General features: G+C 42.6%; 1 long non-coding RNA gene across 1 annotated transcript; it reads right to left on the bottom strand.

Annotated features, from left to right (window-relative positions):
- Nucleotides 1-23,717: 23,717 nt before the first annotated feature.
- On the bottom strand, nucleotides 23,718-31,449 carry LOC309339432. The gene is made up of 3 exons (XR_014155343.1): nucleotides 31,414-31,449; nucleotides 27,989-28,033; nucleotides 23,718-23,868 (listed from the first exon to the last, which is right to left on the bottom strand). It is a non-coding gene; the product is annotated as an uncharacterized lncRNA (long non-coding RNA).
- Between the last annotated feature and the right edge of the window lie 40,640 nt (nucleotides 31,450-72,089).

Below are 72,089 nucleotides of genomic sequence, written 5' to 3' on the forward strand. Positions count from 1 at the left end.
TGGCACCCCACTAGTCACTCTTCTCCAGGATGAAGAGGAACCATTGATGAGCACCCTTTGGGCACAGAGGGTGAACAAAACCCATTACAGCAGCTGAACCGTCACCACCACCACTGGGCAGGCACAGGGCCCATGCAGGGGGGAGCCCAGCCAGCTGACATGGCCCTTGGCGGGCACATCCCCCCAACACTAGCCAGGTGGCCTTTCAGTGAGGGAGCAGGAGGCACATTGGCAACGCTCTGAGGCCCAGAAACCCTTGGCAGCAAGCAGGGCAGGGATACCTGCATGGGTGCACCTGCCTCACACCCCCTCAAAACCATGTGCCAGGGGTTATGGCCCCCATGGCCCTCCCCACATTATGCCCTTGGTTCACTGACCCTTATCTAGTTTCTAGATATAGAACAGACCAACTTTATTCAGTGGGCTGATCTATTTTTAGCCAAGGTCAAAGTATAAGTGCCACCTAACTGTGCACTGCAGGAGAAATGCAGTTTCCCATAACTTCGTAAAGGGGTGCCAACTGGAAGAAAATATTGGGGGGCCCAGGCAAGACCCACCCTCCATAATTGATCACAAGATGCAGCACATGCACATCATGTGAATGGCAATGCCCATCAACTTCAGGTAGGAGTTGGCTCCTATGGTCAAACAACATCAGCACAGTACAGGAGAGGCGAGCAAGAAGAAGACATATGTATCTCTGCCACAGATTTTCCTCTGCATATTTTGACTGCAAGTCATCAAAAACACTCATCCAGTAATGGTTATGTAGTGTGCTGATTATAAGCAAAGCATTTCACAGTACAGCGGTACCTCGGGTTACAGACGCTTCAGGTTACAGACGCTTCAGGTTACAGATGCTTCAGGTTACAGACTCCGCTAACCCAGAGATAGTACCTCAGGTTAAGAACTTTGCTTCAGGATGAGAACAGAAATCGTGCAGCAGCAGCGGTGCGGCAGCAGCGGGAGGCCCCATTAGCTAAAGTGGTACCTCAGGTTAAGAACAGTTTCAGGTTAAGAACGAATTAAGTTCTTAACCCGAGGTACCACTGTATAATATAAAGCAAGCCATGTAGAGGCTGTATCCACTGATGCAGTCCTGTTTGTGCAATGACTCTCGCTTGGGTAATGAGACATCCCTTCCTCCTTCTGCCCTGCAAATCTACTCTGAAGGGCTAGGGGACCCCCTCAGAAAAAAATTGGGAGGAGAGGGAGTTCCATTGCGCGAGCAGTAGTCCTTGCATAATTCAGAAGACTTCGTTGGATATAAGTACCAGCAGGGCTTTTTTTCAGGGGGAACTTGCCAGAACGAGGGAGGTGTTTGTGGTGAGTTCCGGCCACTTTTTTTCTAGGAAAATAGCACTGAGAACCAGTCATGACAGATTAGCTCCAAAAGGGAAAAGGAGGAGAATTTAGGGCCTGAGCAGATGATATTATTATTTTATTTATACCACGCCCATCTGACTGGGTTGCCCCAGCCACTCTGGGTAGCTCTGAACACATATAAAAAACATAATAAAATGTATCTTTTAAAATGCAAACACACACAACTCAGATTTGTGAGATGCAGCCACCCATTTCATGTATCGTCTAGTCTGGTCTTCAGACTTTCATTCCTACAGTCTACTGCATCCCTCTCTACAAAATATTGTCTATGGCTGAAACACCCAACTGGAGTCATGTTTTAAGGGAGCAAATGTCTCAACAGATGGGCAAGACCTTGTTTCATAAAGTGTACACCCATACTAATTTAAGTTGTGCTATATGCGGTATTGCAGTGGGAGCGAATTAAGCCCCATCTTTCTATAAACAAACAAAAAAACCTTAGATCACTAGCCTATGAAACTATCAAGAGATTTTGACATTTTGTTTTGCAATTTTCAATAGAATGAAAAACAATAATACAACAAATGGCTACAACTATTAAAAGAACTGGCAGATGTGATCTCAGAACCACTGGCAGTCATCTTCGAGAATTCCTGGAGAACAGGCGAAGTCCCGGCAGACTGGAGGAGGGCAAATGTTGTCCCTATTTTCAAAAAGGGGAAAAGAGAGGACCCAAATAATTACCGCCCAGTCAGTCTGACATCAATACCAGGGAAGATTCTGGAGCAGATCATTAAGCAAACAGTCTGTGAGCACCTAGAAAGGAATGCTGTGATCACCAATAGTCAGCATGGATTTCTGAAAAATAAGTCATGTCAGACTAACCTGATCTCATTTTTTGACAGAATTACAAGCCTGGTAGATGAAGGGAACGCAGTGGATGTAGCCTACCTTGATTTCAGCAAGGCATTTGACAAGGTGCCCCATGATATTCTTGTAAAGAAGCTGGTAAAATGCGGACTTGACTATGCTACCACTCAGTGGATTTGTAACTGGCTGACTGACCGAACCCAAAGGGTGCTCATCAATGGTTCCTCTTCATCCTGGAGAAGAGTGACTAGTGGGGTGCCACAGGGTTCTGTCTTGGGCCCGGTCTTATTCAACATCTTTATCAACGACTTGGATGATGGACTCAAGGGCATCCTGATCAAATTTGCAGATGACACCAAACTGGGAGGGGTGGCTAACACCCCAGAGGACAGGATCACACTTCAAAACGACCTTGACAGATTAGAGAACTGGGCCAAAACAAACAAGATGAATTTTAATAGGGAGAAATGTAAAGTATTGCACTTGGGCAAAAAAAATGAGAGGCACAAATACAACATGGGTGACACCTGGCTTGAGAGCAGTACATGTGAAAAGGATCTAGGAGTCTTGGTTGACCACAAACTTGACATGAGCCAACAGTGTGATGCGGCAGCTAAAAAAGCCAATGCAATTCTGGGCTACATCAATAGGAGTATTGCATCTAGATCAAGGGAAGTAATAGTGCCACTGTATTCTGCTCTGGTCAGACCTCACCTGGAGTACTGTGTCCAGTTCTGGGCACCACAGTTCAAGAAGGACACTGACAAACTGGAACGTGTCCAGAGGAGGGCAACCAAAATGGTCAAAGGCCTGTAAACGATGCCTTATGAAGAACGGCTAAGGGAGCTGGGCATGTTTAGCCTGGAGAAGAGGAGGTTAAGGGGTGATATGATAGCCATGTTCAAATATATAAAAGGATGTCACATAGAGGAGGGAGAAAGGTTGTTTTCTGCTGCTCCAGAGAAGCGGACACGGAGCAATGGTTCCAAACTACAAGAAAAAAGATTCCACCTAAACATTAGGAAGAACTTCCTGACAGTAAGAGCTGTTCGACAGTGGAATTTGCTGCCAAGGAGTGTGGTGGAATCTCCTTCTTTGGAGGTCTTTAAGCAGAGGCTTGACAACCATATGTCAGGAGTGCTCTGATGGTGTTTCCTGCTTGGCAGGGGGTTGGACTCGATGGCCCTTGTGGTCTCTTCCAACTCTATGATTCTATGATTCTATGAACTCTCTTGCGTTAATCTTACAGCATATGATTGGAAAAAGCGATATGCATATAAAATAAAATAAACAACAAATAAGACAACTATCTGATATAGCCACTGCAAAACCCAGCATGAATTTTTCTTCAAATTTAATTTCAAAGAACCTACTTTTTATCAGTTAGCTCTAGAATAGCCTTGGAAAAGCTCCTTGGAAACCCCTGAGCTATTTAGCCATTTATATACATGAGCCAACCAGGAATTTGGGTAGAGTCTATCCATCGCAACCATATCTGTCAAAAAATTTTTTGCTAGGTTTATATCTTCTATAATCTTGTAATCCAAGCCAGTAACCAAAGAACATAAACCTAATTTCAGATGTCACTAAATTCTCTACAGAGGTTAGCGAATAATACAATGTGAAAACAGGCTCTAATATGCCAATAAAAGTGTATATAGCAGTGTATATCCATCAGGTTTTTGAAATGAATTTTATAGCTGTGAGCCACTCAGAGGACTGTAAAGTCAAAAAGCACTACAGCGATGTTTAAGTGAACAAAAATAAGAATAAGTCTCCGGCACAGACTGCAACACCAGAAGTGGCAAATTTAGATTGTAATATCTGAGCATTCACTGCAAATGAGGATCAGGAAGAGCAGGCACCCCAGGAGCTGAGCAGAGGGTTCAGTAATACAGGGAAGGTGCTTGTGACACAGCACCCAACAGGATTGCACTAAAGAGGTCAATCCTGCTGACTGCAGGCTGCTGCTGTTGTGGAAGCATGTTCCCTACATTGAGGGTGCTTGCAAAGCAGCACCCAGCAGGATGGCACAGTCTGCTTGCCAGCTGGTGAGTGGAGGGTTCAATCTTACTGGTTGCAGGGGTCTGCTTTGCAATTGTATTCCCTGCAGGGCTACCACTGCTGCACCCAGCAGGATTGAAGCCTCTTATTCTGTGCAGTGCAATTGAGGGGCGGAGTTGCAATCTATTTCTCCCCCTTCTCATTTACATGTTTAACTTAAAATAAAACCTAATTATACATCAACCCCAAACCAGAATTAATTGGAGGCTGGATTTGGGTCAGGTCAAATGTTTCCTGGGCTGCCTACATTCTGGCACACCCAGAGTCCTGGGTAAAGGTAGATAAAGGACCCCTGGATGGTTGAGTCCAGTCAAAAGTGACTACGGGGTTGTGGCGCTCATCTTGCTTTCAGGCCGAGGGGGCCGTCGTTTGTCCACAGTCAGCTTTCCGGGTCATGTGGCCAGCATGACTAAACCGCTTCTGGCACAATGGGACACCAGGACAGAAACCAGAGTGCATGGAAACGCTGTTTACCTTCCCACCACAGCGGTACCTATTTATCGGTTTGCACTGGCATGCTTTCGAACTGCTAGGTTGGCAGAAGCTGGGACAGAAGTTGGCAGAAAGACCATAGCTCAATGTGAGAGTTTTCAAATAAGAAACATGCCTTCCAACGTAGCAAAAATTAATTGCATTTGACACTTTTAATTTCAGGACCACTTAAGAACAGTTAATACTCTCTGAATCGGGCTTGTCTATTTTTCTTTATATTGTTGTAAGTTTGGGGCCAGGTGTATGTGTGCCGAACCTCTCTAATTGCTGGATCCAGCATGTGTTAAAAGCTAATCAAGCTTTCTTGTTCCAGAAAGTAGCTAAGCTAGCTTCCTGGTAAGGTGATGGGAGATTAAGGGGCTTGGTGCAAGAGGGCAGATAGGTGGCAGGCCCTCCCTCAACAGGCAAAGATAGTTGGGAGGGGAGGTCTAGCAATGATGGGACCTAGAAGCAAAGCAGGATACAGTGGTACCTCGGGTTAAGTACTTAATTCATTCCAGAGGTCCGTTCTTAACCTGAAACTGTTCTTAACCTGAAGCACCACTTTAGCTAATGGGACCTCCCACTGCCGCCGTGCCACAGGAGCACGATTTCTGTTCTCATCCTGAAGCAAAGTTCTTAACCTGAGGTACTATTTGGGGGTTAGAGGAGTCTGTAACCTGAAGTGTATGTAACCTGAAGCGTATGTAACCCGAGGTACCACTGTATTGGAGAGCGAGAGAACCAGTAGAAATGTTTGAGAGCAATGCTTAATTTCTGTTTGAATCCTAGGACACAGCCATGGGAGAAACAAGGCCCTTTTGAAGTGCTAAAGTTGCATATATGTGTAAATAAACCATATATCATAAAGACACCACAGTCTCCAATGTGCCTCATTTCCAAAAGGAAACATAAACCCTGGGCAAGCACCCTGGAAACTTGTACCGTTAGGAGATTGTGGTGGCATGCAATAATATTGTTCATTGTAACATTGTAAAAAGACAAATTTTCTGGATTTGATAGTTAAATATGGCTACTAAATCAGAGTTGTCTAAATGCCTGATTCCAAACAGAAAGGGTAGAGTCTGACAGGAATCCTAGGCATGTTTGTACTCAGAAATAAGCTCCATGGAGCTACCTCCATAGCGAGTTTACAATTTCACTGCACATAATGAAAATTATCCAACGAGTATGCAATAAGCATCTGAACTTCTACCACTCAAGCAAAACTTTTTGACACTGTCAAACGTTCCCTACAAGTTTCCGTTCACAGTTATTACATTTTTTTAATAAAAAAAAATGTTCCAGGTTACACCATATGTATGCTGTACATAAATAACATATTTATTCTGTTCCAATGGTGTATTTTAATAAGCATTGCTTTGGGACACCATGCCTGACAATTTAGGTTTCTGAGGCTGTCAACAGAATTTACATGGTTAGGAAAATGTGATACAAAGTTGCCAGAGTAAGCTGCTGTCTGTCAAACGTAGCTGTCATGGAGAAATGAAACTTATAGAAGCTTGTACAGGCAGGACCGAATCAAATATGACAGAAAGGGTTCCCCTTCCTTAGGAAATGCAAAAGATGTGGGGTGCCTATGATTGTGAGTCACATTGTATCATTCGTTTTCATCAGAAACACTTGTTTAAATATATTATCGAAAAGCAACATATTCTCCTTGGTGGGACGTGTTGTGTCATGCATACTCTGAGGCAAAGGTCACCAACTCTTTTGGCACATTTGGAATTATGAGAGAGTTGCTGTGGGTATAAGTCACAAAATGGCTGTTGTGGAGGGTGTGTGGTAACATAAAATGGATGCCATGGAGCCATGGCTTAACACAAAATGGCCATCTCATCTAAAAGAGGTGAAAAAGAAGAAGAACCACAAAAAGCATACCCCCTATGAAGCGGCATATCTCCCAAGAATGATGGGGAAAAGGCACCTACATCAACTACAGAAAAGAGCTCTTTCCACTTCTCACCGGTTCAGAATGGAATGGTGAGTGGCAAGGATGCCAACTTGAATAAAATATTGGGGTGTGTGTGTGTGTGTGTGTGTGTGTGCAAGGACATCCCATCCCATATCATTGATCACAAGACATGACACACACATACCACTTGAATGGCAAAGCCCTTCCCTGGCCCCATCAAAATATTTTTTTTGGGGGGGGGGGGACAAAGAGACCTCGGCCCTTAGGAATTGGCTTCTATGTTGGGCGGGTGTCCAAACCTGACATTCATTTAAATGTGGACATGTCTGGGGAGGGCATATTCAATGCAGGAGAGGCTGAGCCAATTCAAACCAGACCGGAGCATGAAGACCAAACAGTCTTTCATGGATTTTTGAGGGGATATTTACTGAGAGCTTTTACAGGTGCCATATTGACAGGGGGTATTGATGGTTGCTTGTGAGTGCCTGCTTGGCGACCCTTGCTCTGAGGCCTTCTGTTAACATATCATTCTTCTGACCAGAGCCAGGTCCCAATTTGAAGGTTCTCTAAGTGCCCTCTAGATTCCCTGTCAGTGGTCCCTGGTACCTTCCCTGATGGTGGGGATAAACAGCCACAATTTACATTTTCCACAATGCCCCAGAATGGTGCTGTAATGGTGTGGGAAAACAAAACGATGACTATACTCAGTTACCAGCTGCTACTTGGCATACCAGACTTTTTTTTTTTAAGGATAGCAATGGCTGGTGTCAGCTGGGGGCCTGGCTGTTGCTGAGGAGACCAGCAGCTGCTCCTGACATTTGTTTTACAGGTGAGTAGACAGTGGTTTGTTAGCAGATAGCAATTAGTAACACTGCGCCAAAGATTTTACCCACACACACCCTCCCTCAACCGTTCTCCATCAATTAATGAGAAAAAAAGAAGTTGCATTTGAAAATGATTAAAGGAAAGACAAGAGCTCAGTGAACTTCTTGGTGGTGCTGGGAAGAGGGGGGTTTTGTGCTTCACCTATTTTTCAAGGTGATCAGGGAGCGATCTGCAGCCTTTCTGGGTGCTTGCCTTTCTTGAAAACCCTGTGGCATCCTCAGGCGGGCTTTCCTATAAGTACAAGAAATCTGGAAGTCTGTCTGCTGTGTGTCTTAAATCTGTTCACTATTAGTCATTTCCCTGTGTGTAAAAAGTCTTTTTACTGTTTAAGGTAAAAGGAGAGACTTCCCTTCAAAACAAAATCAGCAAGCACACCAATCTCAGTAGTCAAGTGTCCCCAGCATCCTATGCTTCGGTGGAAGACATCATGAGGGAACACATTCAATGTTTTTTGTTTTCTTTTTCAGACCAGGAAGCCTGGGGAGCCAGGAAGGCTACAGAGTGCTGGAGAAATATTTATTGAAGAGAAACCACACACACATACCACCCACGTCCACCATGCAACCATAAAATGGTTTCCCCATGTGGATGAATAGTTTTCTCCTGTGGGTTCCTGCTTTGTATTGTTTTTAATTTTGTCTCCTGCTATTCTCCGAATTCCCTTTAACTGCTTTCTAGTCGTTTTTATTGTATTTTGAACATCTACTTGAGACATGTATATGGAAGGCAATAAGTAAGTAAGTAAGTAAGGTAAACTCGACCCCACACCCTCCAACATTCAATTAATTCCAAAGTGTTCTGACAATGAGGTGGAAAAGCAGAAACCCCTTTTAGGGGTGAAGAACTCTTTTGAGAAATCAGAGTACAGGTTTTAGCACAGTGATAGCTATTATCATCACCAACTGACTATTTTTTATTTTTACAAGCTATACAGTACTCAGGCTATTTTTAAACATAATAGCTTAATGTACGAACCCTGACTCAACCTCCCTTGTCCTCGCCCCCCCCCCCCAATTGCTTATCTGGCAATAGGGGAGTGGACTGCATGGAGTCCAAAGAAGAAGGAGAATCAGGGAGATTCATTGGTCTCCCCCTCAAAAAAGTAAAAGCATTATGTCTATCCTTCTTCCCTGTGCCAGATCAGGGTCTCCACAAAGTCACAGAGCATTCTGCCACTCTGTTTTTCTGCACTTTTTGCTCCCAAATAGCCTTTTGTTTTCATATGTATCCATGTTTATTTCGGTCTATTTCGGCCTTTTGCATGGGTTTTTCAAGGAGTGAAGCTGTCAAAAATGTTGCACATGGAGTACCAAAGAGCCTCTAGGCTGCTGCTGTTGTTGGTGTTATGCACAACAGCTGAAGGTACCATACTTTTCCATGTATACGATGAGGGTATTTTTACTGTAAAATAATGTTTAAAATTGGGGTGTGTCTTATACATGGATAGTGCATGGGTGTGTCTGATGGGTTGCAGCCCCAAGCAGGAGCTTGTCAGTGGCGATTTGGTGGTTGATTGGTGACTGCTGCAAGGGCTGCTGGATTGGCTGCTGCTGCGTTAATTGGGTGGGTGATTGGTTGCTGCGGAAAGGGCTGCTTCGGATTGGCTGTTGCTGCGGCAGATGGGCTTGCGATTGCGGGCTGCTGTTGGTGAGCAGGCACACGCTTGTTGAATTTGGCGGTGCGAGCGATTGAACGCATTTTCCAGAACTCTGGGCCATCTCCCCCCCCCATTTTCTTAAATTTGAACCCCCAAAATAGGAGTCGTCTTATACGGGGGGGGGGGGCATGTTGTACACGGAAAGATACAGTATTTTAAAAAGTTGAAAGCTTGGTTAAAGTTTTTTTTAAAAAATAATAAATCCTAATTGCTCAAGCAAAAATCGGACACCTGGAGCTCTTTAGCACCCTGCAGGTGGTGTTCTAGACAGAGACATGTTAAACCTGAACACCCCTAGAATCCCCTTTCAGACGTCCCCTCTTGATGCGAGGATATCTGAAATGAAGCCATCAAGTGTGTGGACATTGGAGGGAAGGCTTGCTAATTCACCCCTTCTCCTCCCTACGTTCAGGGCACACACTTTTAGGTGACGACTGAATCAGACTAGTTCAGGGTCCCTTCGCCTAACTCAGTCAATGTGCTGGTCAGCTGTCACTGGAGACAAAACTAAAATGGTTCGCATGAACCTACCTCCACATTGACTTTCTGCAAAGGCCCTTTTCAACTACCCAGGGCAAATGCGTGGGGGTCAAAAGTGGGGTTGGGCAGAAATGCTGCACCAAATGGTTTATGCGAAAGGCGCTGACACCACAGATCCAAAAATTAATGGAACAATTTAAAATATGCTGCTCCAACTCAACTTGCTAATCTACATTTAACTAATCCTCCCACTTTATAATGTGACTAAAAATGGCATTCTCTCCCTCACTTGTCGCAAAGGTTTAACAGGAGAGCCACTGAAATGAGAAATAATAATAATGCTCAGCTTCATTATTTTTTCAAAACCTATGTGCTGTGCATTGACAAGTGCAAAGGGTTATAAATAATTGAAGCGGAATCTGCATTGTTAAGCTAAATGTCACCCTACACGTTTGCTCACTTCCTTACTAATTCATCAGATTTGAGAAATTCGCATGGGGGTCTTTAATATGACTTGGATTGACAAAGTACTATTGAAGTAATATTTTACCGAGCCAAGAGGGGGAAAGGAGTGTGGCGAAAGAACCAGAGTGGATTATTTTTTCATCTAAAGCAAATCCTAGTCTTGCTATTCTCTAGAGTAATCTTTCTGTAGGCATCATCATGTGACTTTTAGGCCAAACACTGAATGGGCATATGCAAGTCACAGGAAGGCCACTGTATGACATGGAGGAGTAATTAAAAATAAACAAATACATGCATTAATTGATTTTTGGACTATTGAGGAGATAAAAGGAACGGGCAGTGTCTGTATTGTTGGGCCTACTCAGATCCCATACCCTCCAACATTTCTCTGATGAAAATAGGGACATCCATTTCCATAAGGATAATTTTACTATTTACACCCCACACATCTGACTGGTTGCCCCAGCCACTCTGAGCAGCTTCCAACATCTATAAAAATATAATAAAACATTAAACATTAAACATTAAAAAGCTTCCTTATACAGGGCTAACTTCAGATAGCTTGGGCATTGGCTAATTCAATTACCCTCCAACATTTCTCCAATGAAAATAGGGACATCCTAAGGAAAAAGCGAGTACCAACAAAGAAATAATTCAGGACCTGGCACAGGAACCTACTTTGGCAGAACAAATGGTGGAGGAAAAGGAGAAAGTTGTTGTTTTTGAACCTAAAAGAACACAAGCGGGATCCTTAGTTTTACAGAAGCAAATTGAGGACTATAAATTGAGGCCTTTTATGATTGAATCTAGAAAAAGTCAGACTTTGAGGATTGGATCCCGGCTTGGACTGAAGAAGGAAAGTTGGAAAGATCCCTCTATCCAGGGATTAATTGACTTTTGGGACATGGACTTGGATTTGGAGGGGATTGAAGTTTTGGGGGCCTTTGGATTTGGAGGAATCTTGAAATACGTCCTGAAACACTTTATAGACCCTAGCTTCAACTATGGAAATTTGGCTGAACTGTCCAGAAGGAATAAAAATATTGTTAGGATGGAGTTTTCTCGAGATTTGCTCTCTAGCATTAAAGAATATGAAGAAGATCTGCAGAAGGGACCTGGAAAAGAGTTAAGAGCCTCAGACATAAGATCTACAGGTTGATGGACTATATGGAATTGACAGAAAGGACTGGCAGAATCCGAAACCAGGGAGAGGAGCAGATGAAGATTGGAAAATTTAAAGTTTATATATAGAAATATCGCAAAATTAATGAGTGATAGAAAAATGGTGGATTGATATTTTATGGATTTAGCAGAAATGTTATAAGGAGTTAAGTATATATAAGTATTTTAGTTTAAATGTTAAAATAAGGTTTAAAAAATATGTTATTTATAATATGATAGAGAACAGAGAAAGATGGAAAGGATTTGCTGAAATAACTAGTAGAAGCGGAATACAAAAAGGGAGGTGAGAGGAGGTCGAGGAAACAAGGGAATGAAAGAAAGAGTATTGAAAAGGGGGGATGTATTTTTTTTCTTTTAAATTGTTTTTGTTTTGCTTTATTTAGGGTTAGGGTTAGGGAGTGGGTTTTGTTTAGTTTAGTTTAATGTGTTTAGTTTAATGGGTTTAGATTGTGTTTTGTATTGTTTATATATTGTATTGTATTGTCTTTTTTTCTTTTTTTCTCTTCTGTCTTCTTTCCTTTTAAAATTAATACATATTATTTTATTTTTTTTAAAAAAAGGAAAAGTGGGACATTCTGGGATTAAATCAGAAACTGGGACAGCTTCTCTAAATCAGGAACTGTGCCTGGAAAATAGGGACGCTTGGAGGGTCTGAGATACTAATCTGAGGATTGGAGTGATCTCTTCTACTCCAATTGTCAGATTGTAAATTAAAACAGTATCACCTAAAAATAAGTGTTTCATATTGGCCATGTATTGGCTCAGATAGTATGATATCAATGTGTGTGTGTGTTTGTGTTTGTTTGTGGAATATAATGTGCTTCCTGAACTATTCGCTCAAGAGGAATGTTGCTCTTTCGCCAATGCAATAACCTCTATATGATAAATACACAAAGTCACTCTCTTTCCTTAAAAGTCAGGCTGTATAAAAATAATTTTGCCACCATTTGGTTAATGCTTAGTGAACAACCTTAGGCCCAGTAAAGTTATTTAGGAGCCAGATCTGGCAATGGCCAGCAGTACGTTAAATTTACAACAAGGATTTAAGATGCTGGTCCAATATAAGAAGCATAGACTTTACCATCTCCACCTAGAATAAATGATAGAATCTCTGACAGCACAGAACCTTAAAAATGGATCTTTCTAGGGAGAAGCTCTCACATCTTCCCCTTCTTGAATGCATGCTTTCTGGGACCAAATAATCACAAACCCCTTATTATTTTGCTTTCCTCTGTTCTGTGTGATTGAACCCTGGCCACCCTTGAACATATTTCACTTCCTGATCCTGCCTGGAGCCTCTGTGTGAAAAGCACACCCAGCGCTTCAATTCTTGACCAGCTGTACTGGACTACAATTCCCACCAACCCTGGCCATTGGACATGTTGGCTGAGAATGATTTGCATTGGAGTGCAACAAAATCAGAAGGTCCATAGGTTTTCCACTTTTGTTCTAGGGTAGGTGCATGCATTTTTAACTCTAACATGCATTAAATAAATGAAGGCATACCTCTGAGTAAACTGTATGGGATTTCTAATGCTGCGAGTCTTTCCTCCTTTAAAGGTAAAGGTAAAGGGACCCCTGACCATTAGGTCCAGTCTTGACCGACTCTGGGGTTGCAGCGCTCATCTCACTCTATAGGCTGAGGGAGCCGCCGTTTGTCCGTAGATAGCTTCCGGGTCATGTGGCCAGCATGACTAAGCCCCTTCTGGTGAACCAGAGCAGCACACGGAAACGCCGTTTACCTTCCCGCCGGAACGGTACCTATTTATCTACTTGCACTTTGATGTGCTTTCGAACTGCTAGGTTGGCAGGAGCAGGGACTGAACAACAGGAGCTCACCCCGTTGCGGGGATTCAAACCGCCGACCTTCTGATCAGCAAGTCCTAGGCTCTGTGGTTTAACCCACAGCGCCACCCGCGCCCCTCTTTCCTCCTTTATTTGCTTCAAAACAAACAAACAAAAAACACCTTAGTATTAAGTAGCATCATCCAATCCAGAAGCAGACTTTAAAGCTATAACGCCTGCCACGCTATTAAACTGCCCCTTGTGTAGTGCAAAAGAAAACTGAATGTTCCCCATTTCTTTCAGCCCAAGGTGACCAACATACATCAGCTACTTTGATGCGAAAAGGAAGGCTGTAATATGTTTGCAGAGAATTTATGAGCTCAAAGGACTGTAAATTATCACAATCCTAGTGGGTTTCAGGTCCGTATTGCCCAATGTACAAAAAGGAAGAAGGTAAAATATAATGGGTCCCCATATTTTAAGCCTGTATACAACTAACATCTCACATGGCAAAAACTTTAATGTCATTTCTTATCTCAGTCAACAATCTGATACAACAATTTTTCCAAAACTTTCTGGGCAGCTGTTACGGTTTTCAACTTGTATCTGAATTTCTTAAAGCCTTTGTGCTTTTGCGGGTTGCTAAGTCATTACAAAATAGCAAAATTAACGGTATTGTAAAGGGATATGCAAGGTACACCAAAGAGAAATAGCAACAACAGCCAGGAAGAATATGATTTTTTAAAAGACTTTCAAATTCTGCACAGTACTATGCATGCCTACTCAAAGGTGAATCCTGCTGAGTTCAGTGGGACTTATTTCCTGTTGTGTCTGTAGGAACACAGCTTTTTAATCCTGAGAATGTTGCAAATAACACATCCCTTCCCTTTTCTGCATGCCTTTACTGATAGTTCTTCTTTCCTTCCAATAGCTAACTCAGACTGTAAGCGCCAACAGGCATGTAGTCAAAACAAGGCTGCTGAGAAACAAGAGTGAGGGGTCAGCATAGCTGCAGGAGGATAAGGTTTCCAAAGTTTGCTAGGGTAACAAAAACTATTAAAGGGGGGGAAAATCCAAAGGGGATAGCAAAATAAAACAAAAACACCCTCTCCTGAAGTGGGCAGCATGTTCATTAATTACAATCTGAAAACATATGTTGGAGGGGAAATAAAATGGAATATTCTGAAAAGAGTGTGGTTGGTTGGCTGGCTGGCTGGAATACTAAACCAGAGTCTCCCACACTGCACCATTCCTAAAATAAAAAACCCCCTGTGCTTTAGCCTAGTAGTTATTTCCCCAAGCCACACAACAACCTGTAAGTTAACTGCTGTTTTTCAGAGAGAGAGAGAGAGCGCACAAGCTAAGAGGAAAAGCAAGCCGATTTCCCGTCGCAAGCGCAAGTCCCATCTGAAACATGCTTCAGTACGTTTCAAGCTTCATAACATAATGCTGCCTCAGACATACGAGCAAAACACTCTATTAACAGTTTTGCGAAATGGAGTGCTGAGCTAGGCTGCGATCTACACTTACTCATTTACTTGTATTTCTAAACATTTCAAATTCAAGTGCTCAGGTCCAGACCTTTCTGGTCTCTGAGACAGCAAAAAGTTCTGAAGCATGAAATGACTTGGTTGCAAGGCTGCAATTTTTGCTGAAATGTCATTTATTCTTACATGGTACAAGAACCTACAAGCTATTGATTTATTTGGTGTCCTCTTTAAGAAAATTTTAGCTTGAACGGCATGTTTAATGGGTTCATATTTTGTTTCGCATTTCGGCTGCCCCATATTTCTTCAGCCGCACGGCAGCTCACGGGGACTGCAGAGCTCTGGCAAACAGAATCATTTCAACAGTTACTGTCAGGATGTGTGTATTCCCTACTCCCCCCCCCCCCATAAAAGTGGCTCATCTTAGCAAAATGACTTCTGCTTCCTTAAACCATCTTTAGCCATTTCCCCTCTAAATTCTTCCTGCAAATTGTTTTCTTTGAAAGACAAAATTCAGTAGTGAATCCATCCATGTCCCCTACTACAGGCTTCTCACCCTCGGCCTTCCAAATGTTTTTGGCCTACAACTCCCATGACCCCTAGCTAGCAGGACTAGTGGCCAGGGATGCTGGGAATTGTAGTCTCAAAACATCTGGAGGGCCGAGGTTGAGAAAGCCTGCCCTACTGCATAGCTCAGAGGTGGGGGAGAATCCTTTTTAGCCCAATGGTGATCACATTGCCTCCTGGCAACTTTCCGAGGGGCATATGCCAGTGGTAAAGGTAAAGGTACCCCTGACCATTAGTTCCAGTCACGGACGACTCTGGGGTTGCGGCGCTCATCTCTCTCTATAGGTCGAGGGAGCTGGTGTTTGTCCGCAGACAGCTTCTGAGTCATATGGCCAGCATGACTAAGCCGCTACTGGTGAACCAGAGCAGCGCAAGGAAATGACCTATTTATTTACTTGCACTTGACGTGTTTTTGAACTGGTAGGTGGGCTGGAGCTGGGACCGAGCAGCGGGAGCTCACCCTGTCGCAGGGATTCGAACCGCCAACCTTCTGATTGGCAAGCCCTAGGCTCTGTGGTTTAGACCACAGCGCCACCCGTGTCCCATATGCCAGTGGTAGCCAAATCCAAATCCTAAGGTGGGCAAAAAACTGAATTTTATATTTGTACAGTAGGCTATTTTCTACACACCATCTAGGCCAGTTTTTGCCCCAAACTTTGGTCTCCAGCTGTTTTGAACTGCAGTTCCCATAATACCTGACCACCTATCTTGCTAGCTAGGGATGATGGGCATTATAGTCCAAAACAAGAAGAGACCCAAGTTTGGGAAACACTGGCCCATATGGTATGTAGAAATGAATACAAAATTCATTTTTCTGCTCACCTTTGGATTTGACTACCACTGCTTAGCTTCAGCAGGCCTTGAGTGCCTTCAGATAATATGCTGGGGCTGACATGTTGGTGACTTGGCAGCCTCTGTGTTTCAACTACCACATTGCAATGCCCTCTGATAAGGGTGGTGGTACCCTCCTTCTCCACCCACTCCTTGATCATCACTCAACAATGAAATTATTATTATTATTTATTACTTATACCCTGCCCATCTGGCCAGGCCTCGCCAGCCACTCTGGATGGCTCCCAACAGAATATTAAAAACACAATAAGACACCAAACATTAAAAAATTCCCTAAACAGGGCTGCCTTCAGATGTCTTCTAAAAGTCAGATAGTTGTTTATTTCCTTGACATCTGATGGGAGGGCGTTCCCCAGGGCAGGTACCACTACCGAGAAGGCCCTCTGCCTGGTTCCCTGTAGCCTCACTTCTTGCAGTGAAGGAACCACCAGAAGGCCCTCGGAGCTGGACCTCAGTGTCCAGGCTGAATGATAGGGGTGGAGATGCTCCTTCAGGTATACTTTCAAAACGTAAGTCTCTTTAATTCCAACAAATCACTTTTCAAGATGCCACTGACTTTACCAGCTACATGCATCAACTTATTGAATAAAGTGCTTTCAGAGTTATGTTGTTGTTTTTTCTGGAGGCAAAGTGATGCAAGGCATTCAGGGATGTAAAGCAGCAAAGGTCTAATCAATAGGACACTTTTGTTGCTGACAACCATTGTGAAAAAATGATCGGTGCTAGTTCTCTTTTACCAGAGAAAGCAAATAACCTGAGTGGCATGCTTCCTCAATGCATTCCAAGTATTTATGGGTTACTTAGAAAGAGAGAAAGAATCCATAAACAAGGCCAGAACAAAAAATAAAATAAAATGCAATTTTATTGATATCCATCTGATTTATGTTTACAGCATGTGCTGATAATAACCCCATTTGTCAGAGAAACCATCATGAATACTAAGTTGGAGTTACTGAGTCAAAACCCAAACAACTGTGTTTTCACACCCTGCATTTTCATAGAGAGACCTTCTTGGAAGAAGAAATTTCACCATGGCACTTTAGCCCAAAAGTTTTGGTATATATTTTCCTGTGTGCATGGAAGTTTGTCTAGTGTCAAGGAAGCTTCACGTAGACCTTTCTCACTGTTTGCTTACTAAGATCTAAGCTTAAAAGAAATATTTTTGTTTTTTGCCAGGAAGATCAATGACACTAGTTATTTCTGAAAATACAAAGTGGGACCAGGTTTATGCATAAGCTCAGGAAAAAGTAGCTCTAAATCAAGTCTTGAAGTCAGGGCTGTCTTACGCATATGTGGTGCCGGGGTGCAAAGAACCACCTGGCGCCCCCCCTCCCAGGTTGCCCAGTCCTAGGTGCACAGGAGGGTGGAGCTGGCTGGCTGCCTCAGCATCTCGCTGGCTCGGTCGCTCCTGAACTCGTGGCGCAGAGCTGCCCGCAGCAGAAGAGCCCACCGTGGCGCTCCGACCAATGGGCAGGCTCTTCCTCAGATTCAAATCTTGGGCCCCGGACTCTTGGCCTGGCGCTCCTGAGAGCCCGGCACCCGGGTGCCTCACACCCCAAGCACCTATGGGTAAGACGGCCCTGCTTGAAGTTACAGAGATGTTGGCAAATCCAACCACCTATGTGGTCATATTTAGTTCTCCATTTACTGTGCAAGCCAAATCCTGGATCTACTGTGCTATTGGTCATAGGTTACGATGCGCCTGCCTCTGCACTTTGAAGCCCGTGATGGCTAAATTACACTCTGCTAGCACAAAACGCATTCAACAGGCAGAAGTCTATCCATGTGCACAGGGCTGCCATCAGATGGGCAGAAGGAGTAGGGTTTAGAGGAGGTCTAAGGCTAGCAGTTGTCTAAAACCACAGAGCCTAGGGCTTGCCGATCAGAAGGTCTGCAGTTCGAATCCCCATGACAGGGTGAGCTACCATTGTTCGGTCCCAGCTCCCAGCCTAGCAGTTCGAAAGCAAGTCAAAGTGCAAGTAGATAAATAGGTACTGCTCCAGCAGGAAGGTAAATGGCATTTCCGTGTGCTGCTCTGGTTTTGGCAGAAGCAGCTTAGTCATGGTGGCCACATGACCTGGAAAAACTGTCTGCAGACAAATGCCAGCTCCCTCGGCCAGTACAGCGAGATGAGCGCTGCAACCCCAGAATCGTTCATGACTGGACTTAACTGTCAGGGGTTCTTCACCTTTACCTAAGGCTAGCAGGGGGCACACTCTCTTAGTTTCACTAAGAGTAATTCAGACATTTTTGAAGGAAGAGCACAAAACACAGACATAGCCCAAATGCCCTTTCTCCATGTCCAGATTATGTCATTCCCAAGTGTGATGCCTTTACAGAATAAAACACAATTGGCTGTTATTTGTATGTTTTACTTGGAAGTAATGCCCTTGAAATAAATGAGGGTTCTTTTCTGTCCTACTGAGAAAAGATTGTGATATTGCATTCCCAGCACCCCCTTTCTGGTTTCCCTTGTCCTCCATGGTCTTTGACACCAGAATGTGTGTTTTTGAGGTCTCACCCTATTCCTGTAACTGTGACTGTTCTCAACACTGACTTTTAATTTTTCCCCAGTCCAAGGTACAAGAATAAGGATGTACAAATTAGGACCTTTTCTTTTCTGAACAATTCCACATATTCTATGATCCACTACTGAGCCAAGTCCTAAATTGAAACATCAACATTCCATATAGGACTGCTAGAAAACTTCTCCCCTCCCCGAAGCCCAAGGATACAAACAAGTCAATTTTCAGGAACTGCTAGCATCTGTATGTTCCAACTGATCTCATCAAGAATTTCTAATTCACAGAGGTTATGAAAATCACACATCTTCAATTAAATTGACAAGGTAAACATTTCAGAGTGACACAGAGCGCATTCTCTGAGTGAACTCCTTGTTGTTATGGTGCTTCGACTGAGAGAAATGGAATAAGTGTGCAATATGCCTTTCTTCCTACCAAATGGTACAATGCCTCCCCCCTACCCAACAACAAAAATGCACCAAACTCAGTTTTGGAATCTAGCTAGAAGAATGTTTGTTTTATAACGTTAGGATATGAAGAGGCATTTTATTTCATTTCCGCATTTTGATACAATCCATACTTGTTGTTTCAGGGCAATATGTCTTGGAGGCTCCAAAAATGCCCAACAGAAAGAAAGACAGCCACCTGGATGATCTGAATTTTCCTTTTGAATCAGGTTCTACAATGTTGGAGTAATATTCAACTTCTGCCCAAGCAGAGAGAAAGGACTACAATCTGTGCAAAGTGGGACTTAATTAAAGAGAAGAGCAAAACCACAAAGCCACCACTACTGCCCCTGTCAATTGAAGTTTTGAAAATGGGAGTTTTGGAGTGCCCTGTTGCACTTGATCTTTTGCCAACAGTGCAGCTTGCAGAGATGGTACAAGAGCAGGACCTTCATGCTGCCCTATTTCAGACCTACTGTGGTTTAAAAAGAGTCTGGACTACAAGTAATGATGAACTCAGAAATGGTCATTCTGGAGCCCCCACAGGCAAATTGGAGTAATGGAAGTGTGTGGAAAGCATTTGTGCAAGAAGGCCTCTCCTCCTTCCGGAGGGGAGGTACTCTGAGTGGGAGACGATTCCCGCATCACACAGGGCTCGGGTGGCGATTAGGCATTGGAATGTGTTGTTGGTGTTTGGAAGGGCAAGGTGTGACCATCACCTACCCCTTCAATTTGGGGTATTCTGTTAAAGGAATCCGGCGATCGTGGATCCTGTCTGATGCCTGTGCGGCTGGGGGCCATGGCATGACCTTCGGTGACATCAGGTGATAGCTTATAGTTGTATTGGCATCAACAGGCTCCCCCGACTGGTGGTTAACCCCTCTTCAGACTTACCCCTCTCTGAGTGGGTGGAGTCAAATCTTCCATGGTGCAATGCCTAAGCCAATACCTTCTCACATGCTGTAATCAATAAAGTTGTGGCCTTTTCTTGCCCATTAATCTTATATACCATGTCCACGTGTCTTTATTCCCCAAGCGGGGATCGGGTCCTCAAATCACAAGCTCTGGACGTAATCCAAGAGTGCATAAACCATTTCTCCCATTTTGGTCTGCTTCCTGAACTCGGCAGTATCTCAAAACTTTTCCAGCCCAGAATATATTTGGGAGAAGGTGAGAAATGGAATTTGCAGCATTTTCGTCCTCTCTATGCCCTCTCAGAGGTTGGGCTACCTCAGACCTCCAGGACTGACATGAATTTTCCATTATGAGCATCTTGCAGACAGTGTTGCAACATTTACTTTGATGGCCATTTTCTATTGATGTGCCAGAATACCTCCTCAGATAAAAGTTCTCATACCCAAGGCTCCCTAGAAGAAATGCCAAGCCTATTTTACAGTTGCATACTCAAACTTTAGACCTTTCCTTTTTTTTTTTAATAATAGATTTTATTAAGGTTTGAAGGTCACAGAAAAAAAAAGAAAAAGTTAAACAAACAAAGCACCAAAAAACAAAACAAAAAAACATACAAATTCAACCTTTACATAACTTTCTTTCCTTTGCTTATTTCCTTGACCCCCTCACACCTCCCTTTTTTGTATTCTAGTTCAATTAGATATTTCAGCAAATCCTTTCCATCTTTGTTTTTATCCTAAAATTTTATCTTGATATACTATAATTTTACATTCTCCTCTTTCACTAATTACCAATCCATTTTTACTTAATCCTTTATAACATTTCTGCTAAAACCACATAGCTTCATTGCAACATCCTTCTAACATTCCTTAATTTTACAATGTTTCTGTAGATAAACTTTAAATTTTTTCCAATCTTCTTCCACCGACTCTTCTCCCTGGTCTCGGATTCTGCCAGTCATTTCCGCCAGTTCCATGTAGTCCATCACCTTCATCTGCCATTCTTCCCGGGTGGGTAAATCTTGTGTCTTCCAATACTTTGCAATAAGTATTCTTGCTGCTGTTGTGGCATACATAAAGAAAGTTCTATCCTTCTTTAACACCAATTGGCCGACCATGCCCAGGAGAAAGGCCTCTGGTTTCTTCAGAAAGGTATATTTAAATACCTTTTTCATTTCATTATAGATCATCTCCCAGAAAGTCTTAATCCTTGGGCATGTCCACCAAAGGTGAAAGAATGTACCTTCAGTCTCTTTGCATTTCCAACATTTATTTTCGGGCAAATGATAAATTTTTGCAAGCTTGACTGGTGTCATGTACCACCTATAGATCATTTTCATTATGTTCCAAACTTTAGACCTTTCCTACCCAGCTGTAAATGCCAGGCACGTTCTCCATCCTGTTCTTCTTGCGTTTTGTTTTCTATTTTGGCACATTGACATATTCCATTTTGTCATGGGCTTCTGCTCATAATTTCTTATTGAAAGCAGTGCAAAAATGAGTTCATATTTGAAAATACCAAGTGCCTAGTTAATGCCCTGCAAAATTTCCACTCACAAATCTGCATCACCAGCTGGACTTCTGAAGCAGGGCCAGGGGCTGAGTCAAGGGTTGGCATTATTGGTCGGCATCCAAGACCCATTCCTCTACGGGTGTATGTGTGTATGTGTGTCCATTGGCAATCCCTGAACCCTGCAGGCCTGTTGTTCATTTCCTTCTTATTGCTGCCTCTTTGCCTGCCCTCCTAAGTGAATGTGAAAGTGCAAGAGAAAGAGAAAGAAAAAGGCAGAGCTGTTGCTACTGCTGCTCATCTCTCTCCCTGGACAGTGAGTCTCACTGGGCCCAGAGGGAGAGGAAAGGCTACTGAGCAGTAATGGAAGAAGGAGATGATGGAGCCACTGACAAAGACCTCCTGAAACCTGGAGTTGGTTTAATCTTTCTTTGGATGGGGGGTGGGGAATGAACATAGCTGGAGAGGGGACCCCCCATTCTGAACTATCATGGAGAACCAGTGTGGTGTAGTGGTTAAGAGTGATAGACTCGTAATCTGGGGAACCAGGTTCGCTTCCCCGCTCCTCCACATGCAGCTGCTGGGTGACCTTGGGCTAGTCACACTTCTCTGAAGTCTCTCAGTCCCACTCACCCCACAGAGTGTTTGTTGTGGGGGAGGAAGGGAAAGGAGAATATTAGCCGCTTTGAGACTCCTCCGGGTAGTGATAAAGCGGGATATCAAATCCAAACTACTACTACTCTTCTTCTTCTTCTTCTTCTTCTTCTTCTTCTTCTTCTTCTTCTTCTTCATGGATAGGGATAGCATGAGGATACAGAAATCAGTAAGAAACACTACCCACTGCCAGGAGGTCCTACACACGAGTAGGAATCCGGTAGAGACACATGCCTGACTGGCATGTTCTCTCCCTCCTGGTCAGTCGGGAGATTTAAAAGCTTTCTCCAGCCTGAACATCACAGCGACTGATACCAAGAGGCAACAGCACACTTCAGAATCAGCAGAGTACAGACAGTCAGCATACAGTCTCAGTAGCGCAGCTTTATGGTTAAACTATGTTTATTTACATATACACATGTGGAGCATTGTAACTGAGCTCCTTCCTCTTCAGCATCAGACAGCAAAGAGAGAAAGAACAAAATGTCCTATATCATGGAAACAGAGTAATAAAAACATCCTGTCTCCGTCACTTCCTACAATGCGGAATGAAAACATACACCGTCATGTGATAAAAACAATCTCATGACTGCAACATGGGGAATGAATCCTAACATCCACATCCTTAAAGCTACAACAATTCACTTTCCATTTCTCTCTAATTCCAGACTGAGCTGGTCCAGGATCCATTGGATCCCAAGCTCATCTCACTGCCATAGTGCAACAGCATCAGGCCTGATCCTGGTCACCCTGCCCTCCTCCTTTCACTGGGGCTGGCATAAGTTCCAGGTGTGGTGGTTTTCCTTCTCCTCTGCAAATCCCTGCTGGCGGTGGGTGGGAGATACGATTGTGCTATGTGTAACTCTCTCCTCGCCGCTCTGAGTCCAACTTTCTGAGAATTGAATTTTTTAAAACATGCTTGCTCTCATGCTTACTCACTTGCTTTTTAATTTGCTCCCTCTCTTTTGTCTCAGTCTGCTCACACGAATAGCCTCTGGTAGTCTAGAGCAGTGTTTCCCAACCTTGTGCCTCCAGCTGTTTTTGAACTACAACTCCCATTATCCCTAACTAGCAAGACCAGTGGCAAGGGATGATGGGAATTGTAGTCCAAAAACAGCTGCAGGCACAAAGTTGGGAAACACTGGTCTAGAGAATATGTCACAAGACAGAATACATCACAGTTACTTTCACAACCTTGATCAACAAAGGGCATTGGTTCTCTTAATAACGGTGTAGTTTATTGGCTTTTCATCCATTAAGTATGACTTCTCCATGCCCCTCCTTTTTTCCCACAGGGGTCTACAATATTCAGGTGGTCTTGCTGTCCAAGCTCAAAACCGTAGTCACCCCAATCCCCTCCCTTCCATCCAAGGAAGTTCTTCCCCAGTAGATTGTGGAAAAGGTATTGGGGTGCCTTTGGTATAAACCAGCAGGGCTCTTCTTATAAGGCCACACCTGTGGGTGAGTCTGCCATTATAATGGAAAATCAGCAGGGAGGGCAGGAGGCAGGGGGAGAAAGTGGATTCTGTGGCTTATGAATAAAAGAAAATGATTCAATGGACTGATTGGAAAGTTGAGAGGGTAGGAGAGGCAAGTCTGAGGATAGCCCATTCCAAATTAGGGGTAGAAGGATAAGAAACGACTTAATTTGTTTGCCAACTGGTAGCTTCCATTAGTGGGCATGCTGCTACATGAAGAAATGGTTGTCCGTCTCTTTAGCATCTCATCTGGTTCTCTCATCAGGCGTGCATTTTGACCGAACATTTACACAAAACCAGAAATCCAGGGAACCAGAGGACTGTTTAATAACAAACAAAACAAAACAAAAAACCCTTGCCATTTGGGAAAATGCTACAGTTTACCACCTACATCACAGGAACTGTGGCTAGTCATTACCAAGTGGTCAGTTTGTGTTCACCTCTTGTTATGATTTTGTTTTTGCATGCCTTTTAAACAAGGCTCTTGGCTTGTAATGTTAGATGGTTAGATTCTGGGTTGCATGGGGCATCATCTCCACTGAATAGAGGTAAAGTAAAGGGTAAAGGGACCCCTGACCATTAGGTCCAGTCGTGGCCGACTCTGGGGTTGCAACGCTCATCTCGCTTTATTGGCCGAGGGAGCCTGTGTACAGCTTCCGGGTCATGTGTACAGCATGACTAAGCTGCTTCTGGCAAACCAGAGCAGTGCACGGAAACGCTGTTTACCTTCCCGCCAGAGCAGTAGCTATTTATCTACTTGCACTTTGACGTGCTTTTGAACTGCTAGGTTGGCAGGAGCAGGGACCGAGCAACAGGAGCTCACCCCGTTGCGGGGATTCGAACTGCCGACCTTCTGATCGGCAAGTCCTAGGCTCTGTGGTTTAACCCACAGCGCCACCCGTGTCCCTGAATAGAGGTAGGAAACAGAAAAACAAGAACCTCTTAACTTTAGATGCAGTATAAACCAAAAGAGCCAAGGATTAGCAGTAAGTACTTGTTTTACCTGACGGTAAGAATGATGATTGTCGATGCTACATTAAACAAGTTGTGTTGCTATTTCCCCGAGTTTCTGCTCAGTATGGACAACCAGAAAAGCTGCATCAGCAAAACTAACTCTAGAGTAAGCTGTTCAGTATGAGTTTATATTTTTTCTCCTTTTTTTTTTACCTTCAGGCATGACAGATTAAAGAGTTTATCTATAGACATGGGAAGCATATTTCTCCCTTCGTTTCTTTTTCTTTTTTTCTTTCTTTTGCCAGAAGAGTAGCTTTAAGAATAGAATAGAATTGCCGGGGGTGGGAGAGAGAGAGAGAGGGACAGTGAAATTGAAAAAGGCGTGTGCATTCACATAATAACCTTTGGCTGGTTGTTTGTTGCTGCAGCAAACAGAACTCAGCAAACCACCAATTGCACGTTGATATTTCCTGCACCGTTCACAAAGAGCAAGAGATAGAAAACCACACTGAAAATAAAGTTATATTCTTTCTCTTTTCATCATAGGAATGGGAAGATAATGATATGAAGAGTTAATGTGGCTGACACAAACAGAAGCACAGCACATCCTTTTCCCTCTCCTCCTTCCCTGACACGAGTCAAATAATTCCTTTACTTATTCTGTGCAACCCATGATACCTTTCCTGGGATGCTGCAGCTAAAACAGCTGACATTTGGGTGAGTGTGTGCATACATTTAAAAGAGTAGATCTGCGTGCTGAAGACCATATTCCTTATCTCCAGCAAATGTCAATGGAATTAATAGTGTGTTGTTTGCTTATTTATTTTTTAATGTGAGATTAAGCAGGTTAGTGCACGGGAAATAGATTTGAAGAAGTTTTTTGTGTGTGTGGTGTGTGTTTTCATATCATGACTGCATCACTGGATGTTTATTGTTCGGTTAGTACCTCCCCATCTGGTGCAACACCAGTAATTTGGGAAAGACCTATGCAGTGATATTTTTCCAGAAAAAGAGGTGCCCGAACACCTCCCTCGTTCCCTCAGCGCCCACCTGAGAGGTGCAGGAACTGAGTTCCGGTGAGTTATGGCTGAAAAAAAGGCCCTGGACCTCTGTGACTGGATTCTGCTTATGCTGATGCTATATTCACTGATTTGTCAAAGCTAACGTCGTGGGGAAACAGTGCCCTTAGTCCTTATAATGTGTGTGAGAACTACTTGAAGCAAAGAGAACACATCTACAGCCCAAACCATGTCGACTCAGAAGTACTTTTTCCTACAAAAGTGGAGTTATGACTAAAGCCTATGATGCTATGATTCCATGAGGGTATTCAGGTGATATTGTTGTTGTTGTTATTATTATTATTGTTGTTGTTGTTGTTGTTGTTGTTGTTGTTGTTGTTGTTGTTGTTAACCCATTCATAATATGATTATGCTATTATGCAGAAATGTTCTTCTTACTAATAGTTATCACTTTTTATTTTATGTTTAAATCACCATGTAAATGAAAGTTTCAGGTAGCTTGATTATCAGTAGAATTAGGAACCATTACCTGAACATTACAGTTGTCTGAATGTTCCTGGCCCATGTGAGGAACATGGGTGCATGAAGTTGCCTTCTACTGACACAGAGGTACATCTAGATAATATTTTAATGGTCTGACTGGCCATGATGACCCAGGGTCTCAAGCCAGCATATTTTCAGCCCTATCTAAAATATTTTTTTGCTGAAGGTCTTTATACATCCAAAGCATTTGCTATGGCACTGAACTATGGTCCTGCCACTGGCTTCCTACATTGGTTATGAACTGTTGTCTTCACTGAATCTCCAACCTCTGCTTAAAAACCTCCAAGGAAGGAGAGTCCACTACGTCTCGTGGGAATCTGTTCCACTGCTGAACATCTCTTACTGTCAGAAAGTTTTTCCGAATGTTTAGTCGGAATCTCTTTTCTTGCAACTTGAAGCCATTGGTTCGAGTCCTACCCTCCTCCAGAGCAGGAGAAAACAAGCACGCTCCCTTCTCCATGTGACAACCCTTGAGATATTTGAAGATGGCTATCCTATCTCCCTCTCACACTCCTCGTTTTCAGGCTAAACAAACTCAGCTCCCTCAAGTGCTCTTCATAAGACTTAGTTTCTAGACCATTGATCATCTTGGTTGCCCTCCTCTGCACACGTTCCAGCTTGTCAAAATCCTTCTTAAATTGTGGTGCCCGGAACTGAACTGGACACAGTATTCCAAGCGTGGTCAGACTAAGGCAGAATAAGATAAAGGTAAAGGGACCCCTGACCATTAGGTCTAGTCGTGACCGACTCTGGGGTTGTGGTGCTCATCTCACTTTATTGGCCGGGTCATGTGGCCAGCATGACTAAGCTGCTTCTGGCAAATCAGAGCAGTGCACGGAAACACCGTTTACCTTCCTGCTGGAGTGGTACCTATTTATCTACTTGCAATTTGACATGCTTTCGAACTGCTATGTTGGCAGGAGCAGGGACTGAGCAACGGGAGCTCACCCCATCATGGGGGTTCGAACCGTTGACCTTCTGATTGGCAAGTCCTAGGCTCTGTGGTTTAACCCACAGCTCCATAGAGTGGTACTATTACTTCCCTTGATCTGGACACTATACTTGCATGATCAGTTGCAGGATGAAGCGGACGGTAGGGTACTCAGATGTACCTGATGAAGTGGATTCTAGTCCACAGAAGTTTATGTAGTTCATATGTAACAGACTAGCATGGCTCCCCCTTCGGGAATTCCCAAGTAAGACACACAAATTGCAGAATTGTCACCAGGACAGTTTATTAGTTTAACTCTGTCTTGTGAAGTCTGATATATGTCACGTGTTTCTAAATAGCAGTCAGCAAATTAGAAGGCTGTTGTGAAGTAACCCAATAATCCATCCAACCAGCAAAAGTAATTTAACTAAGATGGAGTGAGGGCTTACTACGGAACAATCTATCACTAATGACTGGAACAGGTGCACAAAGTGTCTTAATAAATCAGTAACCTGAAAAGCACATAAATTACTTTGAAGGTTAATGTATTTTCCTCCTTGTTTCCCAAACATCTTGGAGGTATTTTCATGAATATTTCAGACACTGCACAGAAAACCTCTGCAGAATATGCTTGAGGTGCTAGATAAAGGAAGAAATAGAAATGATGATACTTTCCTAAGTGAGGATCATTATGGACCATTGCCTTGCAGATCTTCCTAGTAGTGAAACCTACTGAACTATAAACTTTAAAGAAGACTGTTGGATTCACATTATTAACTTCGCTTAAAATCGGATTTTTCAGATCCTTTCAATTGGTAGTCTAGAAATATTTTTTAAAATGATAATCTGCTGAAGTTTAAATGAGGTTCAGCTGAGTACCTTTCTCCCACTCCCTAGTGCAGGAACCAGAATATTCTGAGATTGTCTGCATTCACATGTCTGAATGTTAACATTGGGGGGCGGGATGACATCCCTTTCAACATATATATTTACCACTTTCTCAGTCCACTGCATACATCTGATAAAGTACAGTGGTACCTTGGGTTACATACGCTTCAGGTTACATACGTTTCAGGTTACAGACTCCGCTAACCCAGAAATAATGCTTCAGGATAAGAACAGAAATCGTGCTCTGGCGGCACGGCGGCAGCAGGAGGTCCCATTAGCTAAAGTGGTGCTTCAGGTTAAGAACAGTTTCAGGTTAAGAACGGACCTCCGGAACGAATTAAGTACTTAACCCAAGGTACCACTGTAGGCTGTTTACTGAAAAATACAACATAACTTACTTAGTCTCTTAGGAGCTGCCTGGGCAAAAATGGACAACCTTGGGATCTGTATAAGGATGTCCCATATGATGAGCTGCAGAACTGTACACAAGAACATCTGCTTGTGCAATATCATATTTCCAGGATCTGGCCTGGCCCCATCCATCCCAACTGTCCATTGAGAACCAGTGTGATGTGGTGGTTAGATTGTTACATTCTATGTTACATTATAATTAGAGTGAACATTTTCATAGGGGCTTGCCGCATTGATGAATAATTTAAACTTATGTCTTCCATATTGAACGCATTATACGCTATGTGGTAAGCCCAAAATTGTATTGAGGTTTAAATGGAAAAGTGGAGAATTATAGGTTTTTGGCTTAATAAAAGTATTTTTAAGAAGATCTAAGTTCACACACAAGCAGGAGCTCTCCAAATAGATGCTACTGAAGAAGATGGAGTCAAAACACATTTGACAAGCCATTTGGAATGCAGCTTTTGTAATCAATGTGTTTCAAGACTTTGGACACAAACAACTTTGTTCATGTGAGATAATACACCATGTGCTGCATGTCAATGTTGGAAAGCCACACAAGATTATTCAGCTATTATTGCAGGGGTCAGCAAACTTTTTCAGCAGAATGCCGGTTCACTGTCCCTCAGACCTTGTGGGGGGGGCGGACTATATTTTTTTTTGGGGGGGGGAATGAAAATTCCTATGCCCCACAAATAACCCAGAGATGCATTTTAAATAGAATCATAGAATCATAGAATCATAGAGTTGGAAGAGACCACAAGGGCCATTGAGTCCAACCCCCTGCCAAGCAGGAAACACCATCAGAGCACTCCTGACATATGGTTGTCAAGCCTCTGCTTAAAGACCTCCAAAGAAGGAGACTCCACCACACAGAAACCTACGGATACGTTGTTACGACTTTTACTTCTTCTATATAGTCAAGTTCGACCGTCTTCTCGTAAGCACATATTCTACTCATGTAAAAACATGCTGATTCCTGGACCGTCTGCGGGCTGGATTTAGAAGGCGCTTGGGCTGGATCCAGCCCCCAGGCCTTAGTTTGCCTACCCATGTATTATTGCATATTCTATTGGCTATCAGCTATAGATTGCATTTTGGTATAGTTTTAAATTCTTGCATATATAGCTTAAAGAAATATATTATGTTCAACTAGACCTTGACTTCACTTGTTTGTCTCAAATCCCCACTCAATCATGAAACTAAGTAGGTGACCTAAAATGGAGGGGGGGACCACGTATGCCACCTTGAGCTCCTGAGACAACGACAACAAAAATAAGAAGTAATGGCCTTCTGGAAAAAAAGGGCTATAAAAGCCTTCATGTTTGTGCTGGGATGTTCTTGAGTAACTGGCCTGCTTCTGGTATGTTCTCATGTGATCTTCAGCTCTGCCCTTTGGTCATCTTCCATACTTTTTGCTTGCCTTCTCATTCTAGTTTCTGCTTGTCTTTTAACTCTGTCTCCTAACTGGTTCCTCAGCTTTGATTTCCTGGCTTGTTCCTCAGCTTTAGTTTCCTGCCTCAACTTCTTGCTCCTGGTTTATGATTCCTGAGTTATCTTCTACAGCAACCCACAAGTCACCTCTGACAGACTGACAGGGGCAGTTTCTGTATAGAGCCAGCTTTTATCATTGAAAAGAACAAAACTCTATTGGAGAATTTGGGTCAAATATGATGTCAGCAATCGTAAGCAGATGAGCTGCGACTGTCTGGCTTTACATATAGTATATATATAAGGCTGCAAGACCAGTCTTATAAGGAGAAATTAGTCCTAATGTCTCTTTTCCATTTTTGCCTCTAGATATAGTTAAAGCCATGGTTTTCCCAGTGGTGATGTATGGAAGTGAGAGCTGGACCATAAAGAAGGCTGATTGCCGAAGAATTGATGCTTTTGAATTATGGTGCTGGAGGAGACTCTTGAGAGTCCCATGGACTGCAAGAAGACCAAACATATCACTTCTTAAGGAAATTAGCCCTGAGTGCTCACTGGAAGGACAGATCCTGAAGCTGAGGCTCCAATACTTTGGCCACCTCATGAGAAGAGAAGACTCCCTGGAAAAGACCCTGATGTTGGGAAAGATGGAGAGCACAAGAAGAAGCAGACGACAGAGGACGAGATGGTTGGACAGTGTTCTCGAAGCTACAAACCTGAATCTGACCAAACTGCGGGAGGCAGTGGAAGACAGGAGTGCCTGGCGTGCTCTGGTCCATGGAGTCACGAAGAGTCGGACATGACTAAATGACTAAACAACAACAAGGTTCTGCCTTATTTAGTTTTTAAAATAATAAATATATTTCGCCTAGTAAACTTTTCATCTTATCAGAGGTAGGCATACTCTGGAATTCTGTCGTCCCCAAATATGATGATATATTTAATATTTCTTGAGGGTGCACAAAATATCCTATGTTAGAAAATATTGGAACAGAGAAAGTCAATTTCCACCCTGCTTTTCACCACTTCTCGAAGTGATATTGTTCGATTATCAATTATTAAGGGACCAAGCTTTAAGAAATTGCACATATACTATATTTGCCAATATATTCCTGAGAGGGATTTGCTTATAACAGAAGACAAAAACGAGGGCTCAATTTGTGTTTAAACTTATATTACACCAATAAAATACTTATAACAGAGGATACATTACAATTTTCAATATCTATTCTCTTATTGTCATACTGTAGGAAACTTAATAATGGATGAGCAAATTTCTCTTGTTCAGCAGAAAAAAACTTTCCTACTTTTCTAAAGTAAACCAATTTGTTATAGCTGATAACTTTATTGCCTAATACTACATGAAAATACAAGTGGAAGAAGTAGGTAAACCCTCCGTCATCTAACTTGTGTTTGAATAGGGAGTTTGCCAATATTCTCAAGGAGTTTACCCTGCCAAATGAACTTCAAAATTTTCTTAAAAGACTCCAGCTCTCTTTGAAGTTATTTGAGTCAGGCCCTAAATTAGTGGGAGGATAAAAGTAAACAATAGGCTCTAAACATAATGAAGCTGTCAATAAAACAATCGGACTAGCCATCCGCAAGAAAAAATAGACATTAAAAGAACATTAAGGTTGTGGTGCAAAAACAATAGACGTGAAAAAGAATTAGTTAAGGGTGACACTTACCATATGTTTTTGCAATGTATTGTCATGCTGAAGTAAATTTTAAAGGTAGTTAAGGAGAAACCCTGTTGTGCCTAGGTGCAAAGTACCATATGTTAATTCTTCTTTTACATCACAATGGGGGTGCCATCTTGTCCTTTGCCTCAGACATGCTGGCCCTGACTGCACCATAGATTTGTATAATGGCTTTATTAAACCCCTATTAAACAGCCCACATTGATTTTGTTAGGCTCCAACACTCTTTCTAAATTTTGAGGGCATGTTAAAAAAAAAAGTGAGCGCTTTAAAAGCAAGCTGGTTAAAGATCAATTTGTTTTTCATTCAACTTGTTGCTCCATCTCTCACTGCCTATGGTGATTGTTTGTTTATGTTTAAAATCAAATGGCACAAAGCATGGCTCCATGGAGCCGTCAGGCATAGGAGACAACTCTTAGGGGCTGAGGGGTCTTTGCCCCCCACAGAAAATATTTTAGGGGGCTGCCCCCCCAAGGTTGATAGGCATTGCCATTCAAATGGTGTGTGTGCACCATGTCATATGATTGATTATGTGGGGTGGGGCTTACTTCTCCCTATATTTTATTCAAGTTAGCACCCCTGCCCTCAGGGTAAGGTAAAGGTAAAGGGACCCCTGACCATTAGGGCCAGTCGTGACCGACTTTGGGGTTGCAGCGCTCATCTTGCTTTATTGGTCAAGGGAGCTTCCGGGTCATGTGGCCAGCATGACTAGAGCAGCGCACAGGACCAGAGCAGCACATGGGAACGCCGTTTACCTCCCCGCTGGAGCGGTACCTATTTATCTACTTGCACTTTGATGTGCTTTCGAACTGCTAGGTTGGCAAGAGCAGGGACCGGGCAATGGGAACTCACCCCGTCGCGGGGATTCGAACCACCGACTTTCTGATCAGCAAGTCCTAGGCTCTGTGGTTTAACCCACAGCGCCACCCGCGTCCCACCCTCAGGGTAGCTACGAACTAAATGAAGCAACAGCAAAACCATATAAAATCAATGCGGGAATGGATTACAGGTCATGTTTTCCATGTAGAAGGTCCAAGGTCCAAACACTGACATTACTGTTACTGATGGCTCCAGGACAATTGCAGCAGATAGATGAAATCAATCTTACTTTGAATTGCTCACCAAGTGGCCCCCCACAGGCTGGAGACAGCAGTCTACAGGGCATTGATCTTAGAGATAAAATTTTTGTGGCCTTGAAAGGCCAGGTAAAAGAAGAACATTTGATCAAGATTATAGGTGCCAATTCTCTGGGTCCCTGGGTACCCAAGCACCCACAAAATTCCTCGTGAAGGGGCTGGGCACTCAAAAATTTGCTCTCAAGATATGCATTTGTAAATGTATTTTCACCCCAAATACACATTTTAAAATGTATTTTGTTATAGCCAAGAACTGTGCTGGAATATCTGATTTCCCAGTTCTGATTGTCATATTAGTCCTGAAGACAAGCATCATTTTGGCTCCTATCAGAATCCTCACAAATCAAATTCCTCAAACATACTGTCTAGGAAGTCCTTCCTAGCAATACATCTAAAACTTTTGCATCCAAGGTGACTCCTGTTGAGACAAGTTATCATTCACATGCCTGCTATCTGATGGAAGTCCCCTTCCATCTTTGCAGCATTTCAGCATTTTGAACCTTTCTGAGCTGCAGTGGAAATATATTTAAGGACTGCTGTTGTAGGGCTTTTCTTCTTTCCCATATCCTCAGAGGGATCAGTGCATCTTCACACAGTAAATATCTTTCTCAGATGTGAAGACACAAAACTTTTAGCAGAGCTGCCAGAACCAAACATCACCTATTTTCTTTTTATCAATGTGATAACAGACCCTAACAACTCAGTATAGCTTCTGGGTTCTCAAGTGCAACATAACCTTCTAGCTAGGCATTAAGAATAACAATTGTATGATGTTTGTCTAGCACCTTGTATCCAGTCTGATTAAAAATCATTTGTCTGAATTGAAAATGTGCTTTGTGTTATTGAAGTTTATCTTATTGTATTGTATTTATTAGTTGGTCCCCCCCCCAAAAAAAAGCAACTTACCAAAATGATGAGAGCCAATTATAATCATGGGTTTATCTGTTATCATCCCACATTCAACAAAACTACTAGTTTCAAAATGACCCACCGTTATTCTTTTTCTAACTAAATTAAGAATCTAAACTAGTGGTTACCAGAGCATAGACAACCTAAGTTAGGGCATAACTCAGCAACCAGTTGAAGCTACTCCATGCCACCAAAATCACTTGAGGCTTCAAGCAAAAATAATCGACCCAGAAGTACTCCCAAGCAAGGCCTCTGCTTCTTCAGGAAGAGCATAGCTTCCTCCAGAACAGGCCATGTACCACCCATCCAGTGTAAATTAAACTTCAATTTATTGGCTCTCTCATCCATTCTATTACCAAGCTCAGACATTACTCTAATACATTCTGTGCCACACCTACAGATGTAAAGGAAAAAACAGAGGTGTGTATAATCAGCAAAATGTTGATACTGCACACCAAAACTCATGATGGTCCAAATCATGTAGTGGTTTCCTGCTGATGTTTTCTGTAGATGTTAAAGCCTCTCCTCTTCCCTGAGGGAAAGTGTTGTGAGCGGGAATCACTTCCCACGCTTTCGGGGGGGAGGTATGACCGGGCCCCTACGTCACTGGAGTCCCGTGTCTGCGTCATGCACCCTGGCCAGCCAATCCACCTGGCTGGGAGGGGCGTGGTTTATCTGTTTAAAAATGACCACGGGCACACAAGCGCTGCCTTGTTGTTCCTGCTTCCTCGGACTTGCTGTGGACCTTGGTTGGTGGCCTTGGTTGTCCAAGGGGCCTGGTAGAATTTTTTTCCACTTGGCAGATTGGCACCAGCCACTTGGTTTTTCGCCTACCTCGAAGCAAATCGTCACAACTTTGTAAGGTTTGGCGGTTAGGCATTGGAAATGCATTGTGTGTTGGAGGGGAGGTTGTGACCATCACCTACCCCTCCCCTTGAAGGATATTCCATTAAAGGAATCTGGCGGTCGTGGTTCCTGTCCAATGCCCAGGTTAGGGCCATGGCATGACCCTCCGGTGACTCTGGGGGAAAGCTTCCAGTTGATTTACATCAACAAGCTCCCCTACAGATTGTTAACCCTTGTGTGACTCCCTGCAGAACAGGCAGGAGTCAAGTATAGTCTTTTCAGATCCAATGGCTAAGCCAATACCACTCACATTCTGTAACCAATAAAGTTGTGGCCTTTCTTAGCCCATTAACCTAAAATGCTTGTGTCCATGTGTCTTAAGGTAAAGGGACCACTGACCGTTAGGACCAGTCGTGAACGACTCTGGGGTTGTGGCACTCATCTCACTTTACTGGCTGAGGGAGCCGATGTTTGTCCACAGACAGTTTTCCAGGTCATGTGACCAGCATGACTAAGCCGCTTCTGGCAAACCACAGCAGCTCACGGAAATGCTGTTTACCTTCCCACCAGAGTGGTCCCGATTTATCTACTTGCACTTTGACGTGCTTTCAAACTGCTAAGTTGGCAGGAGCAGGGACCGAGCAATGGGAGCTCACCCTGTTGCGGGGATTCGAACTTACATACCAAAACTGGACATAAACCCCATAGTTTAGTTACCTATGACATGTGGCTCTGTATTTAGATGTACCAAAATATTGTAGCCTGGAATTGCAGGAGGAACTTACAGCTCTTCCTTATTAGATAACCATGCCTCTGCATCAATATTTTTTCATAATAAAATAAATAAAATAATTATTTTAAAACATAAAATAGAACGAATGGGTTGTTTGTGTCCACCACTCTGCTCTTCCACAATAGATTTTCTGCCACACGTCCATTAAAACTCGATATCAAAGCACAGAAACCAGATTCAGCCAATGAAGGAACTTTTTCCCATTTAGTAGTCTTGATTAACACATCACACTGCTCTGTATATATAGAAAAAATTAGTGTTAATAATTTTATTAAAACTATAAACCCTTGGGTTATACTAAATGCAAAAGTTGTGCCCTTTCTTTTATTTTCTAACAAAGATGAAAGAGGAAGTGGCTCTGTAGATCTTTTATTAAAAAATATTAACTACCCCTTAATTTGGACTGGAAGCATCATTAATATTCATTTGTATATAATTGTCTTAATTTTTTGTAATAATGACTTCAGTAACCAACTGTTTGATTGATGGAACTCATGTCGTCTCTGTGAAGGAAATAGGTTGTCTTATAAATTAAAAAAAAGGCAAGGAAACTGCCATATATTCATGCATGATATTTTTAGCTGCCCTTAATTACAAGCTAGCTAAATACGCATGCAAACAGTGCTGTGATTGATAGGCTCTTTCTGCTGAAGTGATTGTTTGTCATAAAATGGGAAGGTGTGCAAGTCAACTGTGTTCTAAAATAAATTGGACTGGAATCAGCTGGGTCCTCAAATCACTGCCTGCAAAACCAAATGGCACCAGCAAAGATAAGGACACCTGGGTAGGATCACACAATGCATGACCATATAACCTACTCAATACATTTTGAAGTCTGCTAGTGTCACAGGGGAGCTGATAGCTCAGGGCTGTGACTTCTACTATTCCTCACCCTCCTGACTCCCAACTTCCAGTATTTCCCAGCTCTTTTCCTCCTCTCGGGTGTATCCTGTTTCCCACCACCACGAACCTGGGTCCAGACTATCCTCTTCTGCACTCTCCTGGAAGCTTCTTGGCAAGGTGGTCTCCACCACTCCATCTCATCTAGCCAGTCCCTGGCAGCTGGATTCTTGACAAACAAATATTTGCAGTGCCAGAGGAACAACTGAAATAGGAGATGTATCAAATCCCTGGTGGCGGGTAGCCGAATATGACTAGTGCTCTGACTTCAGCTGGATGTAACCCAAGTGACCAACTATGACCAACAGGTGAGATGAGTGTCACATTTGAATATGGGAAGCTCAGATTCAAACTTTTGCTCAGTCACAGTACTGACCTTGCTTGGGCAAGCCAGCACTGTGCCTAAGTCTAATCTACATTTCAGGATTGGTGCAAAGATTTTTAAAAAAATAGACAATTCCATGAAACCACCATGAGCTTCTTGAAGAAGAAGGGAGGGATACAAGTGTGAAAAACAATACATAACTCAGTGTTATATTTCCTCTCAATCAGTAAGACTAATAAGAATGAAAGGGATAAAATAACACAGACAGAAAGAAATGTGATATAATGTGCTGTGGTTTAGTTAATGATGCTGGCTGGATACCTCTGTTGTTTAAAGTGTGGTGCTGATAACGCCAAGGTTGCAGCTTCGATCCCCATAAGGGACAGCTGCATCGTAATAATAATAATAATAATAATAATAATAATAATAATAATAATAATTTATTATTTATACCCTGCCCATCTGGCTGGGCTTCCCCAGCCACTCTGGGAGGCTTCCAACAAAATATTAAAATACAGTAATCCATCAAGCATTAAAAGCTTCCCTAAATAGGGCTGTCTTCAGATGTTTTTTAAAAGTCTGGTAGTTGTTCCCTTTGACATCTGGTAGGAGGGTATTCCACAGGGCGGTGCCACTGCTGAGAAGGCCCTCTGCCTGGTTACCTGTAACTTGGCTTCTCGCAGTGAGGGAACCACCAGAAGGCACTCGGCGCTGGACCTCAGTGTTTCGGTAGAACGATGGGAGTGGAGACGCTCCTTCAGATATACTGGACCGAGGCCATTTAGGGCTTTAAAGGTCAGCACCAACACTTTGAATTGTGCTTGAGAACATACTGGGAGCCAATGTAGGTCTTGCAAGACTGGTGTTATGTGGTCTCGGCAACCACTTCCAGTCGCCAGTCTAGCTGCTGCATTCTGGATTAGTTATAGTTTCTGGGTCACCTTCAAAGGTAGCATAGTCCTGCATTGCAGGGGGTTGGACTATTGTAGATGATCCTCAGAGTCCCTTCCAACTTTATGATTCTATGCTAATAAAGTCTGCAAACAAGGTGTCTGTACTACACATTTTTCTCAGCTCACAGTACTAGATGATGGCGACGACAATAACTTATCTGAGATCTGGAGTTAGTATGTTGCTCCAGTTAATTCTGCAGGCTTTGTGTAATTGGTCTGTAAGAACAATAGCAATAGATGATTGATGTCTACTAGTTTTTATTAGGAGTCAGGCATTTGTACTCTGAAACTCTTACTGAATTTATAATGAATAACAAGACATTTCTCAAGCCAGTGCCTGACATTTGTCCCTGCACATCACGAACCATCAGATCAGATGGCACCATGGCTGGTTCATACTCAGTTTTACTCAAACTTGTTGAGAAATTACTATTCCTTCCTCACGGCTGCATTTCTTTCTCATGGCTGCTTTAGCAGCCATGTTGTTAGCAGGAGGCTTCCCAACCTAATTCAAGGCTCATCTGCATTATACATTTAAAGCCGTATCATGCCACTTTGAACAGTTATGGTGTTCTCTAAAGAATCCTGAGAACTTTAATGTGCAAGGCTGTTGTTAGAAAACCCTTATTCTCCTCACGAAGCTACAATTCCCAGAGTTCTCTGGGAAGAGGAATTGATTGTTAAACCAGTCTGACAATACCAGGGTGCCTGCATTTGCCATCGTTACAAGACAGAAAAGAACTTCTGGAACCTTCCCCAATGCTAAAAAGTATCACACTAATTCCATGTCAAGTTGAGAACAGTTTGTGCATCACTATGTCCAAGTTAGAATGGGGTGTATTGTGGAATAATGGTGCCTTTTAATTTTCCATTGGTTCTTCTGTGGAACAACGATGAGGAAAGAGTAGTCAAAATGGCTTGCGAACCTTCTCCATGGCTGAAGGTGCTTGAAGCATTTCCACTGAGGAGAAATGAGAACCAAGGAAGGAAAAGACAAAAGTTTTGGGATGCCATATCAAAAGACTGGAATTTGGGCTCTTAAATTAATTAGAAGCAGTTTAGGAATGGAAAATGGGAATTTGGGCTCTTAAATGAATAAGAAGGAGTTTAGGAATGGAAAACGGGAATTATTATGTCAGACAGCACATAGTTAATGTATGAAATCCACTGCCCTAGTTTAGGGGCTCTTTAAATTTTACTCAAGCTGTGCAAAGCGACATTTCCAAGAGTGGCTCATCTGTGGGCAGGGTAATGCTTGAGTGAATCAACCATATAGCTGAGGGCCAATGGCAAGTCTTACCCATTCTGAATCTATCATTGTATCCCAGTGTGATCCAGCAGGGCTCTTTTTTATGTTCTTGTGCTAGCGAGGAAGCAGAGCCTGAATGTTCTACTAATGTCTATTGGAATTGCAGGAAGTGACTCGCAAGTGTTCTGATGGCCCTGTGTTCATGCCTCCTGGAAAATATCACTTGCAATGCATGAATATGTTATTGAGATTCAGAGGGGGGGGGAATATTCATGCAATCAGGACCTTTGTGGGTGAGGATCCCAGTCTCTCCAGCTGCTTGCTGTTTCTTTCATCCTCTTCTAAAATATCACATCATCGTGCTTGTGACACCCAAATCAGCTTGTACAAAAGGAGTTGATGATGATGAAGGTAGCATATAACTTTATAAGGAGAAGATTACTCAAAAGAACAGGTGAGCACTTTTAAATGTGAGGCTCTGGATCTGTGGAACTTTCCTCTCCTTTGAGTTGTTGTAAAACTTATCAAAACTTTTTCACTTCCCGTGAAATTCTTTGTATGCTTTGCCTGAGCAGGAATTCCCACTTCTAGGTCATGATTAGTAAAATCCTAGGGATATGCATTATCCATCTGAGAAATTTGGCATAGATGATAGAGATAGATAGATGATGATGATAGATGATGATAGATAGATTAGATAGATAGATAGATAGATAGATAGATAGATAGATATAGATGATAGATAGATAGATAGATAGATAGATAGATAGATAGATAGATAGATAGATAGATAGATAGATATAGATGATAGATAGATAGATGATAGATAGAAAGATGATAGATAAATAGATAGATAGATAGATGATAGATAGATAGATGATAGATTAGATAGATATAGATAGATGATAGATAGTCTAAAGGTGGCTTACCAATTAACAAAATCCAGTCACATATTTTAAAAATAAGAACTATGTTAAATATCTAAATTCACGGTCACCACAAAATTATCAACTGAAGAATAAGAAATGCCCCCAACAGCACAAAAGATCTCAACTATCAAATGTTTAGGAAAGAGAAAAGTCTTCGCTGAAAATATGTTAATAAAGGTGTCAAGTGCTCTGATGTGCTTCATATAGGAAAGATCTCAATGTCTCTCTCATTCTAACTCTTCCTTTCCATCTTGCAACATTCTCCTCCTTCTTTGTCCCCAAACACAGAAGCGCCACACCAGAGCTTTGATTCACTGCCACCTTACCTCACTCTTTGTCTCTCCCCTTCCTTCTCAGATGATTACCAGTAATTCAGTGGTGGCTGCTGCCGATTAGGACTGCTGGGGTGAAAGGCAGGGAGACCACAGTGGAATCTACATCCATATTTAAAAAACGCTGTGAAAATGCTTTATTTTAAAACTTTTTAAAACTACATTGAATTTTGTCACTTTTGTATGTTGCACTTTACAACACCTTTAAAACGTTTTATTTGCATCTGTGTAGCTGAGTCCCATGGAGTTTTCTTGGCAGGGATACTGGAGTGGCTTGCCGGTTCCTGCTCCAGGTGGATCACGTTTGGTCAAAACTCTCCACTATGACCTGTCCATCTCGGGTGGCCCTGCACGGCATAGCTCATAGCTTCTCTGAGTTATTCAAGCCCCTTTGCCACAGCAAGGCAGTGATCCATGAAGGGACAGTGTTCTCGAAGCTACAAACATGAGTCTGACTAAACTGCGGGAGGCAGTGGAAGACAGGAGTGCCTGGCGTGCTCTGGTCCATGGGGTCACGAAGAGTCGGGCACGACTAAACGACTAAACAACAACAGCTGAGTCCCAGGAGCAGGTAGAACAAGGGTCAATGACAGGCAAATTCTAATTCTAGTTTAGTTCCCATGCCTCTCACTGCTGAGTTGAGCCAGGGCTGTCTCTTCTAGTCACTCTTGTTCCCAAAGGGCTCATTTTCTGAGCACAGATGAGTAGGTTGCTGTCAGTTGTAGAGATAACCTGTCCTGAACAAGTGTTGTCCCAGATTTGTGTAGTGATGTAGGTTTCAATATTAACAGCAGAGGTACCCCCTTGATCTTCCTGTGTAAATGAACCTCAAGTGTCTCAAAAATTAATTGTGGTCTGAGTTATGTAAGTATGAACTGCTTCTGTGTTTTTAATAGCTCATTATGAGATCTCTAACAAAAACATACATGACTTTGTTGTTGACTTATCCTTCTTGAATGAACCAGAAGGGGCTATCATCTTTGTGTTTTGCTTGCGAAGAAACACAGAAAGAGGTCTATAAACCAGAGTCCTCCAAAATATAATTGGGATTAATGCAGTTTAAGCTGCTGCAGCCCTCTGAGAATTGAAACCTCTAGCTCAGATCACTTGAAGAAGGCACAGTCTTTCACAGGTCAAATAGTCTGCCACATGGGAAATCCATGTGGGTAATGCCATTAATGGAGGGTATTCACACTGATAAACCTTATGGCTGCAAAAATAAAACAACAACAACATGCAAGCCAGCTTGATACTTTCCCAGTTATTGCTTACATTATTCCAAAAGAGAAAGGAGCCATTTATATATTGGTATCACCATCACTTAGGATGCGGGTGGCGCTGTGGTCTAAACCACAGAACCTAGGACTTGCTGATTGGAAGGTCGGAGGTTTGAATCCCCGCAGCAGGGTGAGCGCCCATTGTTTGGTCCCAGCTCCTGCCAACCTAGCAATTCAAAAGCACGTCAAGTGCAAGTAGATAAATAGGTACCACCCCGGTGGGACAGTAAACGGCATTTCCATGCGCTGCTCTGGTTCACCAGAAGCGGCTTAGTCATGCTGGCCACTTGATCCGGAAGCTGTCTGCAGACAAACACCAGCTTCCTCGGCCTATAGAGCAAGATGAGCGTGCAACCCCAGAGTTGTCCGTGACTGGACCTAACAGTCAGGGGTACTTTTACCTTTACCTTATAAACCATCACTAATATTACTGACATTATGGCCCACCATTACTAAAGCTACATACCTGTGTTTTGCACCTAGGATTTGTATCCTCAAGTATAGAATGTCACCTGTGAAGTGTCTCCCATACCTAGGTCCACAGTTATGACATGACATGCCACACTTTGTCTGATCAGATGCATGAGGCTAACATACAGCATAAGTGAAGCACACAGGCTGATTGTGAAGTATACCTTGTTATCAATTAAATATACCACCTAAAGTCAGCACATTACAACGATGAGACAGAGAAACATCAGGCTGACGGTTACGCAAAAAATAAGTTTATTATAAAATGTATTAACTCAGCCTTAGTGAAATTCATGCGCAACTAAAACATGTACACATTGGAATTTTACAATAAATGTATCTATATTTCACGTGCACCCATTTTTCCCCCTTGTGGATAAATGTACCTGCGAAAGAGCTTGCCAATGATTAGTCTTTCTACTCCAACACTGATTTATTCACCTACACAAGCCCTGTACTTTTGCCTTCCCTTGTATTAGATTTTCTCCGGCAATATTTGTTGGCCTTGCTCTATGAAACCTCACAAGAATAATAAGGGTCAATATCGCACATTAAGTACCTTGAAAAGTTGGCAGCCATGTTGTCGATTCTCTCTCTGAGTTATGAGAGCACAGAATGAAACAGATGTGGCTTCATAAAATGTGTGCTACATTACATACCAAAGTCCTGAAGAACTAAGCTGAAGTCATAAAGATATTCTCCATCACAAAGAAGCAAAATATAAGGATAACAGTATGTTTCCGAGCACAATTCAAAGTGTTGGTGCTGACCTTTAAAGCCCTAAACGGCCTCAGTCCAGTATACCTGAAGGAGCGTCTCCATCCCCATCGTTCTACCCGGACACTGAGGTCCAGCGCCGAGGGCCTTCTGGTGGTTCCCTCACTGCGAGAAGCCAAGTTACAGGGAACCAGGCAGAGGGCCTTCTCGGTAGTGGCACCCTCCCTGTGGAACGCCCTCCCACCAGATGTCAAAGAGAACAACAACTACCAGACTTTTAGAAGACATCTGAAGGCAGCCCTGTTTAGGGAAGCTTTTAATGTTTGATGTATCACAGCATTTTAATATTCTTTTGGAAGCCGCCCAGAGTGGCTGGGGAGGCCCAGCCAGATGGGCGGGGTATAAATAAATTATTATTATTATTATTATTATTATTATTATTATTATTATTATTATTACAAGAACAGGGGTCCAACACGAGGTCCAGGCAAAATTCCAGGTACTCAAAAGTTACAGTTTGCAGTCAAATGGTCAGAGGCAATGGTCACTGTCCAGGTAAGCAAGGATCAGGTCCTCAAGACAGAAGCAGCATTGGTGGAGGAGTTGAGAGACCTAGCAAGGTCTTCTCACTAAGAGACAAGTGGCTTAGAGTATAATGTAGGTTCCAGGCTTTATAGCAGTGGCAGTGGAAAACGTGTGGTCCTCCAGATGTTGTTGGACTCCAACTCTCATCTGCCCTAGCCAACAAAGCTAGTGATCAAGGATGGTGCTAGTTGGAGTCCAATAACATCTGGAGGGCCGCAGGTTACCCTTCCCTGCTTTACAGAGTCAAGTGAAATGGCATTGGTTACCTGACCAGAGGTGAGTTAGCTAGTGTGGTCTAGGCAGTGCCTGGATTCTGCCTTCAATTCCCTTTGATAAACTTGATGACTGAACAGGTAAGGTGTTGAAACTAGAGCTGTGTGCAAATTGCCTCTCAAAATCCCCCACCTTATTTGTGGACACCCTATTTTGGTCTATTACAGGCTTCCTCAACCTCAGCCCTCCAGATGTTTTGAGACAACAATTCCCATCATCCCTGACCACTGGTCCTGCTTGCTAAGGATCATGGGAGTTGTAGGCCTGGTCTATTATATCAAATTTCCCCAGTTTGTGGGGAGGGGGAGTTTCTTGGCAGTGGGGCTCACCATTGGCAGTGACACCAAAATGGTGACAAAATGGTGGTGGCAACAAAAAGAACATTTGAAGAAATTTATCTAGAGTGGTCTTCTTTTCCTGGGAAAGGGTAAAAAAGGGAAAATATCAGAAATTCTGAGCCAGCTCTTGTCAAAGCATGCTTGAAGTATATTAAGAGATCCCTGGCACCTCGTTTTTCTCTTCTCATGCCTTCTAGACACTTTGAGCAATAAAACACAGCTTTCATGAAATCTGTTTGAATGTTGAAAACAAATGCAATGCTCAGAATAATCTCCATATTTTTGTGAGCTTTCCCAGTAGGTGTCCTCCACAGGAGTTGCAGTGTAAGGTATATCATTCAAGGGAGAGAGAGAAATAGCACTCTGCATTACAAAATGGCAGAGAATCTAGTAATATGAAATGCTTGAAAATAGCATCTCTGTTAAATGGCAAAGCTATCAGCTGAAACAGGCTCAGCTGACAAGGATAATTTGAATCCACAATGCCTCTGTACTTTACACCACAGCTCCTAAGGCCATTAGTTCCCCTTGACTGTCCTGCCATAGCCATCACGGCCAGACCAAAGCTTCAGAAATAAGGAGCACTCTGATGCAGAGGTGCTTGCAAAACAAGAGCTGATGCTTCCTTAAAATAAATATAAATAAATAAATATTCTCCCTGCCCGGAGCTGGAGACTTCTATCCACTGTGTTCTTTGAGGCTGGGATGCTAGGGCAGGAGGGCAATGCCGTCAAATGCAAAGCAACTCTTAAAATAGGCAAAAAAGCAAATGACAGGGATATGTGATCAGTCAGGAAACAAGTTCCACGAGTAGCAATGGGGAGCCTATGCTTGTTTTTTTCTTTCATTTACTTACCACTTTCATCAAAGGATCACAGGGCTGTTTGCAGTGCGTTTATGTTTATCCATTGAAGGGTTAGCATTCCCTTATGGGAAATCTACTGGGGGCCACATGCCGGGGGTGGGTGGGGCCAGAGACAAAAAGTGGTTGGGGCCAAGGCTAAAGTAGATGTGACTCTTACTCAGTAACAGTCTGTGGAATGGTCTGGGTGGGGCGCCACTGCTTTGATAGCCAGTGTGGTGTAGTGGTTAAGAGTGGTAGACTAGTAATCTGGTGAACCGGGTTCGCGTCCCCGCTCCTCCACATGCAGCTGCTGGGTGACCTTGGGCTAGTCACACTTTTCTGAAGTCTCTCAGCCCCACTCACCTCACAGAGTGTTTGTTGTGGGGGAGGAAGGGAAAAGGAGATTGTTAGCCACTTTGAGACTCCTTAAAGGGAGTGAAAGGCAGGATATCAAATCCAAACTCCTCCTCCTCTTCTTCTTCTTCTTCTTCTTCTTCTTCTTCTTCTTCTTCTTGGCTTCCAAATGCAGCATGGCACTGATGCTCACTCAGAGAAGCAGAGGAGTGAGAAGCAGAGAGGCATATGAACCTCATCCTACCATGGACACAAAGCAATGTGTGCCATTGGTGTTTTGTCTGGAACTTTATATGACCGGAAGTCTAGTTTAAGCAATCTTTCCCTTCATTTTAAGGAGGAGGACTCACAGGAATGAGGTCTGTACATACATGGCATGGAACACATACACTGGCTATTAAGGCAAAAGGTAAAGGACCCCTGGACAGCTAAGTCCAGTCAAAGACAACTATGAGGCTGTGGTGCTCATCTCACTTTCAGGCCAAGGGAGCTGGCATTTGTCCACAGACAGCTTTCCGGGTCATGTGGCCAGCAAGACTAAACCGTTTCTGCCACAACAGAACACCATGGTGGAAACCAGAGCGCATGGAAGCGCCATTTACCTTTCCACCGCAGCAGTACCTATTTACCTACTTGCACTGGCGTGCTTTTGAACTGCTAGGTTGGCAGAAGCTGGGACAGAGCAATGGGAGCTCACCCCATCACGTGAATTCAAACCGCCAACCTTCTGACTGGCAAGCCCAAGAGTCTCAGTGTGGTTTAGACCACAGCGCCACCTGTGTCCCCACTGTCTATTACATTAAGTGTGACAGAGAGGATTGAATTTGTGCTTCTCCACCACACAATAAACAAAATTGGCTAGGTAAACATAACTATGTGTTACTGTACTGTTAGAGGTAAAGACACTATAAAAGAAAGAACATTGTCAGAGTAACTTCATGTGCATTGCGAAGATGGCAACATTGGTAGTCAATGGCAACAATGGACCACATAATTTGTTTTGTTCTGAAGGTGTTTTAATAGATATACTTGACCATCTTCAATAGGTACAATTGGCAGTACACCAAACTGGGTTCATACTAAGCCCACACTAATTCCCGGATGCCTTCAGTAAAGTCACAGCTTCTCTGTTGTCCTGATCAGTGATAAATTGGCAGGTTACGTAAGTTCCCACAAGCAGTCTTTATGTTGCTTTTTCATCTTCAACAATAGTCTGATCAGTGAGCCTTATTCTCTCCCTTACTACCCTATGGTTTTATGTATTATTTCAGGGACACTATTTTCTTCACAGCATGACAGCCATGATTAAGATCAGAGAGAGAAAAGAGATAATTAGATCGAAAATGAGTATCATTTGAAACGAAAAGGGGGATTTGCTTTTTCCCCAGCTAGCCCAGATACCCTTAATGGCTCCCAAAGTTGTTGCTTGATGTTTCCTGAGATTCTTCCTTCTCAAGGCGCATGAGCTCCGGGTGCTTGGTTAATTATTTTTACTGGCTCAGAAAGCCTGAGGTGCACATGGATACACATGTATGCATTCATCTCTATTTATAAGATCCAGGCTTAGATGTTAACCAATTCCCCTTGCATACAAATACCTCCAAACAAACTCAAATTACAACACCATCTAAAGACCCAAGGAGCAGATAAACAAACTGCCAACCATATGCAAATCCACCCTCAGCCCTGGGGAATTTGAAGACCAAAAAATGAGCAACATCAGAAGAGGAAGAGCAAGTCTCGGCTTAGGAGGCAGATTGGAATTTTTCAGCAAGATAATGAAAAGCCCCACGAAGAAACAGATCATGGAAGGGGAGAAAAAAACAGAAGCGAAGAAAAAAAGAGGAGGAAGAAGAAGGGAGTACAAGCACAAGCAAAATAAATATTCAGTGCACAGCTCTATATCATGCAATCTAGTAAACAGGGAGCAGAGTCAGCAGCACTGAAGTCACACTGCAAACTCCACAAAGTAAGAAATCAAATGGGTTAGTGCGTACTGGGAGGCATGCCAAACCACAGTGGAGAGCAATGTGTGAAGTGGCAAGCATCAGGACACCGGGACTAGTTAGCATGTGAGCAGCCTGAGATGCAGCTTTACCAGCAAGCCTGGGAGTCGGAATTGCAGATTGCAAGCATTTGAAGTCACACTTCAGAGACTTTAAAATGATGTGAGACACTGAGTGAGAACCACCTCTTTCTATATGCTGCAATATCCTCTCTCGCAATTGGCAGAGGGTCTGCTCCTCCCTGCCCCTGTTGCCAACTGAGCATCCCTTTCTGCCATCTCTTATTTCAGTGTTCTGATTCTTTTGCCATTGATATTGTCACACAGAGACCCAAATAGCTTTTTAACTTCTCCTTTGGGCTTTCATTCCCAGACCTGCCACCATCTCATGTTCCACTAAGAATATATCCTCTTTTTAAGCTCTGTTTTCCCAGTGTATTTATTTAGTCAGCTCATCCCTTGATTTGATTTCTCCTTCTGGAGTTACTTTTCCATGCACTTAAAATATTGTTATTCTAGTCCACTTTTCTGAGAAATTAAAGGTGGCCATCCTAAGGATATTGTTAAAACACCACCCCAATCTCTAAGCGGTGTGAGACTCTGGTGCTTACTCTAGCGATGGCAAAGGGAGCAGATGCTGGCTTTGGGTAAATACTAATAGAATGATGTTTAGGGGTATGTGTACCTCTACGTACCCCCAGAAAAAAGCACTGACTTAACTGGTAACTTTGGCTAATTTTTAATGATGATTTTACAACATACTATCAGCTACAGGACTATGTTCAAGGACTTGTCACTAACGCAGTAAAACACTCAACTTGGGGCTGACTTGACCAGAAAGACCACCTGTCTTGGTGCAGATCTGTAAGTTCATTTAGATCACCTGAATAAATTTTACTCACGGTATCCACACTGTACACAACATCACAGGGCAGGGACTTGAAAACAGGCATTTTCTGCCATTGCCCCAGTGCTGTGGAATCCCCTTCTCTAAGCATTAGTGCCTTCCAACAGCTGAGCAGAGACTTTGATCCTGTAGGGTGCTGGTGCTGCTTCAGGGAGATGCTGCTTTGAGCAGGTGTTGTGTTTGGAGGCTGGTTCAGGTAGCTGCCATTTTTTCCAAGAATCTTCCAGATACAGTGGTACCTTGGCTTAAGAACTTAATTCGTTCTGGATGTCTGTTCTTAACCTGAAACTGTTCTTAACCTGAGGTACCACTTTAGCTAACGGGGCCTGCCACGCCACCGCCGCATGATTTTTGCTCTCATCCTGAAGCAAAGTTCTTAACCTGAGGTACTATTTCTGGGTTAGCGGCATCTGTAACCTGAAGCATCTGTAACCTGAGGTACCACTGTACTGAGTTGTCTCAGGATATTCTGGAGGGGAAATGACAGTTGCCACTAGAGGACACCCCCCCCCCCAATAATGCTTTGGAATATTGGACATTGTTGGTAAATACAATGTCAGCATCCCTGAAAAAAGCTTTGCTGCAGCAACGAAAATGAAACAAAATGACAGCAATTTCAAATAACGAAGCAAGTGTAATTTTTACAAGGAATAGTATATATATTTATTGTTTGTGTGTGTGTGATTTTTTTTTTTTAATGAATAAAATCTGTAGAAATGGAAACCAATCGCATCACAGCATTCCTTGCAAACTTCTAGTTTTGGAACGCATATGTTTCGTAAGAAATCCACACTTCTTACCCATTTCTGTTTTGTTCCTGTTTGCGAAGTGGCCTAAAACTTGCATGTTTTCTAGACAGTTAACTTTTTGTGTTGTAATTCCATACAAGTTACTTATCGCCCCAATGCAAGTGAAATCTCTGCTGAAAATTAATTTGGAGAGCCTGGAAACATATTCTGTCTGTTCACCTGTTTGTAAACGATAAGGCCAATAAACAGCCCTTTAAATCGCTTGGTACGGTACTTAGTTCTCTTACATTTTATGGTCCTAAGCACACCTATGATAATGCATCCCTTTTAATCTAATGCACGCTCCACACTGTGAAGCTCAGTGGGCCATCCTGATTGAATGCAGTTTGTTTCATATGGAATATGTGCAGAGAAAGAGAATCCAAGCTGTGCATTCCGAGTCGCAAAAAGTTGACTTGTAATATTAAAATCTATCTCTCGGGGAACTGATTTTAAAGAACTGTCCTTGGCCACATTTTCAAACTTTTAGTAAATGCGGCCTACTTGTGGGAAAGGGACTATTTAGATGAAAGTGATGGGTAGTAAACTAGGTGGACATGAAAGGCATGCACCAAACACAATATAGGGCTTACCGTAAATTCAGTGATATGGAAATCTGTCTAATTTAACTAGGGCTGACTGATAATCTGCCCACTTTGCCTCAGGCCAGAACCTCACTGCGGAAAAACCATAAAAGGCGAAAGATTTATTACGATCTGAAGAGAAACCAGAGTATTTACTGCAGAAAAACCAAAGCTCCGTGTCTCCCTATTTAGTAGTGTGGGTGATTTTTTAAAATAAAAATAGCTAAAACCTCTTTACTTTCGCAAAATTTAATGACTATTGCAGGCCAGTAGCCAATTCTCAGTAGATAACACCTGTAAAAATTCAGGGAGGTGGGAATGCCAGGAGTTGTACTGCATAGCTTCGAATGTTTAGTTTGTTATAAACTAAAAATACGTTTTTCTCATTTTTTGGCAGAAATGAATAATATTTTCAGGAAACTGTGGTGAGAGGGGTTTCGGTGCAGTCTTATTTCAAACTCCCAGAGGCAGAATGAAAAGAGAGCAAGGAATGGAGCCAGTCACTATCGGTCCCTTCACTTTTTGCTTCTTGTGTGTATACTGTACAATACAGTGGTACCTCTGGTTATGAACTTAATTCGTTCCGGAGATTCGTTCTTAACCTGAAACCATCCTTAACCTGAGGTACCACTTTAGCTAACGGGGCCTCCCGCTGCCACCGCCGTGCAATTTCTGTTCTCATCCTGAGGTAAAGCTCTTAGTGGAGTCTGTAACCCAAAGTGTTTGTAATCCGAGGTATTTGTAACCCAGGGTACAACTGTGCTGAGATGAGTTGTGATTAATGACTACACTGTGAATGGCAGAAAAACTCATGGCATCTCTAGACTGGCTATAATAATGAAAAAACAAAACAATTCTTGACAAGTTTCCTAAGAATTTAAGAAATGCCACATTAGATCAGACTAAATTAGATCAGACTAAAAGTTCCTCTAGTTCAATGTCCACTTTGTCACAGTGGCCCTCCAGATGTTCTCAGGAAGCCCAGAAGCAACAGGCCTTCAGCTGCATTCTGGCTGCTGAACAAAAGTTGACCTGCTTGCTCATTCAGCATTCATCCTGAATAATTTGCACAAACCTTACATGGTTGTCTGGTCTTTATTTAGCGTTTGTTTCTATTTGTTTACAGGCAGTTACCTGACAATGAGCATTCATCCTGCATTCATACAAATTTGCTTGCCGGGCATTTGCTTGCCTTCTTGTCAATCATTCATTCGCACCACATTTTGCAACGCATTTCCCTGTCACGTTCCAAAACACCATTAGTCTGTGTCCTTTTTTTGGAAAGTGCATTTCTTGGCATAGGATTACAGAGCACTTCAGCCCACTTTTAATTTTTTGCAAATAAAAGATCTGTCATTTTCACGTTTTTTTTTTTTTTTGTCTAAATAATACAGAGAAAACAAAACCAAACAAAAAAGGAAAAACAGATTGAAAACAATCCAAAAACATTGAAAACAAATATTGCATGCTTATCCTATAATACTCCCCCTTCACCCACAGCTTCCCTCCTCCACAATTCGACTTCTTTAAATCTCTATTTCCACATTTATCTTTGCATTCTCCAAATGTATCATTCTTTGTATTTCTTTTATCTCTTCTCTTTTCCAAATCATAGATATACTTTACATTTTTATTCTAGGCATATTAGCATATCTTTCTTAGAACAATATTTTAACATATAATCTTCGAAACATTTCCATTCCTTTTTAAATTTTTGATTTGACTAATATCTCTTGATCTTCAGCCCACTTTTAATGAACCAACCTGGAGTACCTATATGTGCTTGAGTCCCTCCTGCAAAATATTGACTGTCTAGAGTAGCGACGGCCTGCTTGGCTCCGGTGGGGGGTCGCTCTGGTGGCAGCGAGGGCTGGGCTGGCATGGTGGGCTTCATTCACCCTCTGTGTCCAGCCCCCCAGCGCACCCACCCACCCCAGACACCGGCAAACCATGCTACACCACTGCATAGGGCAGAGTGATATTGTGTTTGCCCTGCAGCTTTCTGCTGGAAAACTATCTCTTTACCACTGAACCAGATCAAATGGAAATCTGTGGGAAATCTGTTGTTTTTTTTAAATAATATTTATTAAAGTTTTAAATGTTACAAAAAGAAAAAGAGATAACTCCAAGTTAAACAAAAACTTGACAACACATCACAATAAGGTAAGAAGGAAAAAACAGAAAAACAGAAAAATAGAAACAATTAAAAAACACAACAAACCTTCCCATAACTTATCTTTCATTTGCTTGTTTCCTTGACCTCCTCGCACCTCCCTTTTTTGTATTCTAGTTTGGTTAGCTAATTCAGCAAATCCTTTCCATCTTTCCCAAATTTTTATCCTATAATTTATCTTAATATAATGTAACTTTACCTTTCCTCCTTTCATCCATTAACAATCTATTTTTACTTAATCCTTTATAATATTTCTGCTAAAGCCACATAACTTCATTCCAGCCTCCTTCTAACATTCCCTAATTTTACAATGTTTCTGTAAATAAACTTTTAATTTCTTCCAATCTTCTTCCACCGACTCTTCTCCCTGGTCTCGGATTCTGCCAGTCATTTCCGCCAGTTCCATGAAGTCCATCACCTTCATCTGCCATTCTTCCTGGGTGGGTAGATCTTGTGTCTTCCAGTACTTTGCAATAAGTATTCTTGCTGCTGTTGTAGCAGAAATCTGTGGGAAATCTGATTGCCATTTGGTCTGCTTGAGCAGTGAACCCTGGGTTTACCTGAGGGAAAACGGAGCTGTGGACAAGCCCTTCGTTTCCCTGATCCTGCCTTTTTGGACCCTGATTGAGCTAAGCGACTGACTCTTGTCCTGATACATATAACTGCATCTCGGTGCACAGATCCACTAAGCCCACATTGTTCATCATGCCCCAAAGGAGTTGAATGCATTGGACCTGAGACTAAAGGAACTCTTGGAGGTGTGGGCAAAAGAGAGAGAAAGTTGTCTTAAATACGCAAGGTGTAAGTAACAAAATAAATAAGGCTACTTCAGTAAAATGCATACAATCAGACATCAGGTTTAAATTACCTGCATTACAAGGTGTCCATTCCCTTGAGACATTCTGATTATTATTACACTTGGAATTTTTTTTAAAGAAAAAGAAGTATTAATCACATTGTTGTGAAATATTAATAATCTCGCTAATGATGTACGGTTTCTCCCTCCGTGCCGAAGTTCTGCTGCAATTGTATTATTTTACAAGGCTAAACTCAATTAGAAAAATGTATTAAACAATGCATTATGTACCTGTTTTAGGGAAGGATATGTCTCCAGATTTATAAATATTTCACTTTAGAATAAAGGCTAGCATCCTTTGCAGATCCTTTCTTGTCGCTGTCCTACTTTTCACATTGTCTGCATGCCAAAAAAAATTCTGTACCTTCTCTACCTGATTTTATAGCGCACCCCACCCCAAAAGAAAACCCCTTTTGGGATTAATTAGGATTTTTAGAGCAAAGTAATGAGAGAGATTTTCTATCTCTCCTCCCTGCCACCCGCTTCTCTCTACTGATTTGCGCCTTGGGTTATTCTTAGGGCTCATACAGTCAGTTTCAATTTACAGAACTACATGTGTTGCTCTCTGACATTAATAGAGTGCATAGAACAATAGGGTTTGCGGCATGGATCTCGATAAGATTTCATATTTTTGGTTGTTCTCAAGCGAAACAGCAACAACACCCAATCTTCCTTTAACAGAGGCTCAGCACAACAATAACTACAGAGTATGGCTGATCTGGATTTGCAGTCCTGCTCCTTCTGTAGGCCCCAAATGGGTAGGCAGAGGTAGAACATAGCAATCTGCCTTATTATCAGGGCAGGTGTTTTTTTGTCTGGTCCAGTATGTCTACTCAGAAAGGTGGCAGTTCTCCAGAGTACTTAGGTTGAAGTCGTCTTCATCACCCCAAACCTGATATTTTTAACTGGAGATTCCAAGGGTTGCATACTCTCCAATATTTCTCTGATGAAAATAAGAACTTCCTGTTTAATAATAACAACAACAATAATAATACATAATAATTTATTGTTTCTACCCCGCCCATCTGGCTGGGTTTCCCCAGCCACTCTGGGTGACTTCCAACATATGTAAAAACATAATCTAACATTGAACATTTTTTAAAAAAACTTCCCTATACTGAGTTGCCTTCACATGTCTTCTAAAGGTTGTTTAGTTACTTATCTCCCTGGCTTGGGGGTTGCATAACTCTATACTCACCAACATTTCTCCCATGAAAAAGGGATGTCCTAAGGAAAAGCAGGACATTCTGGGATCAAATCAGAAACTGGGATGACTTCTGTAAGTTCTTGACTGTCCCTGGAAAATAGGGACATATGGAAGGTCTGCAGAAAAGAGCATAACCTTCAACATTTCTCTGATGAAAATAGGGATGTCCCATTCCATAATGATAATTTTACTATTTATACTGCACACATCTTACTGGACTGCCCCAGCTACTCTGGGCAGCTTCCAACATATATATAAAAAAACATAATAAAATGTAGGGATATCGCAGAGTGGGGAGTGGGGTCCGGAGGGAGCACACTTCCCCACCAGCAGTCAGCCACAGTCTGCCTGCACGCGTGACCCTGGGGTGCGGGGTACACCCCCCCCCCCAGACAAGCCACAGCTGTCTGGAACATCGTTCCCTCTGTCTAACCTTTTGCGGTCTCAGCAGTCTGCGGTGTCCTGTCTGTAACCTTTGTCCCTGAGACCTTTTGTCTCCTTTGTCATACACTGTGCAAGGGGAAAATGACGCTGTGGAAACAAGTGCCAAAATAACTTTGTACCACCCCATGATCTCAGGACAGAAGATGTGCAAAGGTCACAGCCCAAAATGTATCTGCCTGGCTTGCATATTTGTCTCATTAAAAGGAGGCTCCACAGGACAGGTCAGCAGCTCGCTTCAGCCCACCTGTGCGCAGCTCACATGATGATCAACACCTGTCTTGGGCCTTCACTTCATAATAATAATATCTTTAATACGGTCAATGACCAGAAAGCAATTTATAAAAGAAATATGACATTATAAGCAGTATTGTGCTACAAATAACAGTGGAAATATGGCCAATTCACAGAATTGGTGCTTATATTTATGACCAGGTTTCACTTCATAAAACATTAAACTTTTTTTAAAAAAAAAAACTTCCCTATACAGAATTGCCTTCAGATGGCTCAGGGGTCGGATAACTCCATGCCCGCCAACATTTCTCCAATGAAAATAGGGGCATTCTATTCCATAGCTTCCAACATTTCTCTGATGAAAATAGGGACGTCCTAAGGAAAAGCAGGATGTCCCTGGAAAATAGGCGTGCTTGGAGGGTCTGAGGTAGCAGACCCCCTCCCCCTAGAGACTATGCAACAATTTGCAACCAGCTCCTGCTGGGATGAAGCTTGCAAGCTGCAAACACACACACACACACACACAGAGAGAGAGAGAGAGAGAGAGAGAGAGAGAGAGAGAGAATACATGTAAAAAACAGACCCTCTTACTCACCTGGAGTTCAAGCCCCCATCTGCAACCAGGAGGCAGAGAGGCAAACCTGGAGATTCCAAGTCAGGCCTGGAGGTCTGTCAGTTCTACCAGTATAGTCTCCATAGCTTATTCCTGGCCAGCTCATAAACTCAGCCATTCCTGTATCCTCAGACAGCTCTTGACACTACCTGCCTATTTTTAACTTGTCCATTATCAGCTTTCATTTCTCCAGGTCTGTCTGCGCTCTCTCTTTTTCTGATTCTCTCATATGTGTGCGCTCCCCTTCCTTTAGCAAGGACTGCAGTGCTAAATCATGTTAAACTGTGGAGATCTTATGATATGAACAAACACCCTGCAGGGAATGAGCTGAGACCCAATAGAGACATTTGCACTTAACCTCAGGTTTCCACTAGATACAAGCCATCAAGCCCGCTGTGGGATGCTTCTGCTAATTATGACATCCCCTTTCCAACCACCCCAGAAACTGCTGGTCACAGACAGGTCACTAAAAATAAACATGTTTGAAGTCAATTTAATCCTGAGAATACAGTATGTGGAAAAGACGCATAGGGACAATGATGGATCCCCAGTTTCTTTTAATGGGAAGTTCAGAGTGAACTCCAATGTCCATACACCTTATTGATATCTGCATACCTATTAATGCAGAAAAAGATGACTGAAAAGATCAAGGGGATTGAGAGACGTCCCTATGAGGAAAAGTTGTGGCACTGGAAACTTTTTAGCTTTGAGAAAAGACAAGAAGAAAAGGTGACATGATGTTGTTATTGTTTAGTCGTTTAGTCGTGTCTGACTCTTTGTGATCCCATGGACCAGAGCATGCCAGGCACTCCTGTCTTCCACTGCCTCCCGCAGTTTGGTCAAACTCATGCTGGGAGCTTCGAGAACACTATCCAACCATCTCATCCTCTGTCATCCCCTTCTCCTTGTGCCCTCAATCTTTCCCAACATCAGGGTCTTTTCCAGGGAGTCTTCTCTTCTCATGAGGTGGCCAAAGTATTGGAGTCAAAGCTTCAGGATCTGTCCTTCCAGTAAGCACTCAGGGCTGATTTCCTTCAGAATGGAAAGGTTTGGTCTTCTTGCAGTCCATGGGACTCTCAAGAGTCTCCTCCAGCACTATAATTCAAAAGCATCAATTCTTTGGCGATCAGCCTTCTTTATGGTCCAGCTCTCACTTCCAGACATCACTACTGGGAAAACAATAGCTTTAACTATACGGACCTTTGTTGGCAAGGTGATGTCAGCAACCTATATTTTGCTTTGCGAACGCTACATGTATTTCTGTTTTAAACTCTGCTGAGGGCTCTTTTGACTGGAGAGTGAGTCAAGCCCCTCACTTTCTTTGAATTCAGGAAGTTAGCTGTTGTTTCTTTTGCAGTTTCTCACAAATGTGGAAATTCAGTATCCCCCAATTATTTCCCAACAGCAGTGCTTCCCCCCCTAAAGAAATGTTTAGGGGCACTCTCAATTTGACTCAAGAAAATCACCATTTTATAGTTCAGATCGGGAAAAATAAATACAGTGAATGGACAAAAGTACAAAGATTCACAAAATGTTTAGGGGTATGTGTACCCCTGCATCCCCCCAGAAAAAAGCACTGCCTAACAGTAACACTTATTTACCTGGTATCTGGATTTCCTATACCAGAGTCTCCTCAGAAGCTGGATTCCATAGGCTCTGTAGGCTAATCTTCCTCTTCTGTTTAAGATTAGCTTAACATTGTCACCACATCAGTTTACTCTATATGCTGATAAAGCTTAGTTCAGCTAGTAGGTGTGCAGAAAGCCAGGCTGGAGGAGGCTGCTGTCCTATCTACCAGAGCTACTGGATTTGCTTAAAACAATTCAGCCGGGGGCCATGGTAGAGACGGAGAAATACTTAAACAGGATATTTCCCTGAAGACTTATGTTTCCTGTCTCTCCATTCCACCCCGGACCTAGTTATAGACTGCATGCATTAGCTAGGTTGGAGGTGCAAATGCACCCCATAGGAATACTCTTATTTATTTTTCATGGGATAATTGCTAAGTTTGAATAATGCATGCTGCAGCTAGGTTAATGAGTGGGAAAACAATGTCTAAACATGATCTGGTAGCACTTTCTCATTGTTTCTGTGATTTGACAGAAGAAGCAAATTGGAATCGGCGTCACCAGATAAGACACATCTCCCCTTCCTTCCAGTGGATTAAAAAATAAATAAATCTTCCTGTTTCCCCCACTCCCCTCAAAATAATTAATGTAAATATGTGAAAGTCACAATAACAACTTGTTTTCTAAGGTTAAACACTGTGTCCTTCACAGCTAGATACTGTGATCCAAAAAAAGAAAGACAACATACTAAAGGGGTAAAGGGACCCCTGACCATTAGGTCCAGTCGTGGACGACTCTGGGGTTGCGGCGCTCATCTCGCTTTACTGGCTGAGGGAGCCGGCATACAGCTTCTGGGTCATGTGGCTAGCATGATTAAGTTGCGCACGGAAATGCTGTTTACCTTCCCACCGGAGCGGTACCTATTTATCTACTTGCACTTTGATGTGCTTTCGAACTGCTAGGTGGGCAGGAGCAACGGGAGCTCACCCCGTTGCAGGGATTTGAACCACTGACCTTCTGATCAGCAAGCCCTAGGTTCTGTGATTTAACCCACAGCACCACCCGCATCCCAACTAATATACTTAAAAAGTGAAAATCCCAACTAATATACTTAAAAAGTGAAAATCCGGACACAAAAGGAGGTTTTTGTTTTTTGCAAAATCTCCCCCCCCCAAGGTTTTGGGGGGATTTTTTTTAAAAAAAAAACCAAACCAAACACTTCCAATATTGGTTGACTTACAGCTGGATTTTCCCAGACATTTTAACCGATTTCTGAAAATTCTGGCTGGATGCTATTTTTGGTGGACGAATCCCGGATACGTCTTGGAAATTCCGGACGTATTTGGCTTGGGCCAAACTTGGTGCGCAGCAAGTCGCTGCCCACATGACCACAGCTCTTCGCAATACATCAAGCTCCCACATGCTGCTCTTTATAATCTCTTGCACGCCAGCAGTGGCAATTGTTGGTTTCGTATGTAAGCTTGCAATTACCACAGGCAGATTCAATGAGCCTCACCTTTCCTTGTCTACATGTGTGGTCAATGCCACCTGCATGTGCTGCAGAAATCTTGATAAACGAATGGCTCATGTGCTCATCAGCCTGTAGATTTTATCTACACTCTGATCATTTTTATTATGTCTGCTTGTTTTCAAAGTCTATTGACCTTATCAATATTTTAGCATGAATAGTTTGTATTCTTTTATGTTAACCACTTATAGCATATAAATAGGAGAGTGCAAAATATGGTTTGAAGCTCAACATCAAAAAAACGAAGATCATGGCCACTGGTCACATCACCTCCTGGCAAATAGAAGGGGAAAAAATGAAGGCAATGAGAAATTTTACTTTCTTGGGCTCCATGATCACTGCAGATGGTGACAGCAGCCACAAAATTAAAAGGTGCCTGCTTCTTGGGAGAAAAGCAATGACAAACCTAGACAGCATTTTAAGAAACAGAGACATCACCTTGCCAAAAAAGGTCCGTATAGTTAAAGCTATGGTTTTCCCAGTAGCGATGGGAAGTGAGAGTTGGACCATAAAGAAGGCTGATCGCCGAAGAATGGATGCTTTTGAATTATGGTGCTGGAGGAGACTCTTGAGAGTCCCATGGACTGCAAGAAGATCAAACCTATCCATTCTTCAGGAAATCAGCCCTGAGTGCTCACTGGAAGGACAAATCCTGAAGCTGAGACTCTAATACTTTGGCCACTTCATGAGAAGAGAAGACTCCCTGGAAAAGACCCTGATGTTGGGAAAGATGGAGGGCACAAGGAGAAGGAGACGACAGAGGACGAGATGGTTGGATAGTGTTCTCAAAGCTACCAGCATGAGTTTGACTAAACTGCGGGAGGCAGTGGAAGACATGAGTGCTTGGCGTGCTCTGGTCCATGGGGTCATGAAGTGTCGGACACAACTAAACGACTAAACAACAACAAAATATATGATGAACGAAAATTACTGTGTGAAAATCCAGTAGGGGGAGCAATGGAAAAGAGATGAGTTGGGACTACCTATTTTGCCTAGTGGTCTTCCCCTTCTCTGGCCCCTGGCCCCTGGGCAATGGCTCTTTGTGTACCTGTATCTACCTGTACCAGAAGCAGATTCCATTTTTGAAAGCTAGCTTTTGGGATATGAAACCTAACGCTCATTAAAAGTGTGAAATATTCCCCTGGAAAAACATGTGGCAAACATCGTAAGGATTTTAGCTTTTAAAATTTTAGTTTATGTAGCAGTGTAGCAGCGCTAAATCTCTGGTGGATTTTGTGATATGAAATGAATATGCAGTGTGGGAATTCAAAGACACACACACACACACACACACACCACCTTAATTTTCAGAAATTGGTACTATATAACACACGATTCCAATTTCATGTGACTACAAGGTTGGAGTGGGTGGGGGGGAGGAAGAAATCAACATCAGTATTCACTTAATTGCCAAAGGGAAATAAAATTACAAAGTTTAGTAATCCTATAAAAATCTGCACTGTTAGGTAACAGCTTAAAAAATCCGGGTTCTCCAATGTGAAGTTATTATACTCCAGAGTCTCACAAAAGCTTTCGGAAGAAAGCAATACAATCAAACTGCAAGAAGCTGCGACTTGGGGATGAGCAAAGGAATAGCAGGCAACAAAAATGGAATGGCTATCGGGACAAAAGAGGGGAACACGTAATGCTGTTGAGCTACTGTGCTTTGCAGAAATAAAAGGGTTCTGAGATGGACTGGATGAGTTCTTTATATTTTGTTATGCATATCTATGAATTGCATTTGAATGCCTTATGAGCCACCAAATCTCTGACAGCTCAGGGACACATTTCTCTCATGGACTAAAAAAAGGAAGCTCCCTTTACTTTTGCACCCCAATTTCCTTTCAATGCCTATTCATGTATTATTTTGATGTACACATAAGTGCAGAGAGCCACAGTAGGGAACCTCCAGCCATTTGGCCCACAGAATGGTTTGGCCCAAACCACACCCACCTGTCAATCACCTGGCATTGCTAAGTGCTTTCCTTTCCAGCTGCTGGTATAATTCAGTTGTTGTTGTTGTTGTTGTTGTTGTTTTAATCTGATGCTTTCTTCCTGTCACCCCGCAGTGACAGAAAAAAGTGCCAAATTCGAAGAGCGGCAAATGACAGCTGGAAAGGAAAAAATTGGCAGTGTACTGAGAGTGCACTCCCGATTCTACCTTTGCATCCATAGCATGGTTTCAAGCTGGGCTTGAAAGGGAGAAAAACAATCATTGGCAGGTACAGCTTGAGCAAGGGGCATCTGCAAAGGAAGAAAGTAAGAGCAGGGGGCACTTACTTAAAATTCAGTAATCTTGGGTTGCCATATTTCAAACAGTGAAAATCCGAACAGAAAAGTTGTTATTGAGTGTGTGGGTTGCCATACGTCCAGATTTTCCCAGGAATTTTTAGCGATTTCCACCTGGACACTGCTTCCAGCTCCAGTATTCTGGATATGTCTGGGAAATTCTGGAGATAGGGCATCCCTAAATAATCTGGTGTCAGAAGATTAACAGTCCAAGAACTGGCCAGCCCAATCCATTTTTCCCTAGTGATGACTAAGGAGCAGGGCTGTGCATGTAATCGCCAACATCACATTTCTTTCTTTCTTTCAGCGACTGTGTGTTGTGCACAATTGCGCACAAAGAAAGCCCAGCATGCGAGTTTGAGTGTAGGCCTCTGTCTGATTGGGATAGCTTTGTACAACTGATTGGGACTTTCTGCAACGAGAGCATCTACTCAAGCAGGTGTCACAATCATGTGAGGCCACTGTTTGTGATGCAGGAGCCCACTCGCTGAGTTTTCTTTTCATACAGCTTGTGTGAACACAACCCCACAGACAATGTGAGCCTACGGTATGTCCAAATTTGCTTCTAAACACATGTAATTAGCATGAGCAAATTTTATGCAACCCTATGACTTCCTTTGTCATCTTCTTCAGTGAGACATTTCTTCTTTGATGGCAATGCATAAGGGGGGGGGGGTACCCTAATTCTGCATGATAATCCAATTTCAGGTGTCCAACTGCCCCCTCCCCTGAACTGAAAAGGAAGGCCCTGTGGGCAGGGCTTTATTTCAGCCAGAGCTTTCCGGAAATCAGTTCCGGCACCTCTCTGGTGCCTTTGCTATTCTAAGAGAGTGAGGGAGGTGTTCATGGTGAGTTCTGGCACATCTTTTTATAGAAAAGTAGCACTGTACATGGATAGTTGTGGGTTGTCAGAGTGCATATTCTAGCATTAATGCTCAAAAGAAACCAGCAGGTCGAGGAGTATGTATGTATCATTCATTGTATTTATATTTGTCCATAACCTTTATTTTCCACCTCTACATTCTGATGTATTACTTTTATTTTAGAGCCCACACTTTGAATACTACAGAGTCGTAAAAATCCATTTATGATGCTGTTTCTTCGCAAGTTTAGTGGACCATCTAATCAGCCATATAAGGCTTTTCAGTAGGTTTCTGAGCCCGGGAATGTATAGCACACATAAAATAGCAGTTCTCAGTAGGGAATATTACAATCTTTAGAATCACACATACTTTTTATTATACCCTTTAAAATTTTATGCTATGTATATACGCCGAGGAAAAAAAAATGCGAGAGAATTGTATAGCATTAACCTATTAATTTTTCTTTAAAATTTCTACTTCATGACTTCAATTCTGAAGTTGTGGGGAAAAGAACTCCTTATTCCCCAGACTGAAACCATTCCTACCTTTCAAGGTAGTTTTAGGTCATTTAAAAAAGAAGTTTGTTTCTACTTGAAATAACCAAGGGAGCTTCCGAGAAATAGGTTGAACTATATTTTTTAAAAATGAAGATTCTTTCTTTCTAGGCAGCTGGAGAACATATGAGTGGGGAACCTTCCAGAATTCTCTTCATCAAAAATTTATCTTTGAAATTTGGAGTTCTGAATTACCTGGGTCTTGGAACCAAGGTGTTAAAATCTTCAATTGTTCCTTTAAAAAAAATATGAATGTGTTGCACATGTGCTATTTGCCATAGCTTTCACTTCTTTCATGCCTTTTCCCTCTTTCTATGTTACCAGTGGAGACATGTTCAATGGACTGGCACTTAATTTAGAGTGATGCAAGCAGTTCTGCCTCACAGGGTGCTGAGTTGAGGGTGTGCAAAATCGAGAAGATCAATAATTGAGAAGATCCATTTGGGGGTGCCAAATTTTGGTTTTGCACAGGCCAAAAAGTTACCAAAGTCTGCCTCTGAATGTAGAACTAACAATCTAGAACTAACAGCAGGGCTTTTGCAGATGCAAGAAGCAAAGGGCAAGGAACAATGGAGAGAACTTATCCAAAGATGGACGTAAAAGATTAGGGTTGAAAACTGATGGTTTGCAGATGCGAAAGACTCATGTCTCTCTGGATTCCTTCCCCACTTTAATGATAGAGATGGAGCAGAAAGTTCTGGAGATGTCTCACATATTGGTGCTTCAGTCCCCAAGAGGCCAGCCATGTTGAGACAACCTTGTGTAGCAGTAGAGCACACTAGTGGAATTGCCACAGATAGCAGCATCAACACAGTAGGATAGATTTCCTTATCTTTCCTTGCGCCAGATGGCAGCATAATTGCATTGGCTGAGGTCAACGTGTGCTCTGGTTTGGACTTTCATATCTCCAAGGTTGGGAGCATATCTGAAATGCTTGCTTTTACCCTTTCAGGTTTTTCATTTTGGCCAGAGAAAATGCCGAACAGCTGAAAAGCAATTTTGCTTCTGTTCCCTGACTGGCTGCAATAAACTACACACCGGAGGAGGACCTCAAAAAACCAAGGGTTTGATTACTTTAGGAGAGGGAGAGAGAGGGAGAGAAAAGCAAGTTGGGCAGAAAGGCAGGCAGACAGAAACGAGGAATAATGGAATCTTAATATAGCTTTCAGTTTCTTCCCCCACAGGTAAGAACATTACATATAGCTACGGCCCTGGACTTGAAATGAGATGGCCTTTAGACCAGACCATTATAACAGATGGCAGAAAGTTGCATGACAGATTTATCGATCATCTACAATGTTCTCCCGGGTTAATAAGCACAGGTCATGTAGGAGCACCGTGAAGTTGGTGTTTCCCCCCTGGCACTGCCTCTCATTTCCTATGTAACTTCACTGCATTAAAGGATACCTGTCTTCTTTCTAGGGATGCTTGAATAATTCTATCTTTATTTTGCATACTTACTCTGTTTTATTGGGCTTCTGTACCACTCTTCGGGAAAGGCTGCCTCTCAAAGCGACTCCCAATAAAATAAACATATAACAATAAAGCATTTAGAACTAGCATGAAACAAAGCAGGTCGCCTAAAACTGGGACCTAACTTGCGGCATCCTAAATATTTGCAAATTTCATCGTGAACTGACCTGATCTGCAACCCCTCCACCACACCAACTGATCTGTAGGTCAGAACATAGTTATCCTTCAGGGTGTTGTATTTCTCCAAATTTTGTGATGCAGTTTTCAGCTCAAAAAAAAAGGCATTGCGCTGCATTTTAAAATGTGTATTTGGAGAGAACATATGTTTAGAGATGTTTACAACTTTGCGGGGGGAAATATTTGAAGATATGCATTTAAATGAGATTTTTTGTGCATTTTTAAAAATAAAACAATCAAGGATAAATGCTGAAAGGGGTTGGAATGGACGTATCAGTGAAGACATGTAAAAGTGACATCATCAAACTGTGCTTTAAGTAGCAGCTGAAATTCTTTTTCAATAACCAGCTTTGGGTGAGAAAAGAGCTTCGTTTAAAGGGGCCCATCACTTCTAATAGGTAGAGAAGATTGTGGTGAGCTGGAGTTCTCAGGGTCAGAGGGAGTCAATGAGCCATCCTCAAGCAAGTGAAGCACTGGCAATATGGGCTACTCTAATGCAAATGTTTCTGGTTGCTTATATCTCTTCCACTCTGAATCTCTGGCCTCATTCCCTGATGGAGTGGAGTCTGGTCCTAGGGTCGTTACAGGTACCAGTATTGTCTTTTCTCAAATCTTCCTATCTCCTGGAGCCCAGGTATACCTTACAGTGATTGGTCAGAGCCATCTGCTAGGTTTGAAGCTTCATGTTGACCACCAATTGGCTCTCACCATTCTCCATTAAATATGCAGCCTTGCATTTTACCTTCTAGGTGTGTAAGAAGAAGGGGGGGGGGAAATGTTGCATCTTTTCCATAGTGCTTTAGTCACAGCTGGAAATGAAAACCTGAAAGATAAACTTTATGATAGCAACTAATATTACAAATTGTAATACTGCCGGGTAATTCATAGAAGCCATGGAAAAGAACATACGGTAAGCCTGTTTTTCAAGCAAATGACTTATTCATGAGTGTTCCTAATTCAAACTCTTTGTCCATGAATATTCATGGATTATGCCTGTGTAACTGGATATTGTAAAGAAATCTGGGTTAATTACAACAGAGGGTCTCTGCTGGCATTTACACAGTGGTCGTTGGGAACAAGTTGGAAAGCCTTCTCTGAGTCCCAGCTGCAAGTGCTTCATGTGATTCGGAAATCGTGCAGAGGTCAACAAAGCAAACATTGCGGAAATGTTTTGAGGGCTGCAGATTACTGGCATCCACCCGATCGATTTGTAAAAAGGACATCATTACGCCGCAAATATTACACAATCATTTTTCAGGGAGGCAGGCATTTGTGGACAGACAGTCCTAGGTGCACAGAGATCAAAGAGGCCTTACAGCTATGTGCCATTAGAAGCTGAGTCAAATCCTTTCCCTTGTAGCCTTGGCATGACTCCAAGGATTTGGACTGGAAAAAAGGAAAAAGAGCCTTTGCTATAAATGTGAGCAGAGGTTGGCACTCTGAAGACTCGCTGGCCCAATGTTCTCAACCGGAGGCAGGGTTACACAATTAGCAAATGAAAAATTTTAATCAGTTCTCCATCTGTTCTCAATCCTATTAGGACCTCCCATCTCACTTGGGGATATTATGCACTTGGCACTGCCTTCTCTTTGAGTCAGACGGCATGCCCACGCCGTAGATTTGAGCTCCCATGGCTCTAAACCCCACATGACAATTCTCTGTACGTTTTTAAGAATAAGAAAAGGTGAGATTTTTTCCCCACACACAGAGCACACAGGGGGGGAAGAAACATTTGGGGGCAAAGAACTTTAGATTGTGAAAACAATGAGCACTCACACTATATTGTGGGTGCCTTTTGCGGGATCACTTGAGGTGCTACATTCCCAGGGAACTTGCGAGTAGAAGGGGGCTGGCCTGCTTCTCAGTGTATTATTCAGAGGTTCACGCCCAGCCTCAGCTTTAAGTTTCGTTTCATGAGAAGTGGGGCCAGACCCATTATAAATAGGGGGAGGAGCCGGTATTAGCTGGCTCTGGAGATTCACCCTCCCTACCTTCCCTTTGTTAATGTTTCTTGTTTACAGGTTAACTTTTTCTTCCTGTTTAGCGAGCACTGCTACGGTCTTTGACTGGTTGCTGTTGAAGGACTGGGAGTAATTTTTCCTGCATTGGCAGGTGTTGTCTTTGTTGGGATATTGCCAGGGAGACAAAGGCCATCATGCCCCCATGCCGTCTCCGGACGATCCATCGATCTTCCGTAGATACAGTATCAGTCAATTAGCGACATGAGACTCAGAAATAACATGCCACATTCCAAGGCTGGTGCACGCTCTTTCAGCAGAGTTCGCACAACGAAAGGTGCACTCAGGAGAGCATTATTTACAACTTTATTCAGCGTTGATCAAAACAAAGAAAAAACATGACTGCCTGCTTCGATGTCCAGACACAGAGAGAGAACAACAGCTATATAACAAAACATAAACTTCCTGTGAACAGGAAATACGCAGGCTGTGACACAACCTGCTCCCTTTTAAAGGTGGAACGGAAATATCCTAACGGTCTTCCCTATAGCAATTCGTCACAACTTTGGTGGTTATGGCCTTGGGTGGAATTCTTTAGTCTTTTCTCCCCTATAATGGGGTGTGTGAAGTGGTGACTCACCCAGCTGCAGCGGCAATTCCAGGCTCCCCTCTTAAAGGGGTTACATAAATGGGTGTCACTGGCCATACACTGAAAGGTTGTCAGTGAAGTACCCTGCGTGCGGGGATATGGGCTTGGCTGCCTGCCTACACTTACGTTGCACAGAGCATATCCCATTTACCCTGATGAGCCCCAGTTCCCCTCGGCTTTGGGGCTGGGAGGTGTACATGCCCAAGGCCTAAGCCAAGGTCTTCCTACATTCGGAATTTTAATAAAGTTGTGGCCTAATTTTAATTCCATAACATTGTCAGAGTCTTTATTTCCTTTTTCCACTTTCCCTGGGGGCTGGGGCTGCCGCGCCTGGTCATGCAATTACCTTTTAAGGCTGCAGATATTCTGTATTGGGAGGGGAATCCTTTTGGAGTCTTTCAGAAGGTGGTGGACTGAGATTTTCATTCATAGGCATATTTACGGTGCAATCATGTCTACACAGAAGTAAATCGAATTTAATTCTGTGAGACTCCAAAGTGAATGTACATAGGGCTACAACCTTAGGGGTTCACCCCTACTAAAAGAAACAAAATAAGTTTTGTGGCCCAATCTTTCACATGTTTACTCACCCCTGCCCATTTTGAATAAGAGACGTGGTCATTATGCAGATAGGAAGCAACTAATTTTGCACTATATTTGGAGCACATATCCATAGAATAATCACAATCTTTCTTCTTTGTTGTTTACCAGCTTCAACACATCCTGGGATCAACTACAGACTTCTGCTAATCTAGGCCAAATGTTGTGTTAAGTGACAGCAACTTAAAAGCGGGATTATATTTCTAATACGAATATTGAGCCACATGGTTGCTCAGTGGCACCAGTGAGCGACATCTGGCTCATCTAAGACTTTATAGAACCTTTATTCTCAGTAGTAAGAGAACTCACAGGTGGAGAATACTTTTCTTTTTACACATCTTCATTATGAAGGAATGGGTTTCTGTGCAGTCATTTTAAAACTGACTCAAACCGCCCCCCCTTTTCTTCTTTCTCAGAGAGAGAGCACTCTAAAATGCATAAAACTTGAGCTGTTGAGCAAATGCATAACAAGGACACAGCTGTATAAACAGCTCTCTCCTTTATCAGTCATGGCAAGGGATGACCCTGTACTGTACCAGTAGAACAGAGAAGACACGTCCATAGGCCTCCATGGGGCCTGAGGGGGCCCGCCCCCCCAATAAGAAAATTATTAGTTATATTATGCTTTGTAAAATCACAAAATTATGTTGGTATTTTTTATTTTCCTTGTTTGACGATAGTTACCTTTTAAAATACATTCAGTAATGAGTTAAAACAAAGCCACTCCCGATCTAGAGAGGGGGTGGGGTTGCGGGCTCTCGACCCATCAACAATCTCGTGGGGCTGGTGACAGCCCCGCGAGAAGCGGGGATTCCCCCTAGCTCATTAATATTCACCGCCCACGGCGGCAGCCAATCGGCTGCTGCAAAGGGCGGGCCCTCACAGGTTCACTTAAGGTCGGGGCAGCCCGGGGCTCGCCCCTTTCGTTCCCCCAGCAGCAGCGGTTTGGAGGTCTTGGCCCCCCCCAATATTTTTTATAAGTCGGTATGGGCCCCCGCCCCCCCAATATTTTTTATAAGTCGGCGCCCCTGGACACGTCTGTGCCTTATCTTATGTCCTGACCACAAAAGACGCACAGACCCAATCTGGGAACAGCACCAGAGTGTGTTCTTGGAGATGATGACCTCTTCCTCCAAGATAAGAGTAGGAAGAGGAAGATCCTTTTATGGTCAGAAGTACAGGAAGGAATACCCTTTTATGGTTAAGAATACCAGAGCAAGAACATATGTGATGTCAACCTGCTTACATAGGCTGACGTGGTTGGATTCCTGGGGAAGGAGAGAGAGGGTGCCTGGAGGATATATATACTGCATGAAACTTCTCATTTCTTTGGACTTGCTGTGGGCTCACCACACAAGTGCCTTCTGCTATATGGAGAGCAGAATAAACTATTTCTTAGAACCAACCTCAGTTTCATTTGACTTCCTTCCTCCTGTCCCGGAGCAATGCAGACCCAATCGGTGAACTCCAATAAGGCTACAATTATTTGTAAAGGGAATATTTGTGTGAGTTAATACTTCATTATCCCTTTGGAGCTGTGCTTTTCTTTTGGATTTCCATTTTTCAAAGTGTCTGCAACACTTTGTAACTTATATTTCTTTTCGTTCTTCGTTTTCTTTCTTTTCATTATGTTTGCACTAAAAAAAAATCAATAAAAAAGAGGGATTGCTCTGTTGGGGGAGGGGGTAGACTGTGTTCGGAGCACTAAGAACATCATTCCATGCAGTCTAATTTACGCTACCTGTAGTATAAAGAGTCAACATGTGGATTCAGAGGATATTTTTTAAATGTTAATATATCATTGTTTCCCAAGGGATGCTACAGGAGGTCTTGTATTTCCACTTTATTTTCTGGTAACCTGAAGACTGTGAAAGCATGAGCAACCTTTGTTATTCAATTTCTGTTTGTTTTGTCAGGTGTGTGGGCTTAAAACATGAATCTACTGTATAGTAAAAAACGAAATGAGAGAAGATGCCCAGTGATCTAGATTCAGAGGAGCTATTCCATTCATGGAGTGAGTCTCTTCATATATGTGAAGCCCCTTGAATCCAGCGAAGGCCTCCAATCTTTGGAGGGGGTGGGAGAATAAATGCCTCTACCCTTGTGGTTGACTATGCATGTGAACATTCCCAAACTTTGTCTGGGATTGTCAGAATTCACATGTTGCTCTCTGTACAGTGGAACCTTGGTTCTCGAACTGAATCCATTCCGGAAGTCTGTTTGACTCACGAAACCGTTCGAAAACCAAGACGCAGCTTCCGATTGGCTGCAGGAGCTTCCTGCACTCAAGTGGAAGCTGAGTTAAATGTTTGGCTTCCCAAAAACGTTCAAAAACCAGAACACTTATTTTCAGGTTTTCGGCGTTCGGGAGCCAAAATGTACGAGTACCAAGGCATTCAAGAACCAAGGTACGACTGTATTCTCATTCTGGACTTTCAGTGTAACATATTGATGAAAGTCCAGTAGCAGAAAGATTTAAAGTGCCAATTCTACTGTGTTTGTTGATGTGATGCACTACTTTTCTTCCTGAGTGGTTTTATTGAAATGAGGGTTACCACTCATACAAAAAAAAGTGCCACTGTGTGCTGAAATGAAGCTAAAAATATTCATAAGTGGCTCTTTGCTTGATTGGGTGCCAGTTTTAAAACCAATTAAGATACTTACTTTGAAATATTTAACTGGGCGTTCAAAACTGAAGTTATCACCAAAAGGCCGTATTGCATTTCTCAGTTTTATCAGTGTTTCTGTATAGTCTCTTGTTGTAGCCACGAAGAGTCGAAGGCACCGCTCACATTTTGCGGCATTGGCAAAAGTCGCATGAATTCCTAAGCAACATATGTCAGATCTATAAATGCTTATAAATAAAACTGTTGTGCATTGAAGTTATTAATAACTGATCAAGTCTGGACAAAGCCTCTCACCAAGCGCAGCCTAGTGGGATTGCGAAACACACTCGAGATGTGTGAAGGAAGGCAATGTTGCTACCACCCAAGAATATAGTGTGGAGCCAGCTGCCTCTCATTGTCCTTGGGGATTTGTATCTCCCATCACAGATCGTTGTCATAACGGACAAGAGTGAAGCCATACAAATTGAACAACTTTATTCATAGGGGTGGGAAGTGGTGGGATCAACTTTGACAGGTGCTTGCTGCCTTCTATTTAGAAGGTCTCCTATGTGTCCCATGATAGAGGGTTATAAAATTATGCATGGTTTATGGAGATAGAGAGAGAGAGAGATGTTAGAGAGAGAGAGATGTGTGTTTGTGTGTGTGTGTGTGTGTGTGAGAGAGAGAGAGAGAGAGAGAGAGAGAGAGAGAGAGATGAGAAACAGAGGGAGAGAGAGATGGTAGAGATAGAGATGGGAGAGAGAGAGAGAGAGAGAGAGAGAGAGAGAGAGAGAGAGAAATATAAAGATAGAGATAGAGATAGAGATGATAGAGATAGAGATAGAGATGAGAGACAGAGGGAGAGAGAGATGGTAGAGATAGAGATGAGAGAGAGAGAGAGAGAGAGAGAGAGAGAGAGAGAGAGAGAGAGAGATATTCCCCTCCCTTCCTCATAACAGAGCAGCTCAGGGTCATAAATGGATTGGAAGTAGATTTGAGACAAATAAAAGAATGTAGGTATGGACTATATGCAACTGGCGGAGATGACTGGCAGAATTCGAGACCTGGGAGAAGAAAGGATTGAAGAAGATTGGAAGAAATTTAAGATTTATCTACAAAAATATTGTGATTTAGAGGAATGTTAATAAGGATGCTTGGTTATAAATAATTGGCCATCACTAAATTGGATCGGAAATTGATGATAAATGAGATTAAGAGAAACAAAAATTTGTTGGAGAATTGTTACACTATATTGAATTGAGTGGTTATAAATTTGCAAATAAGATGATAATTTGCTTGAAAAAAATTATTAACGATGTAAGTGGGAGCGGGAGACGTGAGGAAGTCCAAAGAAGTTATGAAATTTTGTTAAAACAAAGCAATGCTGTTTATTATCTTTGTATTTCTTTTATAAAAAACCCTAATAAATATTTTATATAAAAAAACAACAAATAAAAGAATGTAGGTAAAGGTAAAGGGACCCCTGACCATTAGATCCAGTCGTGACCGACTCTGGGGTTGCGGCACTCATTTCGCTTTATTGGCCGAGGGAGCCGGCGTACAGCTTCCGGGTCATGTGGCCAGCATGACTAAGCCGCTTCTGGCGAACCAGAGCAGTGCACAGAAACGCCATTTACCTTCCCGCCGGAGCGGTACCTATTTATCTACTTGCACTTTGATGTGCTTTCGAACTGCTAGGTTGGCAGGAAATAAAAGAATGTACTTCTTCACAATTCATTTATAGCAGGGGTGGCCAACTCCCGAGGGACTGCGATCTACTTTCAGAATTAAAATCTGACAATGATCTATCCCCGTGTTTTAGGGGTTCAGGTCAAAGTTGCTGAGCTTTTTTTAGAGGTGGGAAATACCCCGTTTTGTTGGGGTTTCTTTTTATGGGGGGAGGGACTTTTAAGGGGGAAGGGGATTAGTCACTCACCAAAACAGCGCTGTGAAAGCATTTTGCCTCACAGCAAAAACTCCATCTTCCATTACAGATATCAGGAGAAAATTAGCGCGCGATCGACAGCAATCGACTGCAACCTCCCGGGGATCACCCAGTTGATCCCGATTGACCTATTGGACATCTCTGATTTATAGAATTCACAGATACAAGATGTGACGATGGCCACCAGCTTTAATGCCCTTAAAAAGTGGGCTAGGACAATTAATGGAGGAGGAGACATCCATGATGGCAGCTGTATAGGATGTCCATGTCTGGGGCAGCATGCCACTGAATCTCAGTTGCTGACGGGCTCCAGTGGAAGAAGGCTATTCTCTTCAAGCCCTTTGGGTTCTTGGATGAATGTAAAAACCCAGAGGGCTTGAAAGGAATATATATCCCAACTTTCGCCATGTGGTCTTAGAGTGGCTTACAACAATAAATATGCAATATGCAAAATTCAAAAACCACAAATTTAGCAGGTGGGCACAACATAAACTCACTTTAATAAATAAAAAGATAAATGAAAGAGTAGATTATGTTACATTTATCCCATTGGTTTTTTTCTGGGGGGGGGGGACACAGGGGACACATACCTCTAAACATTTTGTGAATCCAAGTTTGGCCTCATTGAGGGGCAGTATTTCAATATGAGTAGGAAAATGAGAGTACCCCTAAACCTTTTTTTTAAAGAAAAAAAGCACTGCATCTATCTGTTAATCTTCCTTGGGTTATGATGAATACGCAAACACAACGTATTCAACCCCACCCCTCCTTACAAACACAGCTTCTGGCATAAAATAAATTGTGCGTCTAAAGCCATTATCAGAACCTTAATGGCAGCTCTTAATATCACACATACACGCACTTGTAATGAAGATACTGACTCCAGTTTCAAGATGTAGAAGTGGAGTTTTTGTGTGTTTTTTTTTTTTGTTTTTTTTTTTTGTATTTGAGCATTCTCTGCAGCCCACCTAATAATTTCACACACACTCAGTCATTTTAGGAAACACTTGTAAGTCATTTGACATTTAATGCATCATACTTGAAGCATCTTTTGATGCTTATTTGCAAAGCTGAAATGCCATGCTGATTGTTGTGGAAGAATAAACAGGAAACATCTGAACTGTACAAGGAGATATCAAGAAACAGGGGTTTAAGCCAACATAGTACTAAGGCAATTGTTTCATCACCAGCATTTCTGCTTGTGCAACAGAATGCTACCCCTGTATCCTACTGAATGCCCCCACGAATCTATTGAACAGGTACCACCAACCCTCTAGAACAGATTAGGGGAGGGCGCAAGATGTGTCTTTCCTATTGGGCTTACTGGCACGTTGCGCCAGGGTGCTGGCCTCTCAGGGGCACCCCAGTGAGTGGGGAGGCTGTGCGGCTTTGCTGGCGGCCTCTTCTTTCCCTGC

This window comes from Podarcis erhardii (assembly GCF_964252035.2).
Source record: "Podarcis erhardii genome assembly, chromosome: 3".
Classification (NCBI taxonomy): Eukaryota; Metazoa; Chordata; class Lepidosauria; order Squamata; family Lacertidae; genus Podarcis; species Podarcis erhardii.